General features: G+C 38.7%; 1 protein-coding gene across 17 annotated transcripts; it reads right to left on the reverse strand.

Moving 5' to 3' along the window:
• Positions 1-14,003: 14,003 nt before the first annotated feature.
• Positions 14,004-48,639, reverse strand: LOC140227986 (uncharacterized). Of its 17 annotated transcripts, none has more exons than XM_072308370.1 (17): positions 48,541-48,639; positions 43,225-43,255; positions 42,570-42,675; positions 41,683-41,875; positions 40,315-40,575; positions 38,073-38,123; positions 37,569-37,622; positions 37,079-37,135; positions 35,048-35,116; positions 33,604-33,688; positions 25,259-25,296; positions 22,440-22,490; positions 20,367-20,467; positions 18,733-18,862; positions 17,871-18,063; positions 16,342-16,418; positions 14,004-15,824 (listed from the first exon to the last, which is right to left on the reverse strand). In XM_072308370.1, exons 1-17 carry the CDS (start codon positions 48,554-48,556, stop codon positions 15,538-15,540), a joined length of 1,800 nt encoding a protein of 599 aa, XP_072164471.1. In that variant the 5' UTR covers positions 48,557-48,639; the 3' UTR covers positions 14,004-15,537. The 17 variants fall into 17 exon arrangements, with proteins under 17 accessions (XP_072164471.1, XP_072164472.1, XP_072164470.1 ...); XM_072308371.1 differs by having other exon boundaries at positions 41,707-41,878; XM_072308369.1 differs by having other exon boundaries at positions 41,683-41,878.
• Between the last annotated feature and the right edge of the window lie 23,450 nt (positions 48,640-72,089).

The following is a 72,089-nucleotide window of genomic DNA, read 5'->3' on the forward strand; positions in this document are numbered from 1 at the left end:
AAATATTGATTGGGAGATCCCTGCTGTACAGGGAACAGGTACAAATGACTTTGCAAGTGTGTTTGTTAATGTTATCCAGGATTGATTTTTGATGCAGTTAGTAAATAAGCCTACCAGACTGAGAGATGGGCAGAGGTCAAACATCTTGGATGTTGTTATAACTAACCAAGAAAATATGGTAGAGTCTTTACACACATCTTCCCAAGTAGGTAAGAGTGACCATTTAGTTCTTGAATTTGGACTTTATTTGCCTGGTTGTCCTACTGAGAAACCTGAACGTTATGCATTTTTTAGATAGAGGAGATGTATTATGACAGTATGAGGAAATATGTATCAGACAATGACAATTTTGATGTGTTGGATACAGGAGATATTAACACTACAAACGATGTTCTTGTGAATGTAATTGGAATGCTTACTGACAAGTTTGTACCAAAAGTCAAACCAAGAGTGAAGGAGAAACCTCTATGGCTGAATAGTTCTGTTCAGCAAGCAATCGTCAAAAAACATGAAGCTTGGAATCGTTATCAAAAGACAAGAAGTCAGAAAGACAGAGACTCAGAAAAGCTAGAAATGAAGTAACTATGAGGTATCTGGAGCAAAAAGGGACTTTGAAGGCAAACTGATCTGAATTGAGTTGCAACCCAAAGAGTTTTTGGAGGTACAATGTATATACAATGTATGTGCAAAGCAAAACCAAATTCAAACCCTTTTTAAGCGTTTTGGAGAAACCAGATGGAGATATATCAGTAAACGATGCAGAAAAAGCAGAGACACTGAACAACTTTTTTGCCTCTGTTTTTACACATGAAGGCTTATCAAACGTTCCAGATCTGGATCCCAGGATCCATGATGTGCAATTGGATACACTCATTTTTACAGATCAACTTGTGAAAGAAGCCATAATGAAACTGGACCAAACAAAATCTCCCGGTCCAGATAATGTGCAGAATCGTATTTTGAAAGAAATCGTAGATTACGTTTCGAAACCACTTGCAGATTTATTTACTATGTCAATGTCAAAAGGTTGGAACTTCCAAAAGACATGGAAGAATGCTAATGTTTCTCCAATTTATAAGCAAGGAGACAAGAATAAACCAAATAATTATCGGCCTGTGAGTTTGACTTGTAATGCTTGCAAGTTAATGGAAACCATTGTCAGAGACAAAATTGTACAACATATGGACTCAAATCTGTTATTTACAGAGAAGCACTACAGTTTTAGGAAAGGAAGAAGCTGTGGTGCACAGTTATTATCTGTGTCAGAAACATGGACAGAAGTATTGGATAATGGTGGAAATGTTGATTGTATATATAGATTACAGTAAGGTGTTCGACAGTGTACCTCATGAACTACTGATAAGGAAAGTAGAAGCGTACGGGATCACTGGAAATCTTTTGAAGTGGATTAAGTCTTTTTCAAGTGAAAGATCACAACAAGTGGTCGTCAATGGTGTCTCATCTTCACAAACTGTGGTTTCTAGCGGAGTTCCACAATGTAGTGTTCTGGGCCCGATTCTGTTTCTGTTGTACGTTATGACCTTCCTGATGTATTATTAAGTGGCAGATGTGAAGTTAAGCTTTTTACAGATGATACCAAGTTGTATTCACAGATATATGATAATGTTAATGCACTGAATCTGCAAGCCGATCTAGCCAGAGTGATGGAATGGTCAAAAAAGTGGCAGCTTCCTATTAACCAGGAAAAGAGTAAAGTTATTCATTATGGAAGGAATAATCCATGTGTCAGTCATACAATGGAAGATACAAACCCATCCATCCCAGTAGCTACATACATGTGTATGTAAAGGATCTTGGAGTAAATAATAAAAAGTTAGATTTTACTCATCATGTGGACACAATCTGTACTGCAGCAAATCATAACATTGGAATTATTAACCATACATTTTCTACTTTCAATGAGAAAGGATTTATTCAACTGTACAAGTTTATTGTCAGACCAACATTAGAATACTGTTCTTCAGTGTGGCATCCACATTGGAAGAAGAATGTTGTAAAAGTAGGGAATGCACAGCATCGAGCTACCAGACTGATACATCCACTCAGACCTCTGAGTTGAAGCAAGACTCAAACACTTCCTTCATTGAGAAGCAAGACTCAAACACTTGCATATGAAGCAAGACTCAAACACTTGCCATCATTGGCATACAGACAGCATAGAGCCAATATGATACAGATCTTTAAGATTGTGAATGGGATTGATAATTTAAAGTCTTCAGAGTAGTTTTAGTTTTTGGAAGAAGGATGCATGGTCATAAATGCAAGATACTGAAGAAACATGTAGGATTACCTAAAGTCTAAAGTGAGACAGTGCTCTTTCTCTCAAAGAGTAATCAGAGAGTGGAATAAGTTGGCACCATTTGAAGTAGCCCGACCAGACGCTGTTACGCTATGCGAAAACAGCGTCTGACGTGCGCGGCATGCAGCCTCGAAGTGAGGAACCTCAACACAACTACAAAACTTAGGAAAATGTATACTTTTCTCCTTTAAACAGAATACTTTACTCACGTTAAATGCATGTTTCTATTACAGAAGAATAGTCCGCCACACTGGGTCCATGGAGACCACTTGCGATAAGTCCGTGGAACAAATAAAATTACACTTTCTGGCGCAATTCCTGACCGTCTGGCTTTGTCGTTGCAGGATTCAAAATGTCGCCTTGACTTATGCGCATGCGTGACCGGATGTGCTCCAGAGCGAGCGCGTGTGCGTTGAAAGTGTCGAACAAACCTTGGCGTCTGCTACACAATAACCGTGGTATGGAGCTCAATGCTCGTCGCCCGACCAGACGCCAGCCGCCGCCAAGCCCAGTACAGTTTATAGCTGTATACTAGTAACCGTGCGTACGCTGCTTGAGTGTAACAGCACGGTCGACAGCGCGACCTTTTGAAAGGGCATTCACATCACGTGACCACCCAATTGGCCTGGCGTGAAAGATTGTGTACGGTGTGGACATGCTGGATATGATGATCAATTTCGGTAAGTTTCATTTTGTACATTTGAATACTGATAGCATCAGATGTAGAGTAAATATTGAAGAGTATACTCGATGGGTTTGAGGTGACAAAAATGAACGTAAGTATCAAAAGTCAAAGCTATCGTGATACGATTACGTCGCTCTCCTAGTGGTTGGTGGTCGCGCGCGTACAGCCCTGTCGCGACGTACCATGTACAGCGACTGGGCTGTGTATAGTTACATTTGAAGTTGACAGCCCATCTTTAAACAGTTTCAAGTCTAATGAGGCTCTGGAGTCAAGACAAAAACAAATATTAATTTTTAAACCCCGAAGGGATTTTTTTTTTTTTCCATGCAATACAATTTCTGCACAGCACCTAACAAAAAAGTTATTTATGTCATGTAATGTTGACACCAGGGGCAAATAAGTTGTGTTTAACTTTACACCCACTTCCAAGGTATGTTATCCAAGGTATGTTACTATTGTCTGAGCTCTATTAATATTCCTCACAAGAAGTACCGTTGGTACACAAGGTCACAAGTAAAGCACATCGCACAATAATCCAATGGCAATGCGAGTTGAGCTATTCAGTATTCTATCATGTTGCTGATGCCTGTGAAAGTTCAGTGTGGAACCTTCAGTGTTTCAATTCACCTAAACTGTAACTGGTAATTATGCTACACATGTCTCCGAAAATGTGTTACAGATGAACCACAAACCAAGAGGAACCGCGCAGTGAATACAGTATTTGTAAATAAAATACATAAGCAGTGATAGGCGAGGCGTGTGCATGCACGGCACGGACCACGGTCGCGGTGCAGGGTAGAGGCGCTAGGCGGGGACGCTGCGCCGCGCCGGTAGTGGTTCTGCATCTGGTATGCGAGAGTAGGTCTATGTTTTATCGATGAGGAAAATGTTGTCTAGTTGTCTATAGCAATTAAGGGAAAATTGAGTGCTTTAACAATTATCCTCTTACCAGCCTCGTTAGAGATAGGTTCAATTCGACGTGAAAACAAGTGAGTTTCGGTTAACCAATAACGATACTACTAGACGTCTTAATGGTTATATGATAGGTACTTTTATTAATATTAGTATGTTTAACGTTTAGTACACGACAGCCCTGGCCGTGGCGTTCCGCACAGACTGGATGCTTTGCACTGTACAAATTCATAAATTTCGCAACAGCTGTACAAGATAGTCCTACCTTTTGAATGGAGAAATGACGGCTACAGCTTTGAGCAGCTTTTCTACAAGAAGCAATGGTCCGCACTCTTTGCCTTCAATAATTTATCCACAAAATCGTGGTGATGTCATCATATACCTTATGAGGATGGAGTATTGCACACGACGATTGGGTCCTATATAGTATCCCGTAGAGATGAGACTGACCTATCATATCGCGTACCGCGTACGGTACGTACTGTTCCCACGCTGCATGTAGGCCATGCTCAGATCACGCCGCGCCCGGTGGCGTTTTTTTTAAGACGGCACAGATTGGGGCATGGCGCGTGTTAAACCTATGGGAAAAACGTTGGGTTAGGGTTTTTGGTTATGGTTATGGTTATGATTATGGTTAGGGTTGGGGTTAGGGTTAGGGTTAGGGTTTGATGGTTAGGGTTAGGATTAGGATTAGGGTTAGGTTTAGGGATAGGGTCCCCGATAGATTTTTAGTTTCCCCAACCTGTGCCGTCTAAAAAAAACACGCCGCCCGGTGGCGCGGGGTACGCGGTCCATACAACATAGAGGGCGATTTCATTATGATAAGAGTTTGTTGCAAAGAACTCCTCCCTACACATGTCACAAGCAGCTTCAATACGTCGGTTGAGAATGATAAGGGCGTTAAGTTGTCACAAAACCCAAGTGTTCGAGACAACTTAACGCCCTTCTCATTCTCAACAGACGCGTGACCTGTATACGTGTATATGATGGATGTATGATATATTGTAGGCACGTAATGAGCTTCTAGAGTGTCTCGCCCGGCATGCGTCCATGGGCCGATACAGAGATGTATTCTAGAGTGTACGTACCTACAGTGTTTTTTTGTTGTTGTCGTTGTTGTTGTTTTTCAACATGAGCAATATTTGCAGGCATTGACGTATCAACTTCCACTGTCCTTATCTCCACAATTTTTATAAGGCATTTCAGTCTTCTGCTAGCTATGACACTCAGCCATCAAAATATCATCGGACCTCCCAACCTTTCCGAATGAAAGAGTGATGATTTGGCTCAAAAGTAGGAAAGAAAGAGCAAGTTCCCATGAGTGTGTAGTAAAACGCAGAAAAATAGGAAACTCGTGATCCTGTTGAAACAAGAGCTGGGAATGGTCAAAATTCAGATTCTTTCCTCCAAATTCAGTATTGGTTGGGAGGTCTGTATCATACATGATTGTATAAGGCCTATTTGTAATCAAGGTACTAGTAATAGATTGTGGGTATATAGTCCCATTGTTGAATAAAAGTGCAGGCCTCATGGTACACATAACGATCCGTCCGTTTGGGTTTTGTTATTGTTGCTTGTTTGTTTTTGCTTTTTTTTTTTTTTTGCTTTCTTGGTTCTCTTTTTGCCCAGAAGTCAGAGACTTGAATATCGGCGGAACATTATCCCCTATACACGCGTACGGTATAGACCACTCTTTTTATAGTCAAAATTGTTCAAAATAATCATGTAAGCCTATATCGCCCGCAACTTTAAAAAAAAAAAATAATAAAATCCATGCACTCCACGTGTAAAATGACGTTGATGAAAATAAAAAGAAAGCACAGATGAAGTTCAACTGAAATCGAATCTAACATAAAACGGTTATCTACTTTATTATCCCCAGGTAGGTTTTCTTCTTCTTCTTCTTCTTTTTTACCCCTAAGGACTGTAGTATATCATAGGCCTATGCGTCACGCATTGCAATGAAATGAGGTGATGGTTGGCCCCACAAGTCTCCAGTTCACTTGCACACAAGTTTGTCTTCACCAGACGTCAAGAGGGTAATATAATCCACATATGCCCTTCATATTAAATTGTTCTGAAGTTGTAACCGTTAGTAATTGAGCATTAAGTATAATAGACAACAGGGATGCGGTTGGGTTGCTCCGTTGACAAAAATGATAAATTTATGAATAAAGGCTCCACGTACACTATAGCATCCAAAGTTAAAATATGGCCTGAAAAGACATTTAGGCCTACAGTACAAAAACAAACAAACAAACAACAAACAAACAAACAAACAAACAAACAAACACACAAACAAACAAACACGAAACACAGAAATCAATTTGTCTCTTTATTTTGTGTGTGAACCTGTGATAGGAAATAAACCCATTGTATATTGTACCATGGACCTACATTACCTACATTTGAATTCCAAAGATTCCACCCTTACATGAAGTTCCCGTCTAAGCACCGGCGTAGCAAAGGGGTGGGGGGGGGGGGAGGTGGGGTGGGCGATGGAGGCGGTTCCGCCCGCTTAATACCCGGCGTTCCCACTGCCGATCAGATCAACTCGATCAAGCGAGATCAATCCCGAATTCTGAGTGCACAAGACTTATCACTATACATTCCGACAAATCAATAGTTCCCTCATGTACAAGGGAATATCCCCATTTAATCAACCCTTTCCTCTCCCATTCCCCGATCATTTTTGTAATAATTTCCCAAATATTCGATCAAAATATATGCGTATACGAGATATCTGAATTTAAACTTTAAAAAGGCAAAAGCTCCCTCGTACGGGAAGGGTGGGGATAGCACTCTCCCACGCTTTGTCCCTGTTTGCCCCCCCCCCCCCCCCCCCCCGGCCCTGTGCATAAAGTAAACTATGGCTACACTTTGATATATGCCACAAAATGTGGGCATCAAAACGTTTAACTGCGATCAGAAAATACAGAATCTCCCTCATGTAGGAGGGAGAATAGGGCTTATCCCCTCCCACATCATCCTGCTATGTCTCCTTCCACATACTAGCACTTCTCTGACTGACAAATTTCCAGATATTCCAACAGAAGTGCGCGCCATGTGCAGATTGTTGAATTTCAGTTCTCAAAATGAAAAAAAAAAAAAAAGTTCCCTCGAATATGGGAGGGGTATCTTGCCACACTCCCATTGATTGGTCGACTCTATAGACTTAGTATACACTTTGGGGAATGACAATTTCCGAATTTCCCACAAAAAGTGTGCGTAAGATCGCTCTATTTCAATTTTAAAAACGCAAAAGCTCCGTCGAGCGGGAGGGAGAATACCCCTCCCACACACTCCCCCTCTAGCTCATTAGACTTTGTACATACACACAGATGATTCATACGAGGAATAAGAGCTAAATGCCGTCAACCCTTTGCTAATAACACTTTCCTGAAAAGAGCCCTGATTATTTCCTTTATTATTTTTTTTTTTTGGGGGGGGGGGGAGCTAGAAAAAAATTCAAAGTATTGCACCAAAAGTTTGCACCAGATCGCTGAATTGCAGGTCTGAAAAATGTAAAATCACCTTCGTGTGGGAAGAGAAATATCCCTTATGTACACCCTCACCGAGTGTGCATGCCTTTTCTGTTTGATTGCTTAACAGACAGCGTTCAAGAAATTATTGTAAGAATTAATAAAAGACGTTTATTTGAAACGTTATACCTCTTTCTAGGCAAATTGGTTAATAATAATCCACAGCAAAATATCCTGCTACCTTAAACAAGTGGGGCCGTTTCAAGTCGATAAAACATGCATCAAATTGCACCATTTAAACATCAAAATGCAAAAAGTTCTCACCGTGGGAGGGGTCCCTCTCGCTCGCTCCGCTCGCTCGGTCGCTTCGCTCCCTCGCATTGTAACCGTCCCCCAAGATCATATCCGCCGGTGCGTTTAAGGGGGGGGGGGGGGGGGGGGGGGCTTGATCTTGACACCCCCGGTCACGCACCCCCCCCCCCCCCTCCTCATACACACACACACTGAAAAACCTTCCGCGGCCCCTGTATTGATAGGCAAAGTCACGATATGCGTAGCCAAAGTCATGTCCAATGACACGAAATTAGTCATGTTCTGAGTTTGCCGCTTCACATCATTGGCGTTTATATTCAAAGACGTTGCTGTCTGAAAATGCGCATCAGCCAAAAAGGCCGAGGGAAACACTTCTTTTGTCGGTGACGACGCATTGTTATTAATACAATCATCATTTTCAAGACAATAACATGGCGGCGGATTTCGTACTTCGAAGTGGTTGGATTTTTTGAAAGTCCATCCGCGCTATAATGTAGGCCCATGATAGACATTGCATAATATGTATATATAGTATATTGTCTCTTCGCATTTAATTTTTTAATAACAATTGGAAGTGCCGACTCAAATTAAATTTCAACGAATCATAATCATAATATTTTGCCACCTCCGCACCTATGTATTACTAACAAATTGATACATGTATTGATTTGATGCGGGATTTGATACAAACATTCATCTGTCAAAAAAAAAAGAGAAAAAAAAAAGGAGACTGGAGATGCAAGCACCATTATAATATGTAAAATCCATGCATGCTAGAAGCAAATAATTCATCCTGCAACCAACCCCAATGACTAGATTTCTAGATTTATATAAAAATCCCCATGTTACGTCAACAAAAAATATCAGCGGTTCAGCTGTCCAGATCTGCGTTTTATCTTATTTCAAAGTGTAAATTCAGATCGTATTCACCCCTGAAGATGCCTAAAATGATAAAATCATGCCATGGCAAATCTGTTAAGATGATTTAGTTCCAAGATGATAACCTCATCAAGTTTAAATACTGATGATTAATACTTAACAACTTGTAATATCGGGGGTAAAGCAGCTAAACATCCAGGCCGCTAGCCTATTGGCAATTCAGTGTTCCACAGACTTGTGCGACCGTGATTTCAGCTGCGTCACGTTTTGCCGATGTGATGGGCCTAATTCATAGTGAAAAGTCGGGATAAAAAAAAAAAGAAGTTTAATTCATTACTTGTATCTTTAGCATCGCTTTATATAAACTTGTGGAATATAATCGCCAAATTTGCAAAATATATTGTTGAAGTCTTATTGAAGTCTGATGAAGTCTCTCCGCAGAAATGAGAAACAAGCTAAATACACTAAAGCTATGTGTAAATACGGCCTATTAAACATAGTTCACGGAGTACTAGTAGCATTTTATTGCCCTGCCCTTTTTTTTTTAATTCAAATCATCTATTTATTTCATTGTCATTATTATTATTATCATCATATTATTATTATCATTATTATTGTTATCATTATTATCATTATTGTTGTTGTTGTTGTTACTATTATTAATGTATTTTGTATTTTGTTGCTTTTTTTTCCGGGGGGGGGGGCGGATGCAATCATTTCCGAACCGGAAAGAATTGCGCCTTGGTCTTTCATGACTTTAGAGCCTATAGAGGCTTTCACATCTTCTGAAAACAATTCTTTTAAAATTTGGACTAACAGTTATCACGCCCCTGGGCACTTCACAGTCATGCGCGCCACAAAAAGAAATTTCCCACACGTATAACACATGTATTACCAAGGAATGACAGAACTGTGTGATGTACAATAATCACTCATTTTCTGTTTGTATTAGTTTGTTATATTTATTATGTAATCATGTATTCTTCATGCTTGAATATAAGTTCTCAAGTTCAAGACCGAGGTTACAGTGTGTTGTACACTAACATTTGTAAATTGATTGGAGTATATAGTGTGTATCTGCTTTTCCCCCAAGAAAGTTTGACTATGCAGTTTGACCAAAAAAAAAAAAAAATAAATAAATAAATAAAAAAAATTAAAGCTCTATCACTGCTGATTTTAGAGAAGAATATTTTTGAATATTCTTTAATTTGGGAGGTTTGGGCCCCCTGTTGACACCCACCAAGGGGAGCATGGTGCCCATTCATACAAATTGAGATCATATGCCCCTAGGAATGCTACCTGCCAAATTTCGTGAAAATCCACCATGTTACTTTCAAGGAGAAAAAAAAAGTACAATTTAGGCTTGCATTTGAATCCCCCCCCCCCCCCCCCGGCTCCAAGGGAGGGGGACATCCCCGGATCTGCTATGAGTCATCAATGTACTAACTCAAAGTATTTAGCACTTCTGGTTCGAGAGAAGAAGATTTGTAAATATTCTTTAATCTTTGGGGGCCGGACCCCTGGGACCCCAAAGGGGAACATATGGTGCCCATCAGTTGAACAATATTGACATCCTAACCCCTAGGCATGCTCCCACCTGCCAAGAATGGTGAAAATCCATCAAGGGGTTTTCAAGAAGAAGATGAACATGTTCAATAAGTCCCCATTTGGACCCCCCCCCCCCCCCCCCAAGACAAGGAGGGGAGCACCCCTGATTCTGCCATGAACAAACTTGAAACAGCAGTCATCAATGTTCTAACTCATAGTACAGTACATGTATTAACTTAGCTCTATCACTTCTGGTTCTAGAGAAGACTTTCAAAGATTCCTCAATGGGGGGGGGGGGGGGGGGTGGTCCCCTGGGGCCCCTAAGGTGAGCCATGGTACCCATTTGAACAAACTGAGATCCTATCCCCATAGCGATACCTGCCAAGTTTGGTGAAAATTCATCACATGGGGTTTTTAAGAAAAAGATGAAAATGTACAATTTAGGCCCCATTTGGAAGCCCACGGTGGGGGCATCCTTGATTCCGCCATAAACAAACTTGGAATTACAGTCATCAATGTGCTAACTCATAGTAAATGTATTAACTTGGCTCTATCACTTCTGGTTCTAGAGAAGATTTGAAAGATTCCATAATTTTGGAGGTTTGGGGCTCCCTGGGGTCCCTCGGGTGGGGCATGGTGCCCATTTTAACGAATTTACATGTATATCCTATCCCTAGACATGCTACCTGCCACGCTTGGTGAAAATCGGTCTTGGGTTTTCAAGAAGAAGATGAAAATGTAAAAAGTTTAGGCACGGTGGATGACCAACGAAGAGTGATCACAATAGCTCACTTGATGTTAGCTAATAAGATGAGAAAACTCCATTTGCATCGACTTTGTACACAAAATCACTTTTTTGAGCCAATTTAGTTAGGTCTGACGAGCATGTTTAAAAGGTCATGCAGTGTCGTAACAGTATATGCCCGATTTTTGCAAAAATGGTGTCAGATGTGCGAGACTTGAAAGTAATAAGTCATCGAGCCGCATGGGCAACACATTTCGCATGGCGGAATGGTCGTGGAAAATGTCAAGGGGGTTGATTACCCCCTCCCCCCCCCCCTGCCATTTTAGGGTTAACCCTAATCAGGCTGGGCTTTTTTGGCTATGCTATATCTTGGGGGGGGGGGGGGGGGGCGGATTCCGCCCCCCCTTCAGATCTCGCCTATGGAACGCGCGATCGCGCCGAAAATCGGCACACGCGACACCCGCGACGTATTCTATCAAAATGTATGGTTGCTTTCTCCGAAAATTTTTTCTTATATTTCATATTAATTGATTATTGTAATTTATGCATAAAATCAGTTTGGGGCTCTAAATCACTTATTTATGCTCCAATTAAGCTAATTTCTTTTTTAAAATGTTTCTTGTATCATTCTTTTGAGACATAGGATAAAAAAAAAAATCTGTATCGAAATTAATTTCTTATGTATTTTACTGTTTTTTGAATTTCTTATGTATTTCTTTGTTTTTTGACCTTTTGTTTTTGTTTGTTTTTTGGCCAAAATTTGTCACAGACATTTTTCACAGCATCATTATGCTAAAATAAATTAATTTCGGCCATTCTAAGTGAAGATATGAATTTTTATGTGAATTAATTAAAAAAACACAATTTGCATTGGATTTGTACACAAAATCACGTTTTGGAGCAATTTTGGGGTTGACAAATTTTTTTCGAACGGGCGTCGCGTCAAAACGGTACGCGCGGGCACAACATTTGGGTCTCAAAAGTTGCGCGATACTTGAAAGAAAAAAGTCATGAAACATCGCGGCGGGAGCTTATCGCGTTGCGAAGATATTGCGCGAAACGTCGAGGGGGGGGGGCGGATTCCGCCCCCCCCAGCCTGATTAGGGTTAAGAAAAGTTGTGATGTCAAGTTTTATGTGAGGTATTCAAAACAATCAGTAATACTGTACAATGATGTGTCTATCCAGAAGATTTCTCTGACTAAATTTCCTAGAGCAATTATGTACAAGGTACATATTTGCTATATACTGTAGTTGAATTTTGTTGAGGTTATCATATATAAAGCAGGAAGACTCCGCAGGATGATCAGAAATACTAAGTACTTTTGTGTTACCGCCTACCGGTACTTGTACATGCTTCTCAGTTGACCAAAATGACGCCCAGGCTATTACTAGTACACATGTACATTCTTTTGTCATGACATGAAGATGCTTCTTCATTTTTCATGAAACTTCCTGCAGAAACACAGGCTTGGCAGCTCTGCTGTAGGCATCTCACAGCCATCTACCCACCGGCCACTAAATGGCTTGTGTTATTGTGAAAGCGGAACTCCCTAACGTCACGGGGAAATGAAGCCCATATATACATGTGGACTGACTTGAGTGCAGCATTGCAGTAGAACGCATTAGTGAAATATCGAGGAAATCAGACAATCTGTTCAAAACTTATCAATTTCTTAAGTTTCAGTGCAGCCGTCATCGGATTACAAGACTATTACAGCTCATGGAAAATGATTCAAAGAAAATTTATAGAGAATTCCACAAACTGCTATTTTGTTATGAATAGCACACACTCCCTCGACTTGTTATTATAAAATGGGCTTTAGAATCTCTGCAATCTGATTGGTCAATCGTAATGCATTGAATTTTACTGAACTGGTAACTTTTTTTTTTATTACTCCGTCCTGAAAAATCTGAAGCCTTGTACAAAGTACATGTATTGTAAGTGCATTGGACGCATGATGGGGAACAAAGTTGAATTTCATGAATTTATGGGCCCATTATATAAAATGAATGATGCACAGGCATATTTCGTGGATCAGAGAATTGGATACTCTTGGTAAACTTTGGAAACAGTTCAAAAGTTAAACTAGCGCATCCAATTCTCACCAATCCACTCTGTCCTGTGCATCATTTGTATACTGGCATATGTCAAGGGTAACATTATGCACCTGCTTTTTGAAAGAAGCCAAGTGCTCTTTCATTATGCTAGAAAAGTGAACATATGTTGGATGATTAAAATTTAAAAATTTGTAAGTTGTGAACAGATTGTCCGATTTTCCTCAAACTCTGCTGATGCATGCAATATTGCTCCATTCCCTCAATTTACATACAGTGCACTCCTGTTATGAAGAACAGTTATTACGTAATTCTGGTTACATTATCCACTCCATGTATATATATTGTTAATTTGTTACAACAAAATTTTTATAATGGAAAAAAAAATGTTGGTCCTGAGGACTTCGTTATAACAGGAGTCCACTGTAGTAAGATATTTGGTTTCATTCACCTTTCATGCAGACTTGGCAAAAGCATTTTTACGTAACATCTGAGGCAGACATTCATGCACACACGCAAGCATCCAACACATCTTTGTACAGGGGAAACTCGATATAGGGAGGTCAGGACCGGGTCATTTTCCTTGTTATAGCCAATATCTCTTTATATCAGTACGCATGAAAAAAAACCCAACATGACTTGAAGACATTAATTTCCGTATGTGGGACGATATGTATCACGCTTCAAGTAATACTAATAACCTGGCAATGAGTGTGAGGGAATTACTCACCTTTATGTGTAAGAAGATGTTTTTGCCAATGCAATACGATATTAAGAATGTGTTTCTCAATGACGTTCAAATTTGTAAACATCTTCTTACACATAAGGATAATTCCCTCACACTCACTGCCAGATTATCAGTACTAATTGAAATGTGTATAATATATATATAGTCCCACATGTGCATTTTTTTTCATGCCTACTGATATAACAAGTTATTGGCTATAACAAGGAAAACGACTGGGTCCCGACCTTCTCGTTATATCGAGTTTCCACGTATGAGTTATACTTTCAAGAGGTTCTGCATAATAATACAAAAAGAAGAAGGCAATCTACAAGATTGATTGGGTGTTACACTTATCTATTTCAATATCTTACATTAAAAAAAAAAAATAACAGTCAAATCTAAAATAGCTTAAAACAGTGCCAGCCAGGGAATCCTTGCCTTTTGCTACAAATGTATGAGCAAAAGATGAAACACACGCACGAGAAATTTGCAGATTTAGACAAATAGACCCTACAGCATAATAGTAAACTGTGATAATATATGGCACTTTGCATGTGTTGAACATACATAAACCTTGTGCACTGACACATAAGGTCTCCTATCTCAAAGTTCATAAGTAGAATCTGTTCTTATATGTAATATGAGGTCTTGAGCTTTGTTTTCCTTCAAATTCTCACAATACAGTTTTAATAAATGAAGGAAGTCGCTATTCGAGAATCATTTTCTTGTACTCCCCCATTCTTCACTTCAAGAATTTCTAGCAGCAAACACTTGCCACATAAACCTCAACATAAATATGATGAAGCTAGATTAACACCGCTTATGCACGCTCTGTACAAGATATTAATTTGGTGCCAGCTAAGCACAAAGCATAACTGTTGAGATGAAGAGGTTAGGAGGAAAAAAACAAAAAAACAAAAAACAAAAAACAAAACAAAACCTGCATGTCATTAAAAAGCTGGTTCAGATTTTTGTGGTGATTGATAATATTTCACATCTCAGCATTTATTTCTCATTGTGGTAAGTCTGGTGGGTTTCTTGTAATGTTCCACCTTACACATAACCCAGTGCAGCCTAAGTGATGATCGCTTTCGCTTCTTGTGATCTAAATTCACAATCTAACTGCAGTAGGGTCTAATAAATGAATATGACATATTTTAATTAAGATCTTGAGTTACTCACACCAACACTTACTGTGGTATGTTGCACTAAGAGATAAATATCACCACTGTTCAAAACGAATACAAAAGACAAGATACCACAACGTTTTACAACTTTTATGTAGCCCTTAAAAACTTCATATTTTCATGTGTTCACTTTGTTCCACTCAGAAATACATATTTACAGCAGTGTGGATGGGAAAAGAAATATTTCTCGCTGTTGCCATGAAGTATCCAGTTTACCTTACATCAGCTACTCAACAAAAACATGAAAAATGGACCCATTCAAAATGAATGGTTATCATTTACCAACATTTAAGAGGCAGATGAAAGGTATACACAAATCAGCACAATTAGCCATATTCAAATGAGTGACTAAGATGCACAAGAAAATGAAGAGTAAGATTTACTAACACTTTATCAAAGTCATAGAGGTGGGTCATATGACAGCTGATGGAGCTGTGTAAGTATCTAAACAAGATATGGACAGTGTGGCGATGATCACTGCCTTTCAGGTAAAAAAAACAAAACAAATAGAAAATGAAAGGAAAAAGAAGATCAATTTTTCAGCAACTTGGTCTTCAACATAACATGTGTGTACAACAAAGCATGATGGTCCCCACTCGAGGAAAAAAAAAAATCATTATGGATAAGACTACACTATACAAAATCTCAGATTCCTTTGTTTCCCCTCCCGTAAGCATGTACAGTCTAGTAAGGCCGGTCTCTCCTCTCCCTACGTTGGTCCATTCTGTCTCCACCCATCTTGAAGCCACCTGGGCCTCCAGGGCCACCAGGTCCACCGGGGCCGCCTGGACCACCAGGTCCTCCACGCCCACCACGGAATCCACCCCGTCCACCACCGAAACCTCGGCCACGATCTCCACCGCCAAACCCACCCCTTCCACCACGGTCTCCGCCCCGACCACGATCGCCACCACGTCCACCACGGAATCCTCCACGTCCGCCACGCATGCCACCCATGTCTGGTGGGCCTCCTAGAATGACAATTGTGCAATTCACTTCATAAAAATCTTTGAAAAGGGGAGTATAAAATAAATATTCCGTACACCTTCCACTTTCCCTTAATACGGTAATTAATCAGACTGTGTTGAGTATTATCTAATCATGTTCATATCCTGCATTATCCTTAAAACTCTTTGTAAATGACAAGGATCAAAGTACTTTGAAAATGACAGAAGTGAATTGTGTGTTTTCATGTCAGCACGGATCACAACTATTTCCACATGAATTTAGCTGATACGTACTTCTGCAGTGAAGTGATGTTCATGGTATATCAAATTTGATGAATATAACGAGTCACAGATTGAAAATATTTACAGCCTTTGGCAAAGGACTGCCTGGTCAAGTTTATTTGATAATACCCTATTCTATGTGCCAACTTAGAAACTTAGATAAATGCTGTTCTCACAAAATGAGTAATTACATGATAAAGTTAGTACAAGCACCATATTTGATCAACATATAACTTGTTGCTTTCACATTGCTACATACCTCCACTTCCACCTTCCCTTGCTGCTGAGCACCTGTTACATGTCTGCCTCCAGCCAAAGTTTTTGTTGTCACATGATCTGCAAGGAAAATGCAGAAGAGATGTTTAACCTCAATTCAGGATTACCATACTCTATAAAATCCAGACATGTAGAGTGTTTGTGATGATGTATTGGCCTTCAAAGTGTTTTAGTTGATTCCCAACCAATATTCAGGCTCAGTTCTGTCCACCTAGCTGTTGATTCAGGGAGGTGCTAGAGAAGGAGCGGCAACTAAAGAAGCTCTCCTTTGAAGTCATGCGCGGCACCGCCGAGAAGTTATGCGTTCAACTACAGGTGTTACCCATGTGCTTTGCCAAAAGAGAGCATCAATAATCGGGACTAGTGCTCTCACATCTAGAAATATTTGCTCCTACTGCAATTCGCTCTCTCTTTCAATGTGATGGCAACAATGAATTTTGTACCTTGAATTGGAGCAGCGAATCAAAATGCAGTGTAAAACTCACAATTTTAACAGCAAATAGTTTAAAAACACGCTGGAACACGCTTTAACCGAGTACTTTATTTGAAAGATTAAAATACCCCCTTATTAACAGATAGAAAATTAACATGCGGAAATGTGCGCATTATAGAAAAAATTAGGTTTTTAAGAGGGCCTAATTTTCATTTCCTTTCGATTGCGAATTACGAAGAAACTAGAAATACATGTTTATAATATTGAATTCTTTCCGAAACTATTCTAAATCAATTCAAGTATTTCATTTAAAATGTTGCGGTGAAATAAATCTTGTAATTCAATGAAAGGTGAAATGTGTTCTTCGTCTCCGAACTTCGTCTTGCAACTAGAGCGGTGCCGAGCATGACTTCAAAGCGAAATGGAATGCTACACATCCCATTGTAACACCTTGAACCCAAACATGTGTTTGCATGAATTACGAAGAGTTGCCACTCCATCTCTGTAACACCTCCCTGGTTGATTTAAACAACTGGGGTGGGCAAATCTTTATTTGAACCAGTATTTCAATTTGACCTTTGACCTCTACCCAAAAAGGGCAACTCAATGTTCATACAAATTCATCTGACATATTCTTTCCTTATTTCTGGCAATGTTTGCTGTTTCTCACAGCAGTATCATTAAATTGCTTCATCAATTATAAAACAAGCTTGACAGCATTCAGCCAAAAACTTCCAAGGAAGAGAGTGATTGTGAAATTTTGGACTCCACCTAACTAGATACTGCCTACAAAAACTAATTCTGTGAATCACATTCGTGTCAAGAGATTAATCATGTTTGTGTAATCTATAAAAGCTCTAAAAGTTTCAGTTTTGTCGCTTTCTTTCAGATTTCATTGCTGCCGTTTGACCATTTACCTCAAGACATCATTTCATCCTCAATTGTAATCACTATATATAAATATCATTCAGATATAAGAAATGGCTGTTGTAATCCTGAAGTCAAGAAAGAACAGCAAACACAGCACAGTGGGGGCATGAAACACACACACAAAAGTAATGACAAACATCGACACTTACGGGCATTCCCAGTCTCCCTCACGGAATGATCCTCCACCTCTTCCACCTCCACGACCGCCTCGTCCACCACGGTCCATTCCACCACGACCACGACCACCACGGTCAAAGCCACCACGGCCACGTCCCCGACCAGCTCGGTTAGCTGGGCGCTGAGCAAGCTCTACCTTGATAGTTTTGTCCATAAAAGTTTTGCCTTGGATCACAATAGGAGAAAAATATAATCAGTAAAAATAAGATTTCCTCCAGCTTTACAGTACAATCACATCACTTACTCACTTACATCCACTTATATAAAACAACAAACAATAACTACACCACCAAGATACAATGCCTTCTGCATTCTTTAAGATACTTGAATGGAAATTTGGTACATACCTCCCAATCTTTCTAACTGAAAAATTAGGATTTGGCTCAAAAGAAAGAAACCCTTTTAACTGAAAAACGGACGATTTGGCTCAAAAGTAGGAAAGAAAGAGCAGTTCCCATAGGAGTGTGTAGTAAAATTATCAAGCAAAGTAGGAAATTCCTATTGAAACAAGAGCTAGGAAAGGTCAAAATTCAGAGTTTCCTCCAAATTTACAATGGATGGGATGTCTGCTGGCATAAACTGGCATGAAAGCAAACACACAAATGTCAACCACCAAAAAAAAAACAATAAAAAAAAATCAATGTGATAGTCTTCAATCCTTTTCTCTCCCCTAATCCTAACAGATTGATCAAATGTGCAAGAAATTGAAAACAAACTGTAAATGCACTACTGGCTTGATCTAGTCAGAGGAACTAGAAATGTATAGACACACTACCCCCACCCCCCCCCCAAAAAAAAAGAAAAAAAGAAGAAGAAATCACAGGTTTTACATACCATTGAACCAGTCAATAGCTGCTTTGGCCGTCATCAGGTCATCATAAGTCACTGTGGCCTCACCCGTGGGCTCACCAGTCTGCTTGTTCTTGTAGATCCAGATTCTCTGCTTTCCACTTCTCTTATCAAGCTACCAATTATAAAAAAAAAAAAAAAAATACTTGCTAAGTATGATTGTACAGACCTTCTGTTCAAAGAGGTACCACTCCTCACTCGGGTATCATATAGTAAAATTGCTTAATTTTTCCTGTTTCACAAGCAGCGTCTTCTGCAGTAGTACATATGGTACAGCTGATCAATTACTTACAGTATCTTGACAAACTTAACCATATGAACAACAGAGAAATCTACTGAACAACGAAATGTACCAGGAAAGTTTTAAGTCATGTGTCATCAGTTACATGTGGGGAAGATGTTCATCATCCTTGACGTTTCTGATTCCATTTTCTCTTCTGTATATCAGAACTTGTTGCCACCTCTTTCCATTTTCAACCCTCTCCCTTACAGGGCACAGAGACACTACGTATTATTATTATTCTTAAGTAAACATACAGCTGACTTACAGAGAATAAGAAAACAAGATTGATTTGTGTACTATGGTTTTTAGAAGTAGTCTATTACATTTTGGCAATTCTAGCGTAAGTAGTACAATCAGAATTCTCGCTACAGCCAGTGACGTAAAAAACTCCTGCGCACGCTAAAGAGCTCTGTCACAGGTGCACTGTGGGATTCCTCGGTCCATTGTTCGCTTCTGGTTGTCTAACGCGAGTCGCACCAAATGATTCATTGGAGTTCTTTGTCTGCTTTTCCGTTGTTAGCCCTTTTTTTCTTGGCTATAATTCAGCTTAAAAGAGTTGAAAGTGTCTAAGCTTTACTGATTTGCGGTCACTTGAGTTATGGTTCACTACTGCAAGGCTTCAATGTGGTGGTCACATGATGGAAAGCGAAAAAATCAACCAAAAAATACCTCTTTATAAAGACAGAGCGTGTTGTAAGTGCATGTGCAGCCAAAACCGGGACTAGTTTGCCACCCGAGCTATCCCATAATGCATCTAAAACGCTGCTCTGCGCACGGCACCTACGTATTGGCAATACCCTCAATTAGCAGCCATACATCTTAAAGGTCCAGTTTACCTTTGGGAGCAGTGATTTGAAAAAAGTTCAAGAGCTTATGTGTAGGTCAGTAGTATCACAAAACATCCTACCATATATATAATTTTTTAATAAAGTCTATAGCCTAATATGAGGAGAAATACCATTTTTCTCATTAAACCATAACTGTAGACAGTTTAGTCTGGAAGCATTTTTATTATAACTATTGCTCACATTTTGTATATGCAACAATACTTAACATCGATTATACTGGTTCAAATTTTTACACTGGCTATTTTTATCCTTAGCTCACATTTCAGAACTATTTAAAGGCACTAATCCTGGGGTTTTGTTTCATCTGCAAATGGTAAATTATGCCTTTAATGACACGTGGCTAAAGAAGAATGCAAAATTTGTTTTCCTTGTTAGCAGTTTACACATACTGATGAAGTGTTTTTTTAAGGTGACACTAAATTTGATGGTGACGAAAAGGTTCTAGTTCACACAAAATATTCCTACAATTTTGAAAAGATCACCATTACCTTTATTATACCAATCTGGCCAAAGAATTGTGACAGCTTGGTCTCTGTGACATCAGGGCCCATTCCACTGATGAAAACAGTATCCTCTTGTATTTCCATGTCTGTCAAGGGGGAAAAAATGTTAAATTCAGTCTCAGAGAAAGGTAGCTATCTCAAATTAATACACAGATTGAAGAGAAAAGACTTTTTTTTTCCCCTCCAGAGAAATCAGAACTCCTGGAAATCTTCGTACCAAGACTTGTGAGACATGGCTAATAAAACTAGAACTATCACCCAATGTGATAAATACCCCCACGTAACACTGAGGGAGTTAGCTCAACCAGCAATAATTTTGTCTGCTTTTCATTGGGGGAAAAAAAATGTTACCATGGCAATGCATTGTTCACCATTGAATGCATGTATTTTGTTCACTGTAAGTCACATGTGCCATATCTCGAGTCATGTGCTCAAAAAATGAGTAAGACAACTAAACTGGCAATTTGTTGTGATTTTCATTAAGAATGTTACTACCATGGCAACACAATGCTTGAAATTAAAAAAAAATTAAGTTTGCACAACTATATATCAGCTTGGTAACATATGCCAAATTCCAAGCCAAATGCTCAGAAGCTGAGGGAGCTGGCTGAATTCCATTATTCTATGATTTTCATTCAAAATATGCTGTTACCATGGCAACACACTTTTCAACAATGACAAAAGATAAATTTAGCACATCTAGGTAATAAGTGGTAACATGTGCCAAATTTGAAGCCAAATGCTCAAAGAGAGTTAGCTGAATCCAAATTTTTGCATGATTTTTACTGAAAATATACTGTTACCATGACATTTTTGCACGATAGCGATCACATGTGCTAAATTTCAAGCCAAAAGCTCAAAGACTGAGGGAATGAAATGAAACTAGTTTTTTGTATGATTTTCATTCAAAAGAAGCTGTTACCACGACAATGCATTGGTCAACAATTACGGAAGAATTTGCATGTGTATGTACTATAGATGTCACATGTACCAAATGCCCTATTAAAGTGAAAACAAAGTTCTGGTAAAGGCCTGAGAACCCGTCTGGCACCATTTCATATTTGCTTGCAATATATCGAAAGAGTCTACAAAGAAACTTACCTGGCTGACGCGGTTTGCCGGAATGATGAGTCGTTTTGGAGTATTTTGAGAAAAATAATAAAAGTCGGTAGACCGACTTTTATTCCAGAAGGCTCCAGACTAACTCGGTCTCAGGGAAAACTCGACCCTATTTCAGACAATTTACACACAGTTCGTGATCGCCATGTTCATCAGTACTCTATACTACGGGTACCAAACGAGGCCTTGATGAGCAGACAGGAAAGACAGTCAGTGCGTGCTAATCCTGTACAAAACAAATGGACAGCGCGCGGTCCTCAAAGTATACGCACATCACTTCAGTTGCTGAGACGCGCGGTCTTTGAAGTTTTTGTTGTTGTTTATCAAGCGTCTTTGATTGTTTTTAGAGGTGCTTGAGAGGCGCACACTAATTTTGCATGCGCGCCAAAGAGGTTTTTGATGCGCGCGTTGTAACAGCTCGGACCATACTGCGAGTAGCCAGAACGCTACAATGTACAGTAGTTTATACAGGCCGCTCCCATATGCATAGTACAACGCTGTACAATCCAGAGGGACAACCAAACAACTCATCCCGCCGTCAAGCAAAGCGAGGCCGAGTTATCCCCGAGTCCGAGTCTAGCCTGTGACCCCGTTCGGGTAAGTTCTGAGACTGAACGTTTTTGGTTAATATTTCCCATTTTCGTCGTTACCCATCGAATATCTTGTTATTACAGCGTTATTCCGCACATCTCCTAGCCATACGTTCACATTTTGGAGCAGAATTTGACAACTTTTGCAGGCGTACCAGAACTTTGTTTGGGCTTTAACATGCAGAAATGTCGGCAGCCTCGCAATAAGTTGCAAAATTGAGTAAGGTTCCCTGTACTTAATCTATGCCTGGATGAGTTCCTCTTCTACAAAAAATCTCAAGTTTATGATATTCAAGGTTGCTACCAAAATTGCTCATCAGTCAGTCACTAGGAGGCAACAGAATCTTACCTCCACGGTCACCACCATTATCAGAATCCCCACCGTATCCACCGCCGCCACCTTTAAATGCAAGAAGGAAAATAACATTCTATTAGTTTATGCCACAAAACATGTATTCAACAACATATTTCTTTTTGTTTTCTTGTTCCATCCATCTGGCCTTTGGCTGCTATATAAGAGTCAAAAGAAAAGCAAAGTTAGTTACACAAGCCTTATGCTGCACATGCCTTTAACACAATGAACCTGTTCACTTCAGTTGTCACAGAGTTCAAGACTTCTAGGTCTGCAATACGATTTGTCATTAGCTTGCTTAATACCACTTCCTTTCAAAGGCACATCCACATGCATTTGTGGCACCATAACTCTTTACTCCTTTCATCATTATGACACACATAATAAACACTGACACATCTGTAATATTGTTTTACCCACGTTTTGAGTATATTTACCAAAATTAGCTTGCTGAGAAAAGTTAGTGCTGCTAAGCTTAGTGTACACAAACCTTATTTATGAACATTTGAGTACTGGGTTTCACACATTCAACTTTAGAAAGTTGTGCTCCCAATAAGACTTGTGCACTTGCACCTAGTTATACAACTCTTCCTGTAATAAAGAGCTTGTGAATATGATCCCCATAACATGCTACATACAGATAAAATGAAGGCTTTGCATAAAGCTGACACATGACAATTCTAACAGACAGGACTGTTTAGAAAGGCTTTGGTAAGTCCTGGTGCATTCAGCACCTGCATAACACACACACACACACACAAACACACAAAGAACAAAAAAAAAAAAAAAACTCCAAACAAACAAACAAACAAACAAAACAAAACAAAGACAGAAAAATTTGTAGCAAAAATATTGTGCCAATCCCATGTTTCACATACATTTACATGGCTACACAACTGAAAATTGATTAATGATTTTGCTTTGTTTTCCTTTGTTTTTGTTTTTGTTTTTTTTTTCTTTGCTGTCAAAAGCAATCCTATTGCAAAGCCAATCTTCAACTGAAAAGCAAGTCAGAAAAAATAACTATATGCGACAAACCCCACTGGGCTTTCAACTGGTTCCCACTCTTGTATTTCACTCTACTACTATAAAGGCTAGGAAACAGATGACAGGATAGAAATGTGATCCCCTTTCTTATCCATGTCTTGTAACAGTGTATAAACTTTTGTGCAAAGTGTAGGATTAATATGTTCCTATCCACCCAAAACTGAAATAATTTCCTCTGATAACTACCGCTATTCATTTGCACATTAAATCAAATGCATACTGCACACAAATTTACATCATCTTGCCAATGGAGTATTACCCGCTTAAAGCTCTAGGGGACAGACTATTGCATGAGGCTTACAAAGAGAAGCAAGATCCCCCTAGGGATGCTTGTATTAGACTTATCAGACTTGTATTAGCACAAAGTAATTAACGTAATTGTGCTCATTTTTCACCATACACACAGATACAGTAGACCATTTTCTGTGTTTTGTTACTTCACTCACATAATAGCCATTGCTCACTTGTATGAACACACACAAGATGTGGCCCTTCAACCCATTCCAGTATCTCTTTTTTTTTACCCAGTTTGATGTAACTTGAATTTTGTATACAACACACACAATTACAAGTGTCAAAACCCCCCGTTTTGCACACTTGCAACTCTCTTAACAAAGCTGAGCTAGCACAGCCCTAGCCTTTTGGCAAGGTCTCCTGGCCGAGGCTTGAAAAGAGACTGTGAGGGAACTAGTGAACCCGAGACTGAGTGGTGCAGCCAGGGGGCCTTTTGGAACCTGACATGAATTTCTCATCTTAAACCTCGTATCTTGTCAATTCTGCTACCAAAAAGGTAGCTACCAATCGGTGACCGCACTGCCACAATGATGTTGCATCTAGTGACTATGCATGTCGGCAGCTTGCTCATCCTGATGCTTCGTAATCCAGCCTGCGCTGCCTGCGTTGACACGTAATTCATTAGCATACCAATTGCGGATTGACTCATGAATACATGAATAATTCATGCTCACATGTCGCGAAGCAGCAGGAAAAAACCAAGTTTGAAAAGGTCTTGTGGCTGCGCTACTCAGTCTCGCATTCACCCGTTTCTCAAAATGCTCGGTGTGGCGAATTAAGTCTCATTCCTCAGCAACAAGGCCTTGTCAAAAGGCTATCACAGCCCCAGCCTTATGCTGCAAACCATCTTATTCTACATTGGTTTTGGAGCGCAGATTTCACATCCCTAATACCACCTCACTGTCCTATTGCACACACACTTGAACGTAAAAGAAGCCATTTTCTTCATGGCAACTTGTTCCACAGGGTTAAGAGCAACATCATATGCTCCTCTGCAACAGGATCACTGGAAAGAGATATTTTGACATGTATAACAACATGTGCATGACACAAAGATACAACAAACCAACCCACGATATAATGATGGATAGCTGTACCTCATTAACAAACAAAACAAAAACATTTGGAAATCAATTCCAAACTTCTTTAGGACTGTCTACTTTCATGCAGGTATTAAATAGTTTTTTTCATGTGATGAGCAACAAAACGGCATTTCTTATTCTTTTAAAAATTTATATAAGATCCAGCTGTTCTTATGCTGCCCATCTAAAATGCTTTGAAACCTGAAACTGTAAAACAAAACAGCATATACTTCTTGAAAATATTATAGACTTCATCAGGATCTGTCTCTGTCAAGATTTATAACTGAAAATGACCGATCACTTGGTTACACTGATAACCATGACACTGAATAAGGAGGGAGATTCAAAATGGTGATAACGCACCAAGTGGTGGTGTACCCCAGCTTAACTTACCACCAAACTTATTGAAGCCACCCCTGCCGCCACGGTCACTAGTAGAAGGTAAAAAAATGGGGAGTCGGACGTAAGCTTAGGAGTGTGGGGCGCGTGTTTATAGGTTTCTCTTTTTAAATCTTGCAGGTGAACACCATCTGAAGCCTGGTGTCCATTGGCTCGTGTGCCCCACTCTCACTTTAAGCATCTACAGCACTTATTCTCCTTCAAATCTTCTGCTTCTTGGCGTCAAAGGGAGACATCACAGCCATAAAGTTATGGTTGTGCTGGCAGGAGTCTGGGAGGATACATTCCTTCTCTCAGAATGCTCATCTTGCAAGCAAAGGACTCTATCAAGCCATTCCCTATAATACTTGAAAGGTGTATTTCAAGGTGATGCCCTCATGTGCACTACATTCCATTATTCCAAATATATAAAAACTTTGCAGATTGCTATTGCCTAGTTGTCGCGCATTGTTGGTTGTAAGAGTCCTTTGCAAGAAGAAGATATATCAAGAAGGGCATTCTTCACAGATCAAAAGTACCAGACAATTTCATGACACTTACATATTATTCGATCAATTTTTACAGTGAAAGACTTGAAAACAAATTGACAATTTCAGAAAAACATACAACTATAAACTTACAGGCTGGGACACAAAACCAGCAACTTGTAAGTTTGAGCTAAAAGTGTTCAAACTTACCATGAACCAAACAATAATTTTAGCCTTCTGAATACAAGGAACTATAATCACACAAAAGCATGATTAAATTGCTTAATAGGAGTCACATATCAATTAAGGGAGTTCATCATCCTCTAAACACAGATAGAGCTTCAGAGATTAAGCATGAGGCACCAGTAAAAAAAAACTGCAGACATTCACATCAGAATATAGGATCCAAGGGTATCAAGGGAGATGAGAATTATGTACATCTAAATAGGTAAAATTCATTCATTTGTTGAGGTTTTTAAACTAATTGCCAGGGCATAAAGATACTTTTTAGTTTTTAGGGCATCTCATGCAGAAGCTGGGAGAATTGGCAGCATATTATTCTGGTACTCATCTTGATAAAAGCATCTGTTTTGATGTATATCTCGATGTTATAATTTTCTGTGCCCATGTTCGCTATAAAGTTATATCATTCACTTTATCTTGGAAGACAGTAATAGAATGACTTCACAAGACCTTCTTGCAGCTGTTTCACATTAAAGAACATGTGAGCATGAGTTTGAAAAGATCCATCTGCAGTGTTTATGCATCAAGTGAACGATAATTGCATGCATTAATGCAGCTCTGTATTTTCAACAAAAGAATGGATGAACCCCTTTTACATTACATTGTTTAATGCAATATACCCTTATAGCAGAAAATAAAGACTAACACACACAATAATGTCTGATTTGAACCATTGTACATGTGAGCAGTATCATCCACCTCTGGGACACATAAAATGAACACAACCCATGCAGTTCATCAATGCTTTTTAAATCAAACCCAGATAAATGTCATTCCATTTTGCAATAAAAAAAATATTTGAAACTACACTGAGACTTTTCTCTTCCTTGAAAACTTAATTTGGGTAAAATCAGAAATCAATAGCTCTTTGGTTTGGTTGTGAATTCATTTATTCCTGGTATGGAAAAATCAAGACATCCGTCATGTTTGCTATAAAAGGGAGGAAAACAGGTAACCAGAAAATGGAGATAACCGCAGATATTATAAACAAATGTTTTTTCAGCAAACTATTTGAAACACCAATGACGAGTTACATTATTGTGAGGGGGGGGGGGGGGGACCCAGAATGAAGGAGCATTTGTCACTACTGACTTGGAACGAATATTTGGTCAAAATCGTATAAAAACATGATAGTATTCTGGTTGTTGGGTAAAGGGCAAATTATATCAGCATTGCCTCACAGAAGAAAATGCTCTTGGGTCACCAGGTTCATACACACCTCTACAAGTAATACATTACTAATCACATCACGCCAGCAGTTAGGTGGAGTGAAAAAAAAGAAAGAAAGAAAGCTGCTGTATGGATGCTGACTTCACCATGAACGACAGTACACCAACAGACCTAATGTACACTTGTGCATATTCTTTTTAGATCTAAAAGTTAGGACACACCTTTCAATATTGTATTCATTGATACTGAAAAACTGCAAACACAAATGACCTGTCAGTTGACTAATGTTAAAATGATATTGATAGAACTGAGCTGGATGAATTGCAAGAGGAACTAGAAACTGACTACAACCAAGAGTATAGTTTTGGTTGAGATAGGGGACTCAGTCTTAACATTTTGCGAGATAATTATAAACCACCAATGAAACTAATTAAAGAGCGTACAATTCTAAGAGCTATTCAATGTCTATTTGATGAAAATTGGTTTTAAAATGGCCGAGATATCCAAATACAAAGTAAAACACAGTGGTCCTAATGAAAAGGCGGGTCCAAGCTTTTATTGGACCTCTTCGTTTCTGGATATCTCAGCCATTTCAAGACCAATTTTTATCAAATATATTTTGGATTCCTCTTAGGCCTGTATGCTCTTCATATTTCATAAGAAGTTAGAAACCTGAAGCCCCATCTCAACCCTAACTATATATATATCTCTTTAAATGCAAAGTCATCCCAAATGGGTCAAATCACAATATGCACTGATGTACACTGTAAATTATTTCTCAACATAGAATGAGTACACATAAAGAGTTCACATTATTTAATGTAACATACAGCACAATCTCTAGTATTCCAGCACTGCACTCCGATAAATCCTTGTAAATGACCAACAAAATCTTAAAGAGATCTACTTTCTTGCCATGAAAATTAAATGGTTTTCTTGGCATCCTATCTTGAAATCTCAATTGATGTTCCCATCAACTACATTTATCAACAACAATTCAGAAGAATCAGACTCTATAACAAGTTGCAAGGGATGATGGGCACATTAGGTTTAGCAACAGCTCAAAATTTGAAAAAAAGTAAGACATAGAACATCATTCTAAACTGTTGACAATACATTTGATCACATTTACTACTTAGATAACATGCTCATCCATCAATTTACTTGAATCATTGGTAATTTGGAGTCTTATTTAAAACAACAAAAAATCAAACTTAAAATTAAAATTAATCATTAATATATCCAACTCTAAAGTATGCACTAAAAATACCTCTGTAATGTGTGGGTTGAAATGCAAAGAAGTACATACATTGTATGTTCAATCACTGCACACTTTGTTTGCAATGTGATCTGCAGTAAAACTACAGTTCATGCTTTGATCTCATTTCTTTCAATTTATGATCGTCATGGCCTACAATTCTTGAGCATTCCCCTCTGTCTTCAAAACACAAACCAATAAGCAAATGCAAACAAAATGTCTACTAAAGTGGTTAATATTTTCCATTCTCTTTATACTTTCTTTTCGACATATGTTCAAACTTTCCTTTCAAATAAAATGAAGTAGAATATGAATGTTTCATACTATGGCAATGAAAGTGGCTTCTGACCATTTAACTATCCTTAGGTCAACATTGACAAACATTAGAACCAGCCAATTCACAAAAAATTCTTTACTTTAGCATCACATAACCGACATAAACTACATGACATATCTTTGGCTAATGGGTCAGTAGAAATGTGCACATATCAAGGCAGACACATAGGAAGTCTGTGACAGATAATATATAGCAGGGCTATACACAACTTTTTTTTTTTTTTTTTTGAACTTGCCCTTTGAACTAGTAGATTTCTCCCGTTCATATTTTTACTCCCCAGAAGGAGAACCTACCTGTTAAAATAAATAAGCTTGAATCTGGGATTGTAAGAGCTGTGATTTATTATGTATCTAGTCATAAACTTTCATCACAGTTCTGCACAGCCATCATCAATGATATTTGATATGTGCTGGCATACTACACATTGCATAGAGTCAGACACACACATACGACACGACAAAGACACAGATGCATAGCAGATGTTTTACATTCAAGCTTAAAAAGCAAGCAAATATAATTTTTTTTTTTCAAAACTTTAATCTCACTTTACAACTGAAATTTTATTTCTGCGTTTGGGCCAGTAAACTTTATACTCATACTTGCCCAACAAATCTTACTTGCCAAGGGCAAGTGCTGATATCAAGTCCTGGAGAGATTGGTGTAACAGAAGTCTTACTTGTATTGAGATCCTTGAATAGCCAGAAAATATTGCAAAGGTGTCAAGCAAAATGAAAACCCATATTTACTACTGTATTGTGCTGTGCTTATAACAGCCTGTGCGAGACCAGTACCATATTTCTGTGATAATGAACTGCATTATCCAACAGTGTGTAGACCAAAGAAATAACAGTATCAAAACTGCAGTTTGTTTGGGGTTTTTTTTCCCACAGTTCTTCAGGTTGACAATAAGCAAGAGACCTCGTGGGTCTGGCACTCATCCAAGTATTAGAATATTACCTGAGAAGAACATAGCAAACTTGAGGCTTCAGGGGACCTCCAGGGGACATAGTGCAAATTCTATGACACTGGCAATAATAGCTGCCAAGTTTGTTGACAATTTGACTGTGAGTCTTCAAAAAGATAAACACGTGCAAACTGCATCCCAATTTTGGTCCCACATAGAGCCCAAAGAATTAGGTTTACTCGAGAAATTGAGATCTTATCACCCTACAGATGCTAGCTGCCAAGTTTGGTGAAAACCTGTCATGGGGTTTTCATGACGCTGAAAATCTAATAAGTTTATGCACCATGCACGACAAACAATACATGATCGTAACAGCTCACCTGCGAACTGAGGCGACCAAAGAATAAGCATTTGATACTTAATGAAAAAAAGAAAAATATCAAACGAGTTGGAGAAAATCCACATTATGATACTCTGTTAAAAAATGCATCCCCCAATTGCCAGCATAAGAGTAATGCAGACAATTCAATAAAACATGTTTTTAGAAATGCCTGAAAAAAAAAAAAATCATGGAAAATCTACACAAGCACCTCTGATGATGTCGCGAGAAAGAGATGATCTTTTGACTGCACCTTGCAAATAATGTGCATCATTTTGAATTGTATTCACAAAAAACACAAAAAGGAGGCAATGTGGATATTGTGCAGATGATAGCATTGAAACAGTGTGGATCACTCAAGCTTCAATTTTATGACCAAATAACGCAGTTAGTATCCTCCCAATTGAGATTACAAAGGGGTATAAATCAATCAGAAATGAGAGTTTTGCCCAGTGACTGCAATGACAGTCTGAGTAGTCATTTAAGACCAAATTTTGAAAATTTGTGCACTGCTGAGCTACTTACCTTGCAAAGTTTGATATCAAAAGTAACCCACTGAATATTGCAAACTGGAAGCTCCACATATTTCTGTCTCACTAAATATTAATAGACAGACATCCTCAGCCGACGTTATTGCTAGAACATATTCAACCAAATGGAATTATCTATCACCTACACCTATCCCTACTATCACGTTCATGTCAATAGCTATTTCTAACCATTCCAACCAAATTAACATTACCACTGAACATTCTGAGCTGAATGAGAGGAAATGTTGCATCACTACTATTTCACATCAACACTCTTCTATTTTTACAATTTCCACTATACAGATTATATAACTACTGAACAGTCCTAGCTGAAATTACAGCTAAAAATGACAAATACCATTTCTAGTATAATTTCAGAGACTATGATCTTGAGGGATTTGCCTGAAATCTCATAAACACACATGTCAAGTAACATACACTGTAACTGCACCAGGTACACAGAATGTACTGAACGTGTTTGATAATAAGATGTCAGCAGGAGAGACAAATGGACAAGCTTGACAGACAATGCCTCAGCCACACTTCTGGGTGAAGGCATAACAATTCTGGACTTTACCACCTGACCATCAAACATCACAGGATGTGATTAATTTGAAAGTGTAGCAAAATGCAACGATGGTCCAGTCACTGCATGTCAATAATGTCCTCAAGCACAAGTACTCAAATTGTACATTTGAGTACCAAGTAGATAAATGGCACTGAATATGAGAATTTACATGAATTTACATGAATAGCATCAGCATGGACAGCCAGGCACAGACTGCTAGTCAAGATAGTGAATGGAGTATTGTATGAGTGAAGTGCTTTTTCATAATTGTGCAGACTTTGCTATTTTTTTTTCTTTCATTTCGTAAGAAAAGAAGAAAGATGCCTTTAAAAAAAAAGGATATGAGGTCAACATTCTTGATTATGTGTAACTGCAACAAATCAAATGATGAACTTGTGTCTCAACCAGGTAAAACTTTGCATTCCTAATAGAGTTCCTATATTCTTGAAGTTTGAAGGCACTTTTTGCAATGCATGTAACATTTCATTACACTGTACCCACAATTTTCTGGCAAATATGTAGCATTTACCACTTTGATTCAAGACTTGGTGTACAATTGCATGCACAGCAAGGATACAGCATACACAATGTACTGCAATAAACATGCAGTATGTACAAAGTGATTTAGTAGTGTTCATCGCTGTCACATAGCAAGCTTTGCTGTTTACAGCTACTTAAAGCATGCTGCTTTCTTTGGCCACTTATATTTGTAAACCTTCTTGTTCCAAATGTGACATTCAGACGTGATAAAGCGTGGAAAAACAGGTAATTTGCATGAATCGCGCTGGGCATTCTAAACTTGTGCGACTTCTCTGTTAGTGTGAAGAGTTTTCCCATCACTATGCAGCATTTGTAATATCAGATATCTTCATATTTTCTGCAATTCTTACTTCATCCATGTGCCAAATGTGAGGAAGTTGTCAGTATGAAATTCACTTGAATCCATCAGACTTTGCTCATAAACATACTTATTCACTACCTTTCATTATATATCTACATACCAAGTTTAAAGGACATAACACTGAGTACTCCTTTGCCCTTCCAGATGGGCTTCCAATATCATCTGCAAACCCGTTAGTAATTCAACACCTTGATGTATCATTGGAATTCTGATAGTATCATTGAGATAGATTTAAATCTGGAAGTGTCATTCATCTGGAGAAAAAAAGAAGCAAAAAACTGTTTCTTGCCACTGTCTCTAATCACATGCACAATCTTGGTCATACATAACACAGTAATGAAGACCAGTCTTCACATACTTTGGTACCATGAAAGAAGAATGATGACCTCAATACAACATGAGTGCACCTCATTCGCATCCGTAAAAAAAAGGCTAGTTAGAAATGTACTCGTTAAGATAACCACACACTCTACTGACCCATACCAAGAGTATGCAAATTTGACTGTTTAAGAAAGTTTCAACAAAGCTTGAACTAGACATACAAGGCATACCATAAAATGATCTGCAAAAAAAAGAGGGGCAAAACTAAGTCCTTGGAATTTGGCTGGTTCTTTACAACTATGTAATACACTGTTCCAAATGTATTCATTTACAGCAATTAGAATGAGTACAAGCACACTCGTTCATGTTAAACATTATGTCCTCTAAGGGACTAACATTATATAGAGCTTAGGTACAATGGATGATACCTGAAACGAGAAACTGTGGCATGTATGATGTTAGACGTAGGAAGCATGAATGCACCAACTCTTGATATGTATAAGCATTACAACACCCTGGACATGATGTAATGGCATATATATACCCCTATTGCATTCAGATTTTCTTCCCTTTTTCTCCCCCCAAAAATGTCTTGAAGATAACCCAATAAAAACAAAAATGGCAGTATTCAGTCACTAACTTCAAATCCCACACCATGTGAGGCTTCAGTACTAAGACATAGGATACCACTTTTCTAAATATTGTAGTTTCTACCGCATTCCAACATGTACTTCATAAACCAGTAAAACCTGAACTGAAGCTAATGGTCAATTCAGAGCTTCAACTTCACGATTGCAGGAGGCAGCCATTTGTCACTCTAAATACCTACTGTACACTAATGTTTGCATTTCTATTGCCAAAAAACCAGGACTGACATACTTGATGCCAGAAGCTTTTTCAAACCCTGTGCCGATTTGCAGTAAATCAACTACATTTACCAACATCACATAACAGAAGTCAGAATGTTACGAGATATTCGCACGATATTCTCTTTCACTCTGAAGAAAAAGTATAACTATAATCTGTGAGCCACATTTCAGTCTAGTACACAACTATTATCCAGGTCTTCCATAAGTTTTCTTTTCCTTTCTTTTTAACGTGACCTACAAACAATGTCTCAACTAGTGAAACAACTATGCTTGAATATGACTTGAAAGATCTGAGATGTGGCCACTTTATTGCTCCAGTTCTTCCTTCCTCTCTCTCTCTCTCTTTCTCTCTCTCATATTTGGTAGTTCATATTTCTGCTGACAAGACTCACCCAAAGCCAGTGCGTCCTCGGCCGCGGAATCCCCCTCTGTCTCCACCATCTCGCCCACCATAACCACCACCACCACTTGGTCCACCTGCAGAATAAGATACTACACAACATTAACCCTATACAGGACAACCTTTTTTAGCTATGCTAAATCTGGGTTGGGAGGGGGGGGGGGGGGCTGATTCAGCACCCCTGATATCTCAACCACCAGTGGCGCGACACCCAAGTTGTAATCTACAAGATTGTGTCTTTAAAATTATCAATTTGTAATTTTAATCAATGGATTATTCAAATTAATCCCAACATCCTGTTAGATAATAATAAAAAGCATTGAAAGTCTTTTTTTTTTCATATATGTTTTAACATATTTAACAATTGTTCACAACTGTACATCATAAAAACTTCCAAGGTCATTTAAATTATTGTTTTTGGAATCTGATGTATTTCCTTGGTTTTTTTTTCTTCGTTTTTTTTTTTTTTTTTTTTTTAAGTGGAAATTGTCATGGACCACTTTTCTATAATAATCAGCGTAAAATTAATCAAAGTGATAAATAGTAAAAATAGTCTGGTTTTTATGAGTTTCATGACAGAGCACCATTCTCCATAAGAGTGAAGAGTGCTTGATATTTAGTTAAATTGTTGTACACTTGCGAGTAAAGCTAACTTTGGACAGTTTCCTCATTCTGTATTTCCAGGAAGGTACTATGATGCTGCTGCTCTTTGTTACTACTGTAAAAGTGGATATTTTTACACGACTAATTTTTCGCGCTTGGCCAGACGAAAAGAGTTTAAGTGTTTTGAATTCCGCAGAATCAAGACATCAACCACTGGAACACATGGCATGAAAAATATTTGCATGCTTTTATTTTTGCGCTTGTTTCTGGTTGCGCGAAATGCGCGAAAATTTCAACACCGAGAAAATTTCCACTTTTACAGTATTTTCATTGAAAGGGTTTGTTTAACCCTAATAGGGCAGGGGCAGAATCCGTCCCACCTCGACTCATTCTTAAATGTACATGATTTGTTGTACAAATATCCTAAAACACATATGGTTATTGGTGCATATGAAATGAATTTCTGTAAGTGATGAGTGCAATGTTGTTGTTTGTTTTTTCCTGCATGTATATGTGTAAATCAGACTGTCATTCATGTGCATTTCTCATTGCTCAGTTTGCTTCTTGGGAAGCAAGTAGAGAAAAATAAACCAGCTGCAACTATTTTAATGTCTTACAGTTGGTGGATAACTTCAGATGTTAGCAGACACACTCATTCTCCCTTCGTGCCGAAAAGAGAAATATTAGCTATCTTGGAAACAGAACATAGAGATCCACCACATCTGAAATTTACACCGAATCAAAATTGAACTTCCATCTCCATGCAGAGACCACACAAGCCAAATTCCCACACATTTCCTCCTCCAAAGTACATCTAGCTTTTGGGGACTTACCCTGAGGAGGGGGTCGGTAACCACCACCACCACCCTGAGGACCAGGCCCACCTGGCTGCTGGTTGTATCCTATGCAGATAACAGCAAAAGAGAACCATGCCTGCTATCAAACTAAGATTCTGGAAGATTAGTCCGTAGGCTCAAGTAATCAGGAGTATTTCTCTTTAAAATTTCATAATGCACCATCACAGAACCGTGTTGACAAGGAAACTTACTGAAATAGGCTCCATGAAAAAACATGCATGCATTTGTCCAAACTGTTTTGCATATATAAATCCCATTAACACTCAATCTGAGCGAGAATCTGGCAGGAAAGCTTCTCTCCCTGGGCCTGATCGCCATTTTCATACAGCGAAAAATGTTGAAACATATGCAGATGTCATAATGGTGACCAATATGCCTGCCACACCTCACTGTATATGCACTGTCAGTTGTATGCAAGCCCATACAAACCCCTTGATAGAATCTTGTCCAAAATATGATCAGCCAAAAGCCCTATTACACCAAGTCAACAGAATACACCAACTGCAGATAAGTAATAATCCCAAGTTGTCAAGACACACATTGACTTTCAAAGCCTAATAAAATGTTTTTAAAAATCACTTGACTTTTCTAGTCCGTTAAAAGAGAGAACCTTCACTTCGCAACTGATTGACAAATTGCCCTTCATCTATGTAAATATGGACTCCATTGATCAGTGTGTTAGAAGTAGCCATGACAAAAGAAATCATGGGCATACATACTCCAGCCAGTGCTGGTTCTAACCCTTATAGTGTGCAGCGGGTACTACGAAATTGTTGAAATCGATGAAATTGTTGCATAAACTTGCTTTTTATTGCAACCGATTAACAAATTGTCCTACATCCACGTAAACAAGGACTGAATTGATAAGTGTTTTAGTAGTCATGACAACAAAAAACAAAAACAACCCTGCGCATATCAACTCAAATTTGTCAATCTCTTGCAGATGTGAATTAAACATTTAATTCTCTTTGATTTCATTTCAAGTGATGATATTCAGTGAAGGTTCATGTGCAGAACAGGAGATGAACTGACTACACTGTTACCTCACCCAAATTTGCGTTAATGTGACTTTGATGAAAGTCACCTTTTTAAGAAAACAAATTTGTGAATTCAACAGTGTGTACCTTGAAACGTTTTGTAACCTGCTCATGCAATTTGACTCTATTAGTGTTATTTCACACAATATTGCAGATCTTTAACAAACCTTTATCACCTATGTTCTTGATTTTACTCTATTTGTGACCCTGCATCACAAAACAAACAAAAAGTCGCCAGACATGAATTTTTAGTTACGGGCAGATTCTTAAAGCGCATACTCTAAGCTTTAAAATGATGCATAACTCAATTCATATGGACTCCCCTAACCTATCTAAATACTTGAAAGAAAGCACACACTGGAAAAGTGTGAACTGAGAAAAGAGGCGTTAAAGTACAGGGTCTATTCAAGCGCTTAATCTTTACCAAGCCGTGCTAGCCGCACAATGTGAGAGGGACAAAACACAGGATGTAAACCACCGAAGCAACAACAATGATTTCAGATTAAGCTGAAATTGAGTATGATCTATCAACACATTCTGTCCATGGTTAATGCCAACTTGCAAAGCAGTAGAATTATCCTTTCAAAAGTTATTAGACTTGAAAGTGAAGAATGTGCACAGGATTTCAAGAAATGAAAAAGGGACTCTGAGACATACGTGATCATTCCATTCTCCCCCCAAAAAAGGGTTGTAGAAAAACTGCTGAAAACACACTTTCCCATTCATATTATGATCCCAAACTAAAGAATAATGTAGGATAGCTCTTTCAGAAAATATGAAAAACTCAAGATTGACTCGGTTGACCCATTTACCCTTTTTTGAGTCCTCACGTAAAATCATGGGGTGCCACTTTTTGCTCGTTTTGTGATGCACGGTCACATTTGATTTCAGTCTATCGTTAATCAACTCACAAAGCATAGAGTGGCATTTTACTATAAATTGCTGATACTATTGTTTTGTGATTGCATACCTCCTTGATAGCCCCCAGACTGCTGCTGCTGCTGCTGATAGCCAACATTGCCACCTCCTGCAAATAACAATCAAGATATTCTATGCTGTAATCACAACATTGATAGCTGTGTAACAAATTCATAGTATTGTGGCACTTACATCAAGTTGTGTTTTTCATGCCTGAATGATGGGCAAGAGTGCAAATTTCATTTTCCTGAGGGATACTTGTTTGTGATTTGTTTGTGGGTTTTTCCCAATGACAGCCAAGAACCTACATAACTAACATTGAAAAGTTGGAAATTTCAACGTGCTCAGCATTGGAGCAGACTTTGGATAAACATCTCTTCCTTAGTTCACTCAATTCCTATATGAAGAACACAACTGAAATTTAGTAATGCAAGTACAATTGCATAAGAATAATGGATTTTCAAATGGCTGTAGCGCAACACAGGATGGTGTGAATATCACTACCATACAGTGTTGATTTTGAGGATGAGGACACAACAAACCTGACTGATTCTGAGGCGGACCATACCCTCCAGAGTTCTGGTTCTGGTAACCTCCTGAAAGACAGAGCAACAAAAATTTCTTGTGTTAGTATCACTTGTGATTATTGGCTCTATCTAGTAAGACTGCCTTTCCATTTTCTCGGCTTGGAGAACCATTATGGATTCAGCAGTGCTCTCAACACCAGGCTAAGGTCCAGAACTGATGGGATGAAAGATATTACTAACGCAGCAAACAAAATGTAAAACATAACACAGAATTTTGTCAAGGTGTCAACTTGATGCAGTGACCTATGGCGAGATCTGCAATTCTTGTTGAGTTGCAGCTTCTAGACACTGACTGGATGCTGACTGAAAAATGTTATGCAGAAAAGCACACATTTCACACAGACACACACTCACAACTGTTGGTGTTGAAAGGTGATGTGTTAGACACTATCAAAGTCTGAACATAACAGAGTAATACCACTACCACTTGGAAGAGATCACAGGAACCATTGCCCTTACCTTGACTACCGGACTGACTGTAGGCACCAGCACTCGTTCTTTGGTAGTGCCCTATTTAATTCAATAAAAACACAAAATGTTCCACTATTAGTGCCTTATCTCTCTCTTTTAATTGGTGCAATGATTAACCCTAAAGGGGCCGGGCTTTTTGGGCTATGCTCAGACCCGGGGGGATGGATTCCGCCGAGATATCGGCCATCGGTGGTGCGATCGCGATGAAATTTGGCATGCGTGAGACCCGCGTCATAATCTACAATATTGTGTCAGAAGTTTTTTTGAAACAAGCAATTTCTAATTTTAATTAATTAATTATGCAAATTAAGCTTAAGATCACATTTTAGCCTAATTAAAAGCATTGAGAGTCTAATTTTTGATCTGTAAATCTGTTTTGGCATATTCAACAATTGTACATCACAAAAACTTCCAAAACTCATTTCAATTCTTATGTATTTTATTGTTTTCAGAATTTCTTATGTATTTCTTTGTTTTTCAACTTTTGTTTTTTTCTTTGTTTTTTATTGGAAATTGTCACTGACCACTTTTCTACCATAATTAGCACAAGACTAATCAATGAAAGTGATTAATTGTAAAAATAATCAGGTTTTTATGACTTTCATGACAGAGCACTGTTTTCCATAGGAAATGTACACAAAATCACAAAATTGTGCCCGTTTTGGGGCGACATTCTGTTACAAAAATGGGCGTGGCTTCGCAAAAGTATGCACAAACGAAGTCAAGAAGCCTCGCGACGAGGCCTTCTCGCGTTACAGAATTATAGCGCGAAACGTCGAGGGGGGGGGGGGCGGATTCCGCCCCCCGGCCCTTTTAGGGTTAAGGTTAAAATGTGTAGGCACAAGAGCAAAACTCTTCAAACTGTGCTGTTCCTCAGGAGATACATCTTGTGAAAGCCAGTCTGATGAAGATCCATCAGCATATTAACTGATCAGATGCATCTGTGTCCAATAAAACTGCCAATATAAGATGTCAGAATCACCAATGTCCAGAAATGCACCACAGCGAGTAAGCCAGCACACCCAAACAAGTAAACCAAACACTTCAATGGGATTATGAGAAGATTAGTATGTAGTAGAGATTAGCTGCAATGATAAAGGAATGGAGGAGATCCACACCTGGACATCATGTTGTGCACCCATCCACCTTACCTGATGTGTCAGTTTGTTCATAGCTTTTGCTGCTGGACATCTGACTGTAATAACCTATAGGAAACCCAATTGAATCATAAATTTACTCAATTTTGTCCCCATGAGTCTGTGCATCAACAACCACACATCACTAATACATAAACACTGATCACATATCACTTGCATTTTGTAAGACAAGCACATCACTGGTACAGAAAGCTGTTTGCAATATTTAAATATTTGCATGATAGGAGCAAGCACTCAATGCTGCAAATGAGTGCAATATTTGCATGAAATAAAGCAGTTGGACATATGGGCCAGATATCAGTATAAGACATATTTTCAAAAATCAATATAAACTGCCTCTCAGAACAGCTTTGTACTAAATACCTCCTAGAATGAAAACTCCCTATACATTTTTAGCAACAGTATGAACAAGTATAGCAATACAGTCACATATTCATCACCACAGCAAATATATTTTGACAAGTTTTAATACTATTAAGACAGCCAGCATCTTATTGACACCAATTACAGCACTGAACTGATTTCAACTGATATATAAGGTCATTCCACAGTAATGAAGTCATGGACATGACCCAACAAGCTTTAGAAATGAAACTGTGATGCAATCATAGTACTTTTATTACTACCTTTATTAACACAAGTTTCCAAATTTATCTTACTACAGACTAATATGCAGTTTGAGCATGAGCAAGGGCATCAATTTCCTAGTGCAGTGCCATATCATATATGGAAAAACTTTTTTGGGAAAAAAATTAGAGCCTGCATGTAAAAGGCATTTGAGTGACTTAGAAGTTTTAATATCAGAACAATGATGTACACAATGAAAACAGTTGGCTATGACTCGATCACTATTGCAGTATACAGCTATTAAGTTTATTTCTTTGTCTTACACTGAAAGCAAGCATGGAATGCACTTTTATGTCTGATTTTGGTTTTAGTTTGTGTCTTCCCAAGCTTTGTAATGTTTCTGTGACTGGGAGCTACTTTACACCAATAAAGCCATGCTCTCACATTCTGTTTAATTTGAGTAGAGAAATATCAGATTTCACCATGGTTTGGTTCAATCAATGTACCTTGGGATGGGTCTTGCCCATACTGTCCACTAGAGCTCTGGAATCCGCCACCACTAGATTGCTGGCTCCCTTGTGAATAGCTGCCTTGCCCACCTTGGCTGCTCTGGTTGTAGGTGCTGGGCTGGCTTGGCTGGGTGTAGCCAGATTGGCTAGGAGGCTGGTTGTACGATGGCTGACTAGCAGGGGCTGGCTGGCTGTAAGAACTCTGAGAGGCAGATGTCTGGCTGTAACCGGAGCTGGCTGAACTCGGTTGGCTGTAGCCTGGGAAATGCAAGTTTATGCCATTGTACGGGTGTGTGTAAGTGAGAGCATCATTTGTGCAGACTGTACCAACACAACTGTTTGAAGATTGAATGTGATTCATCAGATAAAAAATATTAAATAATAACAAATCAGCTTGCTTCCTTGCTAGAATGGGATTTTGATGTGCACATGTTCTATCAGATGGTAACTGTGTTAGCTTTGTATAACTTGGATAATCATACACATGTGAAGGGCCCACTTATATGACATGCTACTACATTTCTCCATGTACAAGGAATACAGCATGAAACAAAGATACATCAATTACTAGTAAACTACCTCACATTGACTGTTCTTGATGAAAACCCGAGCAACTAGCACTGTGCAGTTGTATTCGATATGTTCAAGCACTTCGTCATGTCAACCACAATATCTAGTTGACAAGATAGCGGTACATGTGTTTCTGTTCGCAGTGGGAACGCCAGTGCTGTTATTGATGCACAACACTGGAGCAGGCTTCAAGCCTGATCTGCGATGCATTTGGTTTCCCATATCAACTCCACCATAAGCTTCTCTATGAACATGCAAATGCTCAATTGGGGCAACTGTGAATCACAAAACCTTGTGATTTTGCTAAGCCACTGACTGACAAAACGCAGTATCTGTGCGACTCAAAGTAATGGCCATAATTTAACACTGAAAACATTGCTTCATACATGTAACAACTGTATCATACTCACTTCACAAGCCATTTCTAGCAATACTTATAGCACATATCTATACATGTAACTCTATGACAAAGCTTTAAATATTTTTCTTGCAAAATATGAAATTCAAGCATTATGAAAATTGAGAGACAGTGAAACACGTGAGATGTACCACTTTTGACCTCCTATCCATGAATGACTACTACTTATGATCAGTGGGGTGTTTGGAACTCTCCAGGAGCCAGGATGATTCCATTTTGAAAATTAAACATTAGTCAGTGTCTTCAAATTCTCAAAGTCAGTGAACAGTTGCTGTTGTCATTTCTTTCTTTCTTCATCCTCTGCCTCCTCTGGAGAAGTCAATAACTTTCAAGTACTAGCTACAAGGGTCATGTATCATGTGAGTGACAAAATCTACCTCCTTGCTGGCCATATTGGCTACCTTGTTGCTGCTGACCATAGGTGCCCGAACTGTAACTTTGTTGTTGGGCTGGCTGTGCAGCTGGGGGCTGAGAGTAGCCACTGCTGGAGTAGGACTGGTTTTGCTGTGGTGGCTGTTGCTGCTGTGAGTAGTCGTAGCCAGTGGATGTCTGAGCAGTCTGGCCATAGCCCTGCTAGCATTGTTAAGTACACAACAAATCAGAGGACAGATAATCAACGAACGGTTTCCCAGTTTTGTCATAGGTACAATGAGCTACCGGTACTTGTAAATATCTCATAACATGAAGATCTGTACAGTTACTTCATAGACAGTTGGCTGAAAATTACAGTCAAGCTGACAGATTTTGAGCTACATGGATTATATGTGTTGGTGAAGCAGGTGATTCACTAGGTTGGTATTCTAATAGGCTGCATCTTTCATTTTCTCACTTATTTCTGTTTAATATAGCATGGCCTTGTAGCTGGTAAATACAGTACATATTGGTAAACAATAATACTAGGTGGTTTTTACAGAGCACATTTTAGACTTGTTCAGAATTTCAAATGCGCTTTACAGACTATTGTTACCAGAGGCACTGGATATATTATTTTCAACTAGCACTTACAGTGCTCATTTTTCACTCACTGGGGAGCATTCCAGCCAGTCACCATTTTACTGAATGAGTGCTATCTGTCCAGTGAATACCCAGGTGAAGGCCACTACACCTGAGAACAAACATAATGCCTCTGGTGACGCGTCATGGCTTAGGCATAAAACTTTTGAAATGGCAAGTATTTACATGTATGTATGAGGGTGAAGTTTCTGATCACCACCATAGCATACATGGTCTGCATTACAAGGTTCTATAGTAGTATATAACTCACAGAGCTGTATTGTCCCTGCTGCTGTGGTTGCTGGTATCCAGAGCTGGCTACTTGTGGGGCTTGAGGGTTGGACTGATATCCAGTACTCCCCCCATAGCTGCCATACCTTGAAGAAACAAAGCAAAGAATAGGAAAAAATGAAAGAAATGAAATATATGAATACTACTACTGCTGCTACAATGTATGTAAACATCACATCAAATGTACATTTACATTTACAGAGGGCTGTATACTTTTATGTATTTATTTAAAAAAAAAATTTTGACTGGTTTGAGACCCGTCTGTAAGACCAGTAGGTACCCAGTTTTTCCATTTTTTTTTTTTTTTTTTTTTTTTTTTTATACTGGTTCAATTCCTGAGAGTGTTACTGGTCCAACAGTAATACACATTCTTCCTGGTCCTGGACCTTCGGACCAGTGATAGTGTGCAGCATGGCTCTATCTAAAACTTTGTCACTGACATGCCGAAGATGGGATAGCACATTTGTGCCCTGATCTGATACGGGACTGAACATGGAAATTTTCTAATGCTATTATCAACTATGTAGAAAAAGTGTTTGGACACGCCTTTGAAACTTTATTTTCATTTTCCAGAATCTATACAGCAACCTGGAAAAAAAAAATAAAAAAAATGGGAAGGTACAAGTCCAACTTACGACTGTTGGGTAGACCCATAACCTGCATATTCTGAGGAGAGAAAGAGAGAGGAAAAATATTTAAAAGTAAGTTTCGAACACAATTTCAGGTAACTCAGCTGCATGGCACCATCAGTAAAGTGCATAGCATTAAGCAAAGTGGTACAAGAAGATCTCCTTGGAGGCTGACCACGTTCCATGGTTACATGGGTGTACCAACATTAGATAATGGATAAGAAGCCTAATGAGCAGAGACAGATACCATCAATCTTGAACGAGGCATGGCATGGCGCAAATAGGACTGCGACTGTAAACAAGTGGGGCTGATTCATGCGTGGAAATACGAGAGCTGCAGAAAAAAGCACCGAAAATTTCAAGTCGGATCAGGCAGCACCAGCTATTTTCATGTGCTTTCGCAAGGGAAACTGGCGCTAATGCAACGTTCGCGAACTGTCCATGTGAAGGCGTTCAGCTGAAGATCGCGGCGCACGCGCGTATGGCATAGGAATTGTACATCATGCCGCAAGCCGAGCTACCGCCGTTTCGGCACATATCGGTGAAAACTGTGCTGGGATTTTGCCCTAGTCATTCTTAACCACTGTGTTTGCGATTGGTCATATCTTTTATCATTAACAATAGCGTTTATAAAAAATCTTGTCAATGCTATATGAAATGGTTGAAAGTAATTTTGCCCGATTTGGTACAGTGTGGAAAAAACCCTCAAACTGCCGCAATGCAAATGGGGTATTTTACTCTAACACTTTTAAGGAGAGCCTTAGACAGACTCTAGTAGGGTGTCTGGAGGATTTTTCTAACTTTTGAAATTCCTTGAAAAGCCAATTATGAAGCATTTCATGTGAAAGAGAATTATGTCATTAAGATATATTTCAAATTTCATGGCGAAATGTTTCTACCTCGAGAAATTAAGCTTTCAAATCATGCTCATATTACAACTTTTTCTCGCCGAGAACGAACGAAAAACAGTCAATATCATGTTCGCAAAAAGAGCCGAGAAGGTGCATGAGCGTGGGGATCTCTAGCGACCTGTTAATGAGCGTACAGCGGTTACCTACAATGCGTAACCAGCGCAGAAGCCACTCCCCCTTCTGTGTTGATGTATGTGAGCGTACATTATTCTCAGCCATTTCAAAACCGATTTTCATCAAATAAACTTTTGATACCCCTTAGAATTGCATGCTCTTTGACATCTCATAGAGATATGGTTGAAAATATGAAAGAACATGTAATTTCAAGAAGGATTCAATGTTTATTTGATGAAAATTGGTTTTCAAATGGCTGAGATATCCAAAAAAGTGCTAATAATAAAAGGCGACATGCCACAACTTTATTAGGATCTCTTTGTTTCACCTTATTTTGGGATATCTCAGCCATTTTAAAACCGATTTTTATCGAATAAACTTTTGATACCCTTTAGAACTGCATGCTCTTTGGCATCTCATAGAGTGGTGTCTGAATATCTCGCAAAACGTTAAAAGCTAAATCCTCACCTCGACCAGAACTGTACACACCCTTTAAGATTTTGTTCTGTTGCTAGGCAACCACCATCATCCCTTGTTTGTATCTTTATACAAAATCTTACTATGAAAAGAGGCCTGGCATGGTAAGGATTCCTCGTGTACAACTGTAACTGTATTAAATATTCTAAAATTCATTTCCTTTGTCAGTTTTGAGGATTGCAACAGTGACCAAAATGTTGGGGATGGGTCCGGTTTGCGGCACTCCTATGGGATTTATACACATAGAAATCTAGTGCTATTTTACATGTCAAAATGGGTGGAAATTGAAGAAATACATACTTGAAAAGGCCTTAACCTGCCGCAAACTAGGTCCGCTACTCTAGTGACTGCACGTATGTACACACACGACATACACACAAACACACACACACAGCACTGATGTAGCTCGCTGCATGCATCGGGCGCGGTATGCACATGCGCTCACTCTGCAATAATGGTCATGTGATAATATGATAGCGCTGGGTGTTGAATTTACATATGCATGACTGTGCCATGAGCCGCTTGGCGCGGACGTTGCTGTGGAGCTCGCATACCAAGCCACGCCTAAACGTTTGCCGTGATAAAAAAAAATTATTGCAAGCACTACGGTTTGCACTCCCACCGTTCACGAGCGATGACGTCATGTCTCGCTCAGCGCACTGCACGCACCATGCTGTTGATCCCTGCCATAGCAGACGGCAAGCTAGTACCGGTTGATGATCGGCTTGCTATCGCTTTCAACTATGAAAGGTCTTTCCTCATTGGTCGGCTTGCTCTCCCACAATGCCTTCCGAAAATGACATCATCGCTTTCTTCCATTCATAAGCTTTACGTTGATACCAAGTACACCTCCGTGGCTTATTGGAAAACGACGGAGATTTTCCGTATAATTTCGCCCTTTATTATGGAATTTTCCGGCAATCTGTGCCAGGAATATGTCATCAAAGGAGTAGTTTTGGTCATTCATGCATTTTTTTTTTCATCCTCGTGGTATTTTTTGATGGATTCTAGAGCGATTTATCTGTGTTTTGATACTACTTTTACCGTGTGCGAGTATGTGCAATGTATGTGCGAGGATGTTTGAAGTGCATAGATCAATGTTGATAATGTTAGATTTCCGTAGCGAGCGACCTACCCGATACCAGCGGTGCGCTGCGAGGCTGTTTGGGTATGGTAGCCCTACTACATATCGACCACCCTTATTGAAACCGACCGCGTATAATTCGCGCACTGAACACTTAATACGCACTTCTCTGCGCGCAAAGCACATAAAAATGGATTGGCTTTGAATGTAGATTAGGATGGTGTGGGAAAACGCGATAATTCACTCTTCATTAATGGTTTTAATCAAGGACAAAATTTCGAATGAATATTTTCACCGAATCGTAATGACAGCACAATGTAATGTCTATGGAAGTTTCTAAAAGGCTTCTAAAAAGCTTCGTACAACACGGTGTTCAATACAACTCGGTTTACGTGCATTGTCAATGCAAAATCAGCGGTCGATCCTAAAAACGCGATTTACCGCGGGGAGCTGAAACGAGGCCACGCAAATTCGTCGGCGATATTTTTGCACTGAAACTTCGAATCGAAAAGGGAACAACGGCATTTGATAGAGCTGGATTTCCTCAATCACGTAGGTCAAGTTTTTTACGTGAATTTCAGTGTTAAATATTCTTATCAAGCAAATAAACATTAGGCGGTCGATTAGTAGTAGTTCCAACCCTACATACAAACGGGTTACGAGAGCGGGATAGCGTGCAGTGACTACACACGCTGTGCATGCTAGCGATGCGGCAAGCGAGACACAGTGCTCACAATACACATGGCCAATGCAGTCGCGGCTCAGCCAATCAGCAACGAGGTAAGACCTGGCAAGCGCATTGCGGAGCGGAGAGAGCCCGAGAGAGAAGAGGCCAAGATATTTTTAGCTCTCTCATTGCAGCGATCGCACAGCCGATTCGATATTCTGTACGCTATCGGGAGTTGAGTGGTGGAGCGGCAGGCATTCTCAGTGAGTTCGGGGCGACATGAATTATGCATATCAGGGATCTGCGCTTGCGCTGTGTTGACTGAGGCGCTGCTTAAACTGTGTACATGGCCTATGGCAGCCAAACCGGAGTGGCAAGGGGTGTCTTCTAGGCAATAGGCCTATCCCATCCCCGCCCCAAGACGTGGACCTTGCGAAAAACTAACCTCACCATCGAATTCAGCATATCCTAAAACTACTCACATGCCACATGCTGGTCCAAGTAGCAAAGCAGACACCGAGATAGGTGTGAATGTAGGGTAACATCCCCAGTATTCGGTCACTTAAGCTTTTTTGCAATATTTTTCAAACTAAAATAATACATACATGCATCATATCTACAGCAATGTATGTGAAATATATCAAATTTCTTTAATCTCAACTTTCATTTCGTTAAATATCTCACAGAATTGCACAAAATCGCGAAATATTTCACCTTGAAAATTCCCCAGTATACGGTCATCGGCTCCAGTATTCGGTCACGCGATGTGCGCGTTCAAAGTCAATGCGTGTTCAAGGCAGCTGAAAAACGCGCGCGCGCGCTACCTTGTTGGCGCAAAATTGCATCGGGGAAGTTGCGGCGACCGTTGGTGACCGAATACTGGGGCCTCGGCACTTGCATTCAACCCTTGTACATTGGGACACTGTATCGGCACGTACGGACATTTTGTTTTTCTTTTGCGTTTTTGAGGATACCATTACACTCCAAGCTTGCGATAAGCGAAAAATCCCGCGAGAGAACGGCGTATTTCTCGATTTTTAGCGCTTTTTCGGCGACCCGTACTCTTAAAACTGGGCCTTATCCGCGCGCGCTTTTGGAAAGTAGCGCCGATTCTGCACTTTTGACGGTAAAATTTGGGATTTTGGATGGATTTTTGGAGGGGGCTAAGGGAGTTTCGTGTTGTGAATGAGTGTGCAAGTATGTGAATTAGTGTGATTTGCATGTGTTGTGACAGTTGAACTTACTGGCTGGTGACTAGTGATAAGTGACCGAATACCGGTGCCTGACCGAATACTGGTGCCCTTACCCTACTGTGATTATAACGACATTTACACCAATTTATCGTCGGAGTCATGTACAAGTGTGTAAACTTTACCAGCGCTTTGATATGATATGGAGCAAAACTTCCTCTTTCATATGATACCAAAGTTGTTAGGATTCGATAGCGGCATGGACCGGGGATTTTGCAATAAATGCGACTTTTGGCACAAAAATGCGGGGTCAAAACAGCGTACAGTTTGAAGGCGCGCGACTGCTCCATTGTGTTCTATGGGGCTTGCGTGTTGTAAGATAGGGGCGCGTTTGCGTTTTGTCCGAAGGTTGGCAGTGCGCGATCAGACACCCAACCATGCAAACTCTAGTTTCATTACTGAATACCAAAGTTGGACCGTCATGACGGCAGAGAGAAGCAGAAACATATCAGAATACAATTCCATAGCCTGAAAATAAAAAATATCAGGCATAAAGGTCATAAAGACATAAGTTATATAACTCTGCTTGGCTCCTGAACACCGGTTCTTCCCTCGTACCCCATCTTTATCTACGCTGTAAGCATTGACACCGCGTGGGGTGGGAGCACATGGCTGCGCAATACCCCAATGCAATAATGCCTATGCTATATGGTACGGTAGTGGCAGAGAGGTGATTTTGCGAACTTGGAACTACCAGCCTTCTGGTATATCTCACAAAGATTAATGAGTTATTTAAGAAGCATCGTAGTGACTTGCATCCTTACACAACAAGGTGAGGCATAGTGAAGGCCCATATGATTTCAAACAAATTTAACTTACGGGAATCTGCCGACATCTTTGTGCTGCTCACAAGGTACTTCTGAAAGCGAACGAAGAAGAAGGACGCTTAATTAGCATAATTTAGGTCACATGACTCAGACGTCATCGCCGCGTTTAGGATCCCACGAAATTTGTCCAATGGGCTGGATAGACACTGGTCACGGGATCGGGATCAACCTGCAGTAGCAGGTTCACAGGCAGGAACTACACATTCACACTAAAACTATACTTGTACACAGTGTTTTCCCTTTGATCCCATGTTTGATGCCGCCACTAAGAAATATTTCAAGTATGTGCTAAAGTGGAGCTAGCTACCCACAGATAAAGGTGGCATTGCATCATGACTTTCCTCTATCAATGGAAGATATGTCTTTAATCATGATGGTAATTACTTTTCGCCGTCCCTTCTTATGAAACATGAGCGGTACATAAAGGTACAGACACAGGGATGTTCGAACAAAAATTCCACAAAAAAATGATGAAATAAGCATTAAAATTACTCGACTTTACATGTTTTTACACTAATCTAACATACAAATGGATAAAGAACTACACTTGAAGATTATACCATATCAGTTTCAATTGTCGGAAGTGATCGGAAAGATGGTAAAATCGACTTTCCATTTCCGAGGGTGCAGTTCAAATATTTTCACAACGTACGGCTCAGATTTACACTTTTTGACATAATTCTGGACAGGAGTTACTTTCTTTATCATATGCCTTATAAATAGCTGAAATATAGTTTCCTTGAGGCTGGGTTCGCATAGAAGTATACGGTATACGGTATTCTCTATTCGTTATTCGCTATACGCTATTCGGGCATGGCGGGTCACATACGGTAGCACGCGTGGTATAAGTCTTTTGGCGCCGTCAAGTCGACCCAAGTAGACCATCACTCGCACCATCAACTCCCTATCCCATGCAGGGAGGATTTCTTCCTCCTACACGACCTTCCCAGCAATCTTATTAACTGTTTCTAAACTGAGATTACATTGACACGTACCACTTTTGTTACAAAAAAGCTAAAAATAGAGTATATGAATTAAAAAAATAAAAAAAAAACTGACCCAACTCCACTGGGGGTCATTTTGGGTAAATCAATTAAAACTGATTATTTTTAATTTGTTTAATAACATTATATTTGATCATCCGATACACAACACTGCGTCAGAATATCAGTTTACATGCTTCCTCTCAAGGGCAAATCCAGACCAAAATTTTCATCATTTCATAAACGAGAGATGGTATGCGCTGCACGAAAATCGAACAAGCACGATTCCCACTATACTATGCTATGATAGGCAGCTATACGGCATTTTCGAATAGTGCCCTCTTACGTGACCACCTGGGCCCCGTTTTATCAAAAGATAAAATCGATTTTAAATTTCCTTACCACACAGGCTGCCATAGACTTACAGTTGAAATCAACTATATAATCAATTTTAACTCTTCATAAAACAGGGCCCAGGTATTAGGAAGTCCTATTCGCGTGCCCTCGAAAACGTGCACCGTATACCCGAATAGTATACTCCTATGTGAACGCAGCCGCAGGGCCTATAATACGCAGAAACAAACAAAATATAGCCGACATTATGTTGGCGTTCCAAACGGTCCTGCTAATTGACGAAAACTAATGCAAACTAATGCAAACTAATGCAAACTGATGCAAACTATGCAAACTCAATGCAAACTCAATGCAAACTAATGCAAACTAACGCAAATTACTAATTAATGCAAACTAATACAAACCGCTAGCGGTGTAAATTAGGGTGAATTACAACACCTGGACCTGGCTCTTCCCAGGCCACTCTAGCCCTCTCGAAACAGATATCGATCAAGTAAATCCATCCTATTATTATTTTATCTATAATTATAGATGATATGATATTTCACACATCTTATTATAATTTACCAGAGTTTTTATTGGCTATAGATTTTGAAAAGGCATTTGACTCTATTTCCCATCAATTTCTTCAAAAGGTTTTGCTTTCTTTTTGCCCGTCATTTCAAAAGTTGGTAAAAGTATTGTGTACAAATTCTTTGAGTTGTGTTTTGAATGAGGGGGTTTCTAAAGTGAAGAGAGGTGTTCGACAGGGTGACCCGCTCTCTCCTTATTTATTCATTTTATGTATGGAAATAATGGCACATAGACTACGAATAGATAATTTTGTAGAAGGAATAAAGTTTGGAGATGAGGAAATCAAATTAGTTTTATATGCAGATGATATGACTATTTTTATACGTAATGAGAAATCAGTTTATACGTTAAAGGTGTTGTTCGAAGAGTTTGAAAAAAATTCGGGATTAAAGGTAAATATGGATAAGACCAAAGTATTACGATTTGGGATTAAGTCAGCATTTGCAATTGGATATTAATTTTGGAGAAACAGTTGATTTTGTGAAGATACTTGGGGTTTTCTTTTCTTTAGATGAGGGAACGAAGGAAAATATGAATTACAAAGATATTTTGAGTAAAATAAAATCTCTTTTAAATTTCTGGAAGCAAAGAGATTTAACTTTGATGGGAAAGATTCAGTTACTTAAAGTACATTCAAAAGTTATATATCGAGCTTCTCTTACTCCAGTCCCCGATGGGTTTTTGATTCATTAGATAAAATAGTTTTTGATTTTATATGGAAAGGAAGAAGAGATAAAATTAGAAAAAAAAATATAATGTTTTTAGATTATAAACAAAGGCGGGTTAAAATGGTGAATTTTGTTGATTTAGTTAAATCACAGCGAGTTATGTGGGTTAAAAAACTTTTAAATAAAGATGAAAATATGAAATGGAAGCAATATTTTAATTTTGTTACTAGAGACATAGGCGGAGAATTTATATTTTTGTGTGATTATTTACCAGTGTTGTTGAAAGTGAAAGCTCCACAGTTTTATAGGGATTTATTAGAAGTATGGGTAAATACGAGACAAAAATAAGAAGTAATGTAAGTAATAGTTTGTATATTGGTAATGTTGTAATAATAAATGCATACGATTAAACAGAAATTGTATATATGATGAAAATATTAAAATTATAGATTAAAACATATATTAGGAAATGATGCTGGATTGAAATGTGATAGATATTTTAGAGATTTAGGCTTAGGAGTAAAAGATTGGTTTTTTCTTTTTTTTTTTTTTTTTGCTAAGACGTATTTATGAAAGTATACCGGTGGTTTGGAGGAGAAATATGAGAGAAAAAGAAAAAGATATTTTAAAAACTGATTTTATTATAGGAGGGAAAACAATTGTCATTAGTAATTCAAGATCAAAACAAATGTATATGATATTTGCAATTTCTTAAGGAAAAAGAAAGTGCAGCACCGATTTTTGATAGAATTAAACGAAATCATGGGTTTTCTGTTAAGGAGATAGAAAATATATTTTTTAAGGCCAAGACAATGTACATTAAATAGCCGATTACGAGAGTTTCGATTTAAACTGATGCATTATGGTATTGTTTATACAAATCATCATCCTTTTCGGTTCGGTTTTGTTGCAAGTAACTTATGCTCTTTTTGTGAAAAAGAAGATGAAACATGCAAACATTTATTTTACACTTGTGAGCATGTGAAATAAATCTGGAAATTATTTGTGAGAGAATGATAGATGAAGTTGAGTTTAAAAATTGTACTGGGAAGAAATTCTGTTCGGGAGGAAGGAGGGCAATATGGGAAAACACCAATTGTTAAATCATATCTTAATTTGGGTTAAATATTTGATTTTTAAAAGTAGAGAATATGCAAAGCCGCCTACAATGAAATAAGAAATAATATTTTAGAGGATAGATTTGAGGAAAAGAAATTAGCATCAATGAGGGGAATTTTAACCATTCATTTCAGTAAATGGGAAAATTTGAAAGTATAAAGACAAGTATGGAAGGACCCGGAGCCAGATGTCCACGGGGAAGGGGGAAGGGATAGGAAGGGTAGTTGGGAGGGGAGGAGGTATGTATAGGAAGAATGGTTTGATGGGTGTATTGGTTTATAATCGCGGGGGGGGGGAGGGGGGTAATAAAAGGGGAATATCGCGGTTCCATTTTTGTGTGTGTATAGATCGATGACGTGTTAAGTATTTGTTTTAAATGAATGAACTCTTTAAATGAAAGTACAGCTCGAATTGATTCTAACGAAAGTAAGTGAGCAGTGTATATTTTTTTTTTCCGATGCATTGTATATTCTTTACGAATGTACTGTTTTTGCTGAAAGTACAGCTTAGCTTGATTTCACTATAATTGTGTTATGCTGAATCGTGGATTTTGTAATATATGTGAATTTGTTTTGAATATGGAATCAATAAAAGGTTATAGAAAAACAAACATCATATCGGAGAATGACTAATGTCACGTTTACTTCAGTATATCAAACATCTCACCTCAACGGTCAACAATAACTTGAAAAAAATATTGAAAAATCATCAAATTCATATTCTTTGACCAAACAGATGTCGTTTAGAATTTAGTTTGCTTTCAAAATTCAGAAAATGTATTAAGAACAGAATGAAGCACAGAAATACGGACTGTAATGATCGATCATTGATGGCCGAACTACTAATTAATGCAAACTCGACGCAAACTCCAAGCAGGAAGGTCTCACCTATAGCTCCCTGCTCCAAGACACAACACTATCCTAGGGTCCAGTATCCTATGTGAAAACCAAGTAATATCGATTACAAATATCGGGAAATGACACCCGAAGGTATACTAATTAATGGAAACTCAACGCAAACTGCAAGGCACAGCGCTATAATCCTATGAGAAAACCATATAAATCATTCTAAATTTCGGAAAATGACACCCCGAAATACTAGCGTGATTAATGCAAACTCCAAGACCCAACGTTATGTGAAACTGACCTAAATCGATTACAAATGTCGGAAAATGACACTCCGAAATCTTGATTAGTGCAAACTCAAAGACACAACGTTACCCTATTATGTAAAAAACGACCTAATTCGATTACAAATATCAGAAAATAACACCCCAAAATTTCAAGCAAAATAACCTAGGTCTCACGGAAAGTTGGAACAATCAAGCATCAAATCTCACTCTAGCAGAAGCAAAAGTTTAGTTAGCGGCAGATTAAATTACATTTATAAGGAAGAGTGGCGCATTGATGTAGAAGAAATTTTAATCCCCAATGTTTGCACTATCGAATTTTCAAACAGGAGCTTCATTTCAAGAAATACCTGAAGCACTTGAATGTTTCGCAAGGAAATTTTCATGCAAATTCCGTTGTGCTAATTACAAATCCCAACTGTTTCTGGAAGATAATGTATAATCAATTCACTTCAATTCAGTTCAATTCATTTTAATCGTTCAATGATGATAAAAAAAAAAAATTACAGGAAATTCAGTGCGGGATTTTAACATATATAGATACGAAGCATAACAAAAACAATGTATATATAGATAAATATAATTATATATATATATATATATATATATATATATATATATATATATATATATATATATATATATAATGTGAAGCGGGCTTGGCCTCGTACGTGGTGGGTACTGCATCATTGGTATATGTGAGACGGAAGCTATTTTGCTTTTATGTTATGTCTCATCAAGCCCTTGAAAAAGGCTAGTGAAATAGCCGAAAGCTCGGGGAATAAAGGCAAGACTGAACACCACTGCAACGTCTATACTGCAAGTTTTCCTTCCGTCTCATATATATATATATATATATATATATATATATATATATATATATATATATATTCATATACAGAGAGAGAGAGAGAGATAGAGAGAGAGAGAACACAAAATAGTGCATGATAAATAATAAATAACTGAACATGCATGCAAAGTCAAACTGAAAAGAACAATCGTATCAAAACGCGGAATAAAACCGACTCAATTGGCATGATGTTAAAAACTCCAGAAACCTTCCCTGTTGCTACGTTCCTAGACTCACCCCCCCTCCCATGTCAGCCCGCGATAAACTGAAACAACTCAAACCAACTCACCCTACAATACAACACAACCAGCAAATTAACACACACGAAAACAATATCAGTGATTATATCATCATCTGCATTTCTTTCTACATTCCATCATTGTATTGGACATAATCACTTTACAATACTGAGATATACAAGATAACAAATATATAATTATACACGTACTCAATTTGCCAGAAAAAAGAAATATAAAGGGAGGATGAACGGTAGGATAGAGAAAAGAAAGAAAAGTAAGAATGGAAAAGGAAGCGGAGGTATAACAGCTCATGAATAACATAATCTAATATATCAAACATCATCAGCTATTACATCATAAATCCAAAAACTGTAAAATCCCAAGATGGTGATCCCAGGTGATGATGGTAATGACCCGTCTGTGGCAATGACTGTAAAAATGACAATAAGACATGGTGAAGCGGATAATGAAGGTGGCGATAATGTTGTCGCTGAGATGATAACGACGGTGATTAAAAACAAGCAAACATGGGATCTTCAGTGCAGTTTCACTGTTTTACAATACCGCCCCAACCCGACAACTTTCCAAACCATAAATCACCGCAAATTTGTCCCCTATCCATCACAATTCGTCCATTTGAAATTTTGAAGCACAAGACTCCACCAAAAGACCCGCTCATCACAGAAACAATTCCGACACACTCCTGCTTACCCCTAACCTCCCTCAAATTACTCAATGACAGTATAATATTCCACGTGAATACAGTGGAAACAGTTAAACGCAAAATTATCAGATAACGGACGGGCAGGCCTCAGGTAGTTCAGCTACTAATGATTAACGGGTACAATTGAAAAGTCTAATTGCAAATGGAATGAAAGAATTCAAATATCGGTTTGTCTTGCATTTTGCAGACTGTCGTCGTTTGCCAGATCTCAACCAACATTGATGAAGGGGTATCGTGTATTGATAGATCTGCATTTATCATATTTCTGTACATTTTCTTTGTTCTTTTCATCAATCGTATTTCACTCTCATTTACTTTATTACAGTTATTTTTCTATTTTCAAAGTTACTTGCAACTCTGTTTGCATTATTGAATTGATAACGTGAAATATGACTTAACATTGGACTCCGATACCCAGAATATGGGTTGTTGAGTGAAGTAAAATTTTAACTTTCCACTAATGACAGCACTGCAAACACGTGAAAAGAAGGTGTCGATCGATTAACAGGTTCTGAAATGCAAACTCCTGAGCGCAGTTGGTGGTAAAAATATGTTTCACACAAATTGCTGACAATTACTGTACCGAAACAATCAAAATCACATTAGCTATATTAATAGTTGCCTTTGTATGTTAGTACCTCCATCAATGTTTGTTCACAACAACAGGTAAAACTAAACAAATTCATATGCAACTTATTTGACACATCGACAGTCTATCATTTAATTTAAGAGACAATTTAGGAATAAAATATTGATCACAACAATGTTATGTTTGAAATGTTAAATCCTTCTGTTCGATATCCGCTCCCATCTTCATCTCTTCCTTTCCTTCTAATCTCAACTTGTCTCATCTATTCCTTCTGTTTCTTATCCTTCCACCACATTTTCTGTTATCAATCTGGGCTTTAGTTTCAGTTGTTATTGTTATTGACTTTAAAAAAGAAATATCATTGTGGTATCAATATTTTGTTGTAGTTGTTATACACGTAATAGATATTCTTTTATTTCCATGTATAATGTAGTAGATATTGTGTTTCTCAATATTCTTGATTTCAGTCAATTAAAGCAATGATCTCAGGGGCATCGATCCGTTTCAATGATGCTGATGGGGAAGGGAAGTAGTATTAGTATGTATTAGTACTTGTGGGTATTGTTTAGGACATTAGAATATGCAGTATGAATATGAAAATGATAAATGAGTTATGAAACATGAATATAGGATACGTAAAAAAAGAAATTACGAATATGAATAAGGAATGAAATAAAAAAACAAATAAAGTAATAGGACGTATTGATGAGAGAATGCTAAATGAATGACGTCACTAATTTTGATATTCATAATGACGTCAGGAGCTTCACTCATTTCCATAAAGCAAAACTGACGTCATAGGTTGCATTAAGGTGACGTCAGAGAACCCTCTTGGGCTCCCCACCCCCTGGGTGTGGCACACTCTAGCTCTGCGCCCCACCCCGGGACAAGAGGAAGATACAGACTTTAACTTGATGATGATGAAACAGCATTTATATAGCCCCATTTATCTGTTGAAACATTCAAAGGCGCCCAGCTCCCACAAAGTGTCACACATCATCCACAAAGTTGCTGGAAAAGATAAGTCTTCAGTTCAGACTTGAAGGTATTGAGGCTGTTGCAATTCCGAAGATGGACTGGTAGAGAGTTCCACAGACGTGGTGCAACAGAAGAGAAGGCTCTATCCCCATACATTTTTAGGCGGGTATTGGGAACATGGAGAGTCAGGCCAGTACAACGTAGTCCTGGTCGTCGCTGTCGTACACTGATAAGTGCAGACACGTAGCCAGGAGACAGGTTATGGAGAGCCTTATAAGTAAGCAGTAAGATCTTATACTGCACTCTGCGTTGCACAGGCAGCCAATGAAGCTCTCGAAGTATTGGAGAGATTATGGTCAAACTTCTTGGTGCCGGTAAGAAGACGTGCAGCAGCATTCTGTACAGCCTGGAGGCGTTTGATTGATGTTGATGGCAGGCCAGCAAGGAGACAGTTGCAGAAATCCAGTCTAGATGATATCAGAAAACTTCTAGGCTTTCTCAGCATTCGATGAACTCCATTCTTCATTGCGTCAACGTTACATTGATGGAAAGGCATTAAAGAGATGAAGAATGGAGTTCATCGAATGATGAGAAAGCCTAGAAGTTAAAGTCTGTTTGTAGCTTCCTCTTGTCCCGTGTATTACGCACTCTTCTCCACAAGTTTGTGATGCCCGCCTTACATTGCTCACATTCACCAATCACAACTCCCCGAGATCCCATATGAGGGCTGACCACTGTCACCTTCCTTGACCAATCACATTGTGGCATTTTGTAACGACTATGTTGGAGTAGACCTTTTCTTTACTCCCATCGGCCAGCTCTTGGTGATACTTCTTACCAACCATATACAACATCGTCATTTTCCATCCCAGCTGGTCATTGAAATTAGGTGTAGACTTTTGTCCACTTCACACACTCCTTCATTGTCTCCCTCTCTCTCTCTCTCACCAGTCTTCCTGCTAACCTTCCCCTCGGATCCTCACACCCTGCTTTTGTCCCGATCCATCCAGTAAACCAGGACCCGTCCTCTTTGTACAAAATAGTTCTGCCATACTCCTGTTGCTTCCAATCTCCTGCTGCATCCCCAGTCTCCACAGTTGCTGGAGTCATGCATCCAATGGCCCTATATACCTACGTTATATTCCACTGGTCTTAATTATTCCAACATTCTTGTCTTGGACTCTTGTTTTAAAACCCTCACAAAGGACTTCCTCATCGTGGTTACTGGAACATTATATACATATACATACATATATATATATTCATATATAATTTCATTTGTATCTTTATTACTTTATTATGAACACTTACAAGTTTGGTGAAAATCCGACGATCCGTTCTTAAATTATTGGGAGATTTAGGGCCTAGGCCTATCTATGTCCTTAATGACCAATATGACCTCTGACCTCATCGCATGACCCCCAAATATCATTGTTTGGTTCTTACCTCATTATGTACACACCCTGCCACTTTGTGAAAATCTGACCATCAGGATCCGTTCTCAAGTTGTCTTGCACACAAAGAGACAGACCAACAAAAAGAAAAACATACGGAGCCAAAAAAATATTCTAGTATAGTATGGATTTTACCTACTGGCTGAAGTAAAAACACTTTGTAACAAGAAATTGACACTGTCTTGCGGGAAAGGAAAACGGGAAAGGAAATTGGAGAAGTATAACTGCACTATATATATATATATATATATATATATATATATATATATATATATATAGTAAGGGCACTAGGTCTCGCGCAGGGACCTAATGATCGCGCATAGCGTAACTGCGTATAGCAGGCAATATTACGCGTAGGACTAAGCGCAAAATTTGCCGATACGCCCATGGAATAAACATACCTGACAACCGCTAAACATGAGAAGGAAGCAGGTAAGAAATTTTGATTTCAAACAAATTTTTCACTAAATTTCCAATTTTTTGGAACAAAATTTTCACTAAATTTCCAATTTTTTACCTTATAATTTACCTACCTTAGCTTAAAATCTTTTTTTAAGGATGTTGTAGCCTAGACGTGTCGTCTCGCTTGTCTCGCTCGTATGATCGTAGCCGATAGAATTCGTAATTTGTTCGATCGATCGTTTATACTATTCTACGAAAGCCGAAGCACATTACAGCCGCAGAGAGGGGCAGACACTTTCACGCATGAAACTACATAGGGCAGCTGCGCGACCTTTACATACCCCGAGAAATTGAACGCATAAAATTAAGTCCGACATACAAACGGCGACAGCGCACTACTCCGTCATCGTATCATCAGGAGATTCTGGGAGGTGATTTTTCTGCATTTTCGTGATATTCATTGAGAAATTCAGGTACGATTATGGAATAACTTCTATTATAAGAGCATTTCAAATTTTCGTGCGCGATATCTAGACCCCTCAACCATATATATATATATATATATATATATATATATATATATATATATATATAATATGTCATGGGACATAGGAGAAATATCCCCAAATGCAATAGCTATACTAGAGCATTGTTGCATCGCGTGTTCCACTTCCCAAGCGGGAAAAGATTCTCCAAAATGTAGGCCTATACCGTCATCACTGATGTAGACAAATCAATTTTGTTTAGCCAAAAGTCATATAGAATTGATTATTAATTAAATACTGCAACTTGGTGTTTGAAGGGAAAATAATTTAGAACTTTTTTCCCCCTTTCAATGGTTTCCGGAAATACGAAGTATATAAATATAAATGCATATTGTTCTATCTGAAAATGAAAGAGAGAAAATGCAAGGGACGAGCCAGGCTGAGTTAAAGCCCAAACATAGTTCTGGTATGCCTGCAAAAGTTGTCAAATTTTGCTCCAAAATGTAAAAGTATGCCTAGGAAATGTGCGGAATAACGCTGTAATAACAAGATATTCGATGGGTAAGGACGAAAATGGGAAATATTAACCAAAAACATTCAGTCTCGGAACTTACCCGAACGGGGTCAGGCTAGACTCGGACTCGGGGATAACTCGGCCTCGCTTTGCTTGACGGCGGGATGAGTTGTACTGGTTTTCCCTCTGGATTGTACAGTATACTATGCATACGGGAGCGGCCTGTATAAACTACATTGTAGCGTTCTGGCTACTCGCAGTAATGGTCCGAGTTGTTACAACACGCGCATCAAAAACCTCTTTGGCGCGCATGCAAAATTAGTGTGCGCCTCTCAAGCACCTCTAAAAACAATCAAAGACAATTGATAAACAACAACAAAAACTTCAAAGACCGCGCGTCTCAGCAACTGAGGTGATGTGCGTATACTAGTAGGCTTGAGGACCGCGCGCTGTCCATTTGTTTTGTACAGGATTAGCACGCACTTTCCTGTCTGCTCAGTAAGGCCTCGTTTGGTACCCGTAGTATTATAGAGTACTGATGAACATGGCGATCACGAACTGTGTGTAAATTGTCTGAATATAGGGTCGAGTTTTCCCTGAGACCGAGTTAGTCTGGAGCCTTCTGGAATAAAAGTCGGTCTACCGACTTTTATTATTTTTCTCAAAATACTCCAAAACGACTCATCATTCCGGCAAACCGCGTCAGCCAGGTAAGTTTCTTTGTAGACTCTTTCGATATATTGCAAGCAAATATGAAATGGTGCCAGATGGGTTCTCAAGCCCTTACCAGAACTTAGTTTTCACTTTAATAGACGAAATTACAGAACTCGTGTATCTTTCCTTTGTGTCATTATTTTTTACACCGTTCTCGTGAACTGTTATGCCTGGTATAAGCCGTTGATTTTGTTACGATGCATATAGTAGAGGCCATGTTGGGCAAAATGTTAAGCCTACGTCAATTTTCATGTCAATCGTAACTAGATAATCAGGACAAGAATCCTTGATTCTGTATAACATGTACAACTATCGTTTTGTTCAGTGACGCAACGTTTGCCGAAGTGGGTTTGTGTGTGTGTGTGTGTGTGTGTGTGTGTGTATGTGTGTGTGTGTGTGTACTACTATTAGCTTGATTGTAAAGCCATTACTTTTTTTCCTTTTTTTGGTCAGTATCCTCGAGTCCCCGCAGGTGCCCGCACATGACAGTACCTAGAACGCATAGAACGTATCTCGCCCGTTTATAGTTGCCGGAGGTGCGCACGCAAATCCTATTTACCTTACCCGCAGCCAAGTTCAGGCCCTGCCACACCTCTGCCCTCCGGGCAGCGATTTTTTTTTTCCGTAACCCTAACGCGTCGAAATTGCCAATTTTGTCACTTGAGCAAAGACTATCGGCGCACAAGTTGGTTTTTGTACGCATGTGCGTGGACTTCGCATGACTTGGGCAGTTAGGCGTTGAGTTTGTACTGTATATACACAGTACCATTGGCATGGTCGTCTGCTAACTACAGAATCAAATTACAATGTGGGAATGGGACGCCGTCCTTCAAACAGAAACATAACAACGGGTTTATGGGTATATGGGTATGTGATGCGTGTGTTTGTGTGTGTGTGTGTGTGTGTGTGTGTGTGTGTGCGTGGTTTCCACTTCACATGTCATCGGCATCGGGTTCGCCTTTGCCTTAGGTGGTATTTCTGTGGTTTTGTTCGCCGTCTGCTGACACTTTTCCTGTGTCTCGCAAGACTTGCGTTTCTAGGATGCATGCAAACTCGACGTTGTCATCAATATCTTGCAAAAAGTAAATTGGAAATCTAATTGGAGCTTGGAATAAATTATAATCAATATCTTGCAAAAAAGTAAATTGGAAATCTAATTGAAGCTTGGAATAAATTATAATCAGAGTATTATATTTAGGCCAACAGCTGCAGCGATATGCTATTGTTATTAACATTGATCATGTTTATTAAGCCCCACAAAATCAGATTCGACGTGGGCATTGGGTCTTGGGTAACATGGATGAACTACTGGGTTAATTTGGGTTTATCCTCCAACTTCACGATGATTCAGAAAGGCGTAGTATAGGCTCCTTTTTAGTTCAGGTTCATGTATATCAAGATATATGATTACATTCTCATTAATAATATAACATCCAAGATGAAGATGGGGGAGGGAAGAGAAACTGTGCGGGGGGGGGGGGAGCTATAGTAATCATCGATTTTGATCGATAATCTCTCTATAAATAGTTTAATTTAATCAGCTTTAAAAGGGCATTTTGGATCGGCCAAAAATCAAAAGATGTGCTATTTCCAACCGAATTGTATTCATTTTCCCAGTCCATACATGTACAAAATTGTTCTAGTATCACGGTTTGAATTGCTCTATCAATAATTTTTTGATTTTCACTTTATCATTGCCAACCCTATAGTCCTTCTTATCACGTACCATCGTCATTTCTACCACCACGACCATCATTGAAGGAAACCAAAACCCAAAAAGAAATGTGGATTGAGTGAAAGCAGCAACATGAGTATACACATCACTGAAAGTTTAAGGAAAATCGGGCAATCGATGCAAAAGTTATAAATTTTTAACGTTTTGATGTTGGAACCACTGGCTGCATGACATCATGTGTGGGCAACAACATAAAGAAAATATAAAGAAAACAAACATGTTTTCACTCTTCTTGAGTATAATGGAAGAGCATTTGATTAACCACTTTCAGAAAGTAGGGGGAATGATTACTACCCTCAACATAAATTATGTCAGTATCAATTAAGTTGAGGGAATGTGTAATTTTATTGATTTTTTGTGTGGAATTCTCTTCATATTTTCTTTACATTGCTGTCCACTAAAGACGTCATGGTCTCTAGTAGTCTCTTTATTAAGTGATTACAACACCAAAATATAAAAACGAATAACTTTTGATTGTCCGATTTTTCCTCAAACTTTCACTGATGTGTACTGCTAATGTTGCTGCGTTCACTCAATCCATACTGTTCTTTGGGTTTTGGTTTCCTTTCCCAGGTAAAAAAAACACAGTAGAAACCAGTAGAAACCAGTAAGCATTTTTAACTGGTCGTTACTGGTTTTAACTGGTCTTAACTGGCCTTAACTGGTTTCAACTGGTTCCAGTTGAAACCAGCAAGATAACTCCAACTTTCCAGTCACAAAATGAGCAATTCTAATTGAAACCAGTTGAAGACGTATACTGGTACCAGTTGATACCAGTTTAAACATACTGGTACGAGTTTATACCAGTTGAAACCAGTAAAAGTCTACTGATGGCCAGTTGTAATACCAGTTCAATTACATATCACTGTACCAGTTGGTAACAGTTTCTGTCGGTTGAAGTGTATACTGCATGGTACTAGTTGATACCAGTTCAAGTGTCATTTTGTACCATGCAGTTGATACCAAATGAAGGCTACTGGTCTATTATAAGTTGATACGATTTGAAGTTCCCAGTTGATACCAGTTCAAGTCTCAATGTGTACAACGGTACCACTTGATATATCAACCAATCATCACTACCATCATTGCTTTTATTAGATTACCATGCACGACCATAAACACCATTACTATCATTTCACAACTGGATATCATCTTATCATCATCACCACGATTATCACTCGTATTACCATCGTATACATATCACCACAAGCAATAAATCTTCCACCACTATCAATGCTTTTTTTTTTCATGTCATCAATCCATCAACAACAACTTCACGAAATCTCTTTCAAAGTTTTCCAGCATCTTTATCATTATCCTCAGTCTAAATAAGCATTGCGACTGGCAATATATTCCTATACTCAATCCCTCCCTCCAATGCCCGAGCACATGGCCTAGCACCCTTTATTGAATTGATGAAGAGAAACGATTGAATAGTTAAACACTGATTTTTTTGTTTGTTTGTTTGCTTGTTTGTTTGTTTGTTTGTAAGAATACTAGCTGATTTATGCAAAAGTCTTAAATGGACGACACGACGTTTTGAGTTCAGTCGCGTTATGATAATATGCGTCCATAACTTAGCACCTTCGCACCTTCAGGTGCACTTGATGTACATGAACATCATACAAGGCTAATAGACAGTGGAAATCTACGTGTGCCAAGATTTCGCTCTGATTGTCACAAGTGCAGCCCAATCGTATCCTCTGAACTTGAATGGAACAGGCTAGATCATTCAATTAGATCAGCTTCTTCCATATATTCATTTAAGAGATTGTGATAAGCAAAGTTGTTATTTGTAAGTAACACACGAAATTTATTCTGGGCTAGCTTATCATTCCTGTATCATAGCATTTTAATTGTTATTTCGGCATTCTGGTGAACTCTTGCTGTGGCATGTACTTGTTTATGTTACTTTGCAATGTACAGTATATGCTGGTATGTATCTACACTATGTCATCTTCTGTATATACGTTTTGCTATTTAATGTACATTCATCATTCAGGGCTCCATGGAAGACCACTATTTATTGGTGAATGGGCTACCCTGACAAAAGATTAGAAATAGATAAATAAATAGATAAAATAAATAAATAAACTAGCCGCATTCACACGTACAAAATAGCTGGTTACCGAGCGCGCTCCAAAATTCGAGTTCTTGTTATACTCGCAACTTTTTATAAACTTCGTGATCGATATATTATAGAAACAAACACCTGGCTTTAACTAGTATCAGATTCCCAGGTGGGTTCATGACTTTAAATGTGTATAAATCATTTGTTGTCGACTGACACCCAAAAAGGGAAGCCATGCGTGATTTGTTGTCTCGAAGTAGTGCAGTATCGTACACATAAAAAGTGATGAGATATTAGAGCTGTGATAGAAGTTTACCAGTATGAAGTTTATCAATATCAGCATAACCATAATGTCTACTATGTGTGAGAGAGAGAGAGAAAAAAATCCAACACACAGCTCCAATTCTCAATCAAACACATTTGTAGAAGAGATTTGAAACGATCGTTTTGTAATGTGTTATGTGGCACAAAATAATTGTACTTATTTTTAATAATAGTAATCGATAACCAAATGAAAATCAATTTGCCAGATATTAGCCAAATTGAAGATCTTTTCATTAAGTTGGAGCAACGAGCATCAGTTTAGAGTCACAGAGGCTACTTACAAGTTTTTATAAAATGCATTCATAGGAAACTGATAACTACAAGGTTGAACGATGATAGCACCCATTATGATGGTTACAGTTCGTTATTGAGAAGGTGAGTATTCCGAAGGTTCGTTATTCCGAAGATTCGTTATTCCGAAGGTTCTTTATTCCGAAGATTCGTTATTCCGAAGGTTCGTTAATCAGAAAATAAAACAAAGCTCGTTATTCCGAAGGTTCGTTACGGACCCTATTTCATTGTCGGATCAACGAACCTCCGGAATAACGAACCCTATATTTTTTTCGGATGAACGAACCTTCAGAATAACGAACCTGCGGAATAGCGTCACAAATGTTCGGATTAACATAGGCCTACCGTTTTTGATTTTAGGATTTTAGGAACCTTCGGTATAACAAATATCCGAAACACACAAATCCCCTATACCTACAGGTTTGTTAACCCGAAAATCAAGGAAGGTTCGTTAATCCGGACATTTGTGACGTTATTCCGAAGGTTGATTAGTCCGAATATAAAATAGGGTTTGCTATTCCAAAGGCTCGTTTATTCGAAAATGAAATAGGGTTCGTTATTCCGGAGGTTCGTTAATCCAAAAATCAAACAGGGTTCTGGAACGGGTCACAAGACTTTTTGAACGTTCTTAAAACGTTTTTAAACGTTCTAGAGGGCTTTCAAAAGTTATCTGAATGTCTATAACGTCCAAACGTTTTTCTCTCGTCCTTAAAAATCATGTATAAAAAGGTTTTTAATTGTTATTTTAACGTTTATGAAACGTTTTAAATACGTCGAAAAACCTTCCAGAAAAATGACGTTCTGAAAACGTTTTGACAAAACGTCCTAATAACGAACTTGGAACGTTTCAAGAACGTTTAGAAAACGTCCAAATGTTAGCTAGGAACCAGATTTGTATCATGGTTGTATCTTAAGGTGCTCACATGCACTTTATTAGACCTTAACCGGCCACGATCTAAAAATGACGTCAAAATCACGTCCATTTTCCTTGTTTAGTTTTCGCGAAAAAGGCGTCTTTCAGACATCTTTCTTGTTTTCTTTACCAATATACATCAAAAAGGCATGAATTGACGTGAGATGACGTGCTCATGACGTTATTCTGACGTACATCTTGTCTTTAGAATTGTATTTTACACGTCATTAAGACGACTCTAATGACCACCAATGACATCTTTGGGACAACTTCCATTTGAGCAAAAATACGACACATTCACGTCAGTTTGAAAAATACGACATATTCACGTCAGTTTGAAACGTTATGATGCAAGTATCTGCCTGTTGTTTTCGTTTATAAGACATTTAATTAGTAATTTACACGTCTTTACGACATCTTTGTATAACCAACCAGGCGTCAGAAAGACGTCACAAATGATATGACGTCTTTTAGATGTCTTCAAACAACAATACGACTTTTTGGCGTCAGGTTGAGACGTCTAAATAGCGTCTGTTTTCTTTGCTTATTTACGTCAAACAAACGACAATTATTACGCCTTTCTGAAGTCTAGATAATGAATTCTCTCTATGTCTTCCATTTGAGCAAAAAAAAAAATCTTATTTTTGACAGTTGACTGACGTGAAATTGTCGTCGTTCTGACGATAGTATAATGTGGAAAACTGATATAACTCTATAAAACTATAATTCGTAGGCCTTAATTATATGAAGTCACAAAGACGTCGCAAAACTGACGTAAATTTAACGTCACGTCCTTAGTATGACGTGGTAAATAGGTTGCAAAGCAACGTAAATTTTATTTCACTAATACGTCGTAAATATGATGTGGATAATACGTCACAAAACTGACTTGAATTTTACGTCTTTACCCAGCTAACAAAAAGACGTTTTCTAAACGTTCTTGAAACATTCCAAGTTCGTTATTTGGACGTTTTGTCAAAAATTTTTCAGAACGTCTTCTTGTGGAAGGTTTTCGACGCATTTAAAACGTTTCAATTGGACGTTATAAATACTTCTTTTAAACGTTAAAATAACACTAAAAAACCTGTCTAAATTTTTAGGACCGACAGAAAAACGTTTTGACGTTGTAGACATCCAGATAACTTTTGAAAACCCTCTACAACGTTTAAAAAAAGTTTTAACAACGTTCAAAAAGTCTTATGACCCGTTCCAGAACGCTGTTTGATTTTTGGATTAACGAACCTTCGGAATAACGAACCCTATTTCATTTTCGAATAAACGAGCCTTCGGAATAGCGAACCTTATTTTATTTTCGGACTAACGAACCTTCGGAATAACCTCACAAATGTCCGGATTAACGAACCTTTCTTGATTTTCGGGTTGACAAACCTCTAGGTATATAGGGGATTTGTGTGTTTCGGATATTCGTTATTCCGAAGGTTCGTTAATCCGAAAATCAAAAAGGGTATGTTAATCCGAATATTTGTGACGTTATTCCGCAGGTTAGTTATTCCGAAGGTTCGTTTATCCGAAAAAACTAGGGTTCGCTTTCCGAAGGCTCGTTCATTCGAAAATAAAATACGGTTCGTTATTCCGAAGTTTCGCTAATCCGAAAATAAAACAGGGTTCGTTATTCCGAAGGTTCGTTGATCCGACAATGAAATAGGGTCCGTAACGAACCTTCGGAATAACGAGCTTTGTTTCATTTTCGGATTAACGAACCTTTGAAAAACGAAACTTCGGAATAGCGAACCTTCGAAATAAAGAACCTTCGGAATAACGAATCTTCGGAATAACGAACCTTCGGAATAAAGAATCTTCAGAATAACGAACCTTGTAAATAACGAACTGTAATCATAATAATGGGTGCTATCATTGTTCAAACTTGTACTTATCAGTTTCCTATGAATGTATTTCATAAAAAACTCGAAAGTAGCCCCTGTGACTCTGAACTGATGCTGGTTGCGCCAACTTAATGAAAAGATCTTCAATTTGGCTAATATCTGGCAAATTGATTTTCATTTAGTTATCGATTACCATTTTTAAAAATAAGGGAAATAATTTTGTGCCAAATAACACATTATAAAACGATCGTTTCAAATCTCTTCTACAAATGTGTTTTACTTGAGAATCGGAGCTGGTGGGTTGGATTTTTTTTCTCTCTCTCTCACATACTCTAGACATAATATGGTTATGCTGATATTGATAAACTTCATACTGGTAAACTTCTATCACAGCTCTAATATCTCATCACTCTTTGTGTACGATAACTGCACGACTTCGAGACAACAAATCACGCATGGCTTCCCTTTTTGGGTGTCAGTCGACAACAAATGGTTTATACACATTTAAAGTCATGAACCCATCTGATACCAGTTAAAGCCAGGTGTTTGTTTCTAATATATCGATCATGAATTTTATAAAGAGTTGCGAGTATGACAAGAACTCGAGTTTTGGAGCGCGCTCGGTAACAAGCTATTGTGTACGTGTGAATGCGGCTAGTGTTCTTACAAACAAACAAAAAACAAACAAACAAACACACAAACAAACAAAAATCAGTGTTTTAATATTCAATCGTTTCTCTTCATCAATTCAATTAAGGGTGCTAGGCCATGTGGGCATTGGAGGAAGGGATCGAGTAGGAATATATTGCCAGTCGCAATGCTTATTTAGACTGAGGATAATGATGATGATGCTGAAGTTGTTGTTGTTGATGGATTGATGACATGAAAAAAAGTATGATAGTGGCGGAAGATATATTGCTTGTGGTGATATGTATACGATGGTAATACGAGTGATAATCGTGGTGATGATGATAAGATGATATCCAGTTGTGAAATGATAGTAATGATGTTTATGGTCGTGCATGGTAATCTAATAAAAGCAATGATGGTATAAGTGATGATAATTGGTTGATATTAAAGGAAACCAAAACCCAAAGAACAATATAGATTGCGTGAACGCAGCAATATTAGCGTTACACATCAGTGAAAGTTTGAGGAAAAATCGGACAATCGATGCAAAAGTTATTCGTTTTCATATTTTTGGTGTTGTAATCACTGAAAAAAAGAGATTACTAGAGACCATGACGTCTTTAGTGGACAACAATGTAAAGAAAATATAAAGAGAATTCCACACAAAAACAAAATCAATAAAATTACACATTCCCTCAACTTAGTTGATACTGACATAATCTATGTTAAGGGTAGTAATCATTCCCCCTACTTTCTGAAAGTGGTTAATCAAATGCTCTTCCATTACTCAAGAAAAGTGAAAACATGTTTGTTTTCTTTTATTTTCTCTATGTTGTTGCCCACACGTGATGTCATGCAGCCAGTGGTTCAAACATCAAAACGTTAAATATTCATAACTTTTGCATCGATTGCCCGATTTTCCTTAAACTTTCAGTGATGTGTTCTACTAATGTGGCTGCTTTCACTCAATCCATAATTCTTTTTGGGTTTTGGTTTCCTTCAGGCTTCAATGATGGTCGTGGTGGTAGAAATGACGATGGTACGTGATGAGAAGGACTCGATAGGGTTGGCAATGATAAAGTGAACATCAAAAAATTATTGATAGAGCAATTCAAACCGTGATACTAGAGCAATTTTGTACATGTATGGACTGGGAAATGAATTGATTTTGTTGGAAATAGCACATCTTTTGATTTTTAAATGCCGATTCAAAATGCCTTTGTAAAGCTGATTAAATTAAAATATTTATAGAGAGATTTTATCGATCAAAATCGATGATTACTAGCTCTATCCCAGTTTCTCTTCTCTCCCCCATCTTCATATTGGATGTTATTCCATGAGAATGTAATCACATATCTTGATTACATGAACCTGAACTATATAAGGCCTAAGGAGCCTATACGACGCCTTTCTGAATCATCGTGAAGTTGGAGGATAAACCCAAATTAACGCAGTAGTTCATCCATGTTACCCAAGACCCAATGCCCACTTCGAATCTGATTTTGTTGGGCTTAATAAACATGATCAATGTTGATACAACGTTGAACGTTTAGAACAATAGCAATCGCTGCAGCTGTAGACCTAAATATATAATACGTTGATTATAATTTATTCCAAGCTTCAATATAGATTTCCAATTTACTTTTTGCAAGATATTGATGACGACGTCGAGTTTGCATGCATCCTAGTTGGGCTCACACCTGTACAAATAAAATGGAATTCATGTCCCAGACCCCTGCACAAATTCATACCAAAGATACCAAAATAAATGTAGAAAAAAAATAATTCAAAATCAATGATGTAGTTTGGCAAAAACTGAATAGCTGTAAATATTGAGTATGAATTCTTCTACAAACTACATTTTAGTTGGAAGATGAAAGCTTTTCTGATTGAATTTGAGGGGACTTTATTTCATTGGCTGCATGTACAGAAAAGAGGTGATTTTTTGAGTGAAGAGAACTCGTAGTTCGTCTTTGCGGACCCTTGGACAGAATTTGAGCCGAAGAACCCACCTGGGAAATTTGGTGGATGAAAGGGTATATCTCACTTATCCAGGTTAGTGAAGATGAAACATCTCATTTCTTCCAGCTATTTTACAGAATTTTTTGAAATTTGAATTTTAACACACGCCTCTAAGGGGAATTATTTACCCGCGTGAGCCCAGTAACGCAAGTCTTGCGAGACACAGTGACAGGAAAAGTGTCAGCAGACGGCGAACAAAACCACAGAAATACCACCTAAGGCAAAGGCGAACGCGATGCCCATGACATGTGAAGTGAAACACACACACACACACACACACACACACACACACACACACACACACATACACATACACATACCCATACACACAAACCCGTTGTTATGTTTCTGATTGAAGGACGGCGTCTCATTCTCACATTGTAATCTGATTCTGTGGTTAGCAGACGACCATGCCTATGGTACTGTGTATAACAGTACAAACTCAGCGCCTACTGCCAAAGTCCACGCACATGCGTGCAAAAACCAACTTGTACACTGATAGTCTTTGCTCAAGTGACACAATTGGCAATTTCGACGCGTTAGGGTTACGGAAAAAAAAATCGCCTCCGGGCAAGCTACGCGGACTTGTTGCGTGGAGGGAGGACAATTTCTGCGGGCGGACAATTAAGGATTTGGGCGAGTTTCGCGTGCGTCTTACCTGCCGGACGTGTGCTATAATACGTTCTACTCACGTTCTAGTTACAGGCTAGTTGCGTGGGAGTTGCCTGCGAAGTGCTACCGCTACGGTCCTTCTATACTGGTGTTCCGGGCAAGTAATTGATTGTGACTTGCGGGGAACAATCACCCGGAGGTCCCCGCAGATGGCCTGCACAGTGAAAGTACCTAGCGTTCTGTGGGATTGCCAGCAGAGGTCCACGCAGAACACCAGTAAGAGGCCCGTAGCTGCCGCAAATCAGGCAGTTAACCAGCGTGCATGTTGAGGGTCACTTACTGCCTTTCTGCTGGTTAGTTGAGAGTCGGCTGCGGCCAGGATTATGACATTCTCGGGACCTCTGCCAAATAAACATTCCTTCAGAGGAATTCCTTCACTGGGTTGTCAGCCCCAGGGACCTGACACGCACGTCACACAGTGAACACCCGCAAGTATAGAACTATGAAAGTATCACGCGTCCAGCAAGAAACATGCAGAGACTCCAACCCAAAGCACCTTCTGATCTGGAGATTCTCCCGCCTGAAACCCCTAGCAAACGGGAGACTCCAACTTGATGTGTGCGAAGCGCGAAGTTCCTAGGGTTCTAGATGCTCTCTTGTGCTATCTAAGGCTTATTTTTTCAACATACGATAGAAATAAGTAAGAAATCCCTTCCAACGGGAGACAAAGAGCCAGGACGGGAGAAATTAAATCTCAAACGGGAGAACGGGAGATTTTGCAAAAATGGGTTTTCGGCGGGAGATCTCCCGTCGAAAACGGGAGAGTTGGAGTCTCTGCACATGTCTTAACCTGACTTGTGCAAAACTCGCCCAAATCCTTGTTCGTCCTCAGAAATTGTCCGGTATGCTGGAAAATCCTACACGCAACAAGCCCCCGTAGCTTGCCCGGAGGTGTGAAGGGCCTAAACATGGCTGCGGGTAAAAGGATGGTTCCTGGACAACTCGACCGCGGGATAAGTCGTCCCTGGACAACTCGTCCCTACCCCTGGACAGCTCGACCGGGTCGAGTTGTCCGGGCGCCAGACAACTCGCCCTCGAGACAAGTCACCCCGAAGACAGCTCGCCCTCGATTTTCGAGGGCGAGTTGTCTTGGGTCCGAGGGCGAGTTGTCTCAAGTGGCGAAGGAATATACCCCAAATGATTGATTTAATTTCAGACAAAATAAAAGCTGTTTTAAAATAATTTTGCATTTATCTGCCTAAGTTAAATATCAGAGTGCACACAGTTTCTATTTTCTCTGATTAAAATCATTTTTAAGATGAAA

The sequence above is a fragment of the Diadema setosum genome, chromosome 4 (genome assembly GCF_964275005.1).
Source record: "Diadema setosum chromosome 4, eeDiaSeto1, whole genome shotgun sequence".
Lineage (NCBI taxonomy): Eukaryota > Metazoa > Echinodermata > Echinoidea > Diadematoida > Diadematidae > Diadema > Diadema setosum.

What these genes read in the sequence shown, in the direction of transcription:
- LOC140227986 (XM_072308369.1), bottom strand. An exon ending in CGAGGACGCACTGGCTTTGG is followed by an intron (nt 25,297 to 33,603) that starts GTGAGTCTTGTC and finishes ACCTTCTACTAG; the next exon opens with TGACCGTGGCGGCAGGGGTG. An exon ending in TGGCTTCAATAAGTTTGGTG is followed by an intron (nt 22,491 to 25,258) that starts GTAAGTTAAGCT and finishes TTGCATTTAAAG; the next exon opens with GTGGCGGCGGTGGATACGGT.